Source organism: Mauremys mutica, chromosome 16 (genome assembly GCF_020497125.1).
Source record: "Mauremys mutica isolate MM-2020 ecotype Southern chromosome 16, ASM2049712v1, whole genome shotgun sequence".
NCBI classification, from domain to species: Eukaryota; Metazoa; Chordata; order Testudines; family Geoemydidae; genus Mauremys; species Mauremys mutica.
The window spans coordinates 4,093,755-4,157,884 of NC_059087.1; the positions used below are offsets into that span (position 1 = coordinate 4,093,755).

At 42.5% G+C, this 64,130-nt stretch overlaps 1 protein-coding gene across 5 annotated transcripts; it reads right to left on the reverse strand.

The window, feature by feature from the left end:
- Positions 1–3,161: 3,161 nt before the first annotated feature.
- MYO1H (myosin IH) lies at positions 3,162–56,762 on the reverse strand. 5 transcript variants are annotated; one of them, XM_044990399.1, is made up of 32 exons: positions 56,640–56,762; positions 41,305–41,466; positions 39,077–39,192; positions 37,598–37,796; positions 36,468–36,548; positions 35,711–35,890; positions 34,186–34,284; positions 32,735–32,848; positions 31,128–31,199; positions 29,922–30,041; positions 28,617–28,684; positions 27,166–27,271; positions 25,908–25,988; positions 23,956–24,047; positions 22,290–22,384; positions 19,848–19,894; positions 19,533–19,613; positions 18,734–18,839; positions 15,857–15,974; positions 15,263–15,376; positions 15,069–15,145; positions 13,608–13,676; positions 12,738–12,822; positions 11,843–12,002; positions 10,414–10,497; positions 9,785–9,878; positions 9,068–9,123; positions 8,039–8,174; positions 6,766–6,833; positions 6,332–6,429; positions 5,066–5,165; positions 3,162–4,006 (listed from the first exon to the last, which is right to left on the reverse strand). In XM_044990399.1, the coding sequence occupies exons 1-32, from the start codon at positions 56,688–56,690 to the stop codon at positions 3,983–3,985; spliced, it is 3,153 nt and encodes a 1,050-aa protein (XP_044846334.1). In that variant the 5' UTR covers positions 56,691–56,762; the 3' UTR covers positions 3,162–3,982. The 5 variants fall into 5 exon arrangements, with proteins under 5 accessions (XP_044846334.1, XP_044846335.1, XP_044846336.1 ...); XM_044990400.1 differs by lacking the exon at positions 56,640–56,762 and adding an exon at positions 48,686–48,802; XM_044990401.1 differs by lacking the exon at positions 56,640–56,762 and adding an exon at positions 45,840–45,858.
- Positions 56,763–64,130: the final 7,368 nt, after the last annotated feature.

The following is a 64,130-nucleotide window of genomic DNA, read 5'->3' on the forward strand; positions in this document are numbered from 1 at the left end:
TAGAGAAGCCCTGTTAGGGTCCAGTGTTTAAGCTAGGCTATTCATTTTAATCTCAAGTCTGTACTGACCAAGGCAATGGTTTGTCTGCCACAGCTACATGTGTTTTTTGATTTTTAAAACTCTTGTCACACTGAAGGAAGATGTGTTCCTCCTCCCTCCCCCCATCATTGTTCAGTTGGGGGGATTGTTATCTACAAGCATTGCGGGGGGGGTGGGGGGGGGGTGAAGGAAAAAAGCCTCTGCTCTAGTGAACTGCACACTTCTGTATTTCCAATACTCTGTACTTTGAGATTTTACATGTTTAAGAATTTAGCCCCTGTTTACTAAAGCACAACCCACCACTGTTACAGGGCTGACTGGTCAGTTGTGTAGAGGAGTGAGTGACGTGAAATCTACATTTTCTGTCAAGAGGTCCAATCTCTCCTGCTGTCTTTGCTAGTGCTATTGTACCAAGCCAGCTGTGTTTGCAGCATACAGATATCACTACACATTCCTGAATGAGAAGGAAGCTAACAGCATTTCTATTTCTACTGTGATGAGCCCCGAGAAGAAGGAAAATATACAAGACTGTCTGTTACACTTGGAGCTTAGTGTAAATACAGTGGCTTAAATTGTACCACCCAGGATTAGAAATCTAATAAACAAAGCTTTCTAAAAACACCACCTTTCCCCAGCCCTTTTTAATCAGACTAAAAAGGTGGCATTTTCCCCTCTTTAAGAGCTGTTAAGTTATATTAATACAGCTCAAGCAAAGGAGAAGGGTTTTAAAAAACCTATCTTAGTCAGAAGGAAGGATTGAGTTGCTGTGACACCAGTTCAGTACATTCTTGGTTTAGCTCACTAATTGCCTTAGTTATGCAATACAAGTGTACCATTGTCTTGTCCGTTAGAAAATAATGTGCAGTGTGTGATCTGATCTGACTGTAGTTATGGACGGGACCACAACCCTCTGAGGCTATGACCTCAGAGGGCCTCCCTCATGCCGCAGCATGGAACAAAGCATCCTCTATAGCACAAAGCTTATTAAAATAGGGTAGAAGTTTCAACAAAGCCTTAATTATGCTGCAGAATATTAACCACCAGCCAGGGCCTGAAGACCAGCAGAAAGGTGGCCTTTAGATTGTATTGGAAGCCTTAAACACAACCCCTTAGCTGTTAGCACACAGCTTTCATCTTCTGCATACTTTACAGACACTGACAAGTCCATCTTAGTACCAGCCTCACTGTGCTTTAAAATAGATCTCCTGACAACACAGCTGGCTTGGGATAGTTTCACTAACTTACAGGCTTTCAATACCATCTTGAGAGCACACTTTTCTTTTCAAGGGTGAGCTGTTTGAGCAGCCTCATTGAGGCCAAGGGATCATACAGAAAGCCTTTGCCTCTACAACTTTCCTGAGATGAAGAGAGAGGCAGTTTGTATGTAACTAAGGTCACCCCCAGTTGGTAACAAGCAATATCTCAACCAGCAGCTGCAAGAGAGCAAGGCAAAGTGCATAACTGTTTCAGGCTCATGCCCAGGTCATGGTTTCCAGTATGTAATACACGCAGTAATACTGGCAATACAGAGTGCAGCGGAACCAGTTATTCATGGAAATGTCTTGTCCTTTAAGGTAAAGCAGCAAAGCTCAAAGCTGCACCTTGTTTTTAATCTTAAGGCTGGTTCACTGAGTGTTCTTCGTGCCCTGGGTTACACTGAACATACAGCACTAGTAAGCTCATCTGCTTTGTACAATCACCAACTTTGTATAGCTATGCACAAAAAGCTTAAGCTGGATTCCTATGTATGGTTGTGTATGCAGTATGTACTAGAGTTGGTTTGATTATATGCAAAATAAATTAGAAATGTTTCATATTTACATCCCTATTGATTGTTGTTTCTCTTTAAAATTGACCCTCGTCTTATCTGGCTGGCTCCCATAGCAAGTGCTTTTTTAGGGAAAGCTAAATCACGTTATAGTCTCCCTCTGGATTGATTGTTTTACCTTTCCATACTGATTGTAGTTGAATAGCTGGTTAATCCAGACTCTTCCCCCTTCAGTCAGTACAGCAGCAGGATTTAGAGGCAGCAAGTCAAGGATATGCAGTCTGTGGCTTCAGGCCATCCCAAGCAGATCTTGGTATTCTCTGCTTTGACGGAGCAAGAGGAGGAGTACTTGCCTCATACTTCGCAGCATAGGGAGCGCTGAGCTAGCAAGAACCATCTTTAATACATCTGCAGAGCCTGGGGAAGAGGGAAAGGAGAAATACCCACCGACCCCGCCATAGCTGCCACCACCACACCTCTGAGCTAGAAGAGTGGCCAATCAGGAGCTGCATTCATTCCCTCTAGAACAGTGTTCAACTTGTTTTCATTTGTGGACCCCTAAATATTTTTCAAATTGAGGCATAGACCCCTTTGGAAATCTTAGTCTGCTGCGCCCTGCGCCTCCCACCCCCCCAGGAGTCTGCAGCCGATCGGCTGAAAACCACTGCTCTACCAGATTCACTTTCCAAGCAGCTAGAGAAGGTAGTTTTGTCTCAGTGAGAGGAGACAGTTGAAGACTCTGCCAGTCAAGGGATTGTGCTTTGTTCAGAAACAGATTGGAATTAGAAAAGGTTCAGAAAAGGGCAACAAAATTGATTAGGGGCATGGAACGGCTTCTGTATGAGGAGAGAATAATAAGACTGGGACTTTTCAGCTTAGAAAAGAGATGACTAAGGGGGGGATCTGATAGAGGTCTATAAAATCATCACTGGTGTGGAGAAAGTAAATGAAGTGTTATTTACTCATAACAAGAGCTAGGGCTCACCAAATAAAATTAAGAGGCAGCAGGTTTAACAAACAAAAAGGAGGTCTTTTCCACACATCACACAGTCAACCTGTGGAATTCCTTGCCAGAGGAGGTTGTGAAGACCAAGACTATAACAGGGTTAACCAAAAGAACTAGTTACGTTCATGGAGGATAGATCCATCAATGGCTATTAGCCAGGATGGGCAGGGATGGTGTCCCTAGCCTCTGTTTGCCAGAAGTTGGGAATGGGCAACAGGATGGATCACTGATTCCCTGTTCTGTTCATTTGCTCTGGGGCACCTGGCATTGGCCACTGTGGGAAGACAGGATACTGGGCTAGATGGACCTTTGGCCATTCTTACCTTCTGTTGTTTCAACTCAATTAAATTTAAAGTCAAAGAATGTTCCCCCCCGCATCTTTTATTTTCATTTCATTACTATTCAGTGCCTTGTACTCACAGTGCGCTGTGTATAGCCATTAATATACCAGACATGAAGAATGACTCGAAGACTTCTGTCTACTATCGACACTAACTGGCCAGAAAGAAAGCTGGGTGAATGAGGTTTCCAGCTAAGCAACCTCATCTAGTACTATGTTGAGTCAAGTAAAGAGAATGTGTTGCCAGCCTTGTTCTTGCTGTGTTCAGAGCACACACTCGCTCTGTCCACTTAGTCTCTGGTGCATCAGGGTGAAGTCAAACTGTGCTGCCTCATGTGGGCAAAGCTGGTTCCAGACCATACTGCCACATTTGCCAGTCTGCAGTTTGTGCATTACTCCTGGTTAGTGCCATGAAGTGCCCATTGATCCCTACTCAACCGCTTTTGTTTTTGCTCAAAGTCTTTCCTGGATGGTTAAGATCTTAACTTTACTTAACTTACTGGGTAAGACAAAGCTATTTTGCATGTTAGAGAATTTCATCGTTTGGGTTAACCAGATTTATGAAATTTAGTATTAGTAACTAGAATCTACATCAATTGGAATGTTACAGCAACAGAATGGAATCTAGAGTTAGCTACAGTTGAATATTAAACTTTAGTTTAAAAAAAACCCCAAAGTGCTGAAATGATGCAGGTGAACTCAAATCATAACAGTCTTATGGCAGCAGGAAGCTTTCAGCTGGAAGATGTCAGTGCTGATCTCATCCAGTGGGTTCCTTTCTGGTATGAGCAAAGATAGTGATAAGCAAAGCAGGAATTCCTGTTCACCATTAGGACTTTGTTCTGGTTGACACCTGTGATAAAAGGAAGGCATTATTAGCTACTTTATTCCAGTGCAGACATTCCAGCCTTGGTGAGAAGGGTGTGGAAGAACTCCTTTAGTGCAGCCACTTCAGACTATCAAAGTCATGTGGCACTTCAGTGCCAGGAAGCACATTATGCTGCATACACCTCTGGGGAAAGCAAAGTGATGCACCCAGGTGCTTGAGTTATGGCTGAAAACCCACTGGCACCCAGAGACAGTTACTTCTCATGGAGAAAAGACAGACATACCTACTGCCATCTTTCAGCTTTAAATTAAGTTGAAGTGTTGCTTAACATGCTGGCATCATTGCCTGTGAAACAGCTTCTAAGAGAGACTCCTACCTTTCACTATATAGGGTTAATTTGCTACCTGGTGCCCATGAGACATTTGGGCTGGTGGAGGAAAAGTTCCCTTCACTCTGGCTTGTCAGTCAGTCTTCCTGCTCTTCTCTACCCAAATGCTAGCAAGAGGGTGGAAGAAACTCCCTAGTGAGAGGCAGGATTTATCCACCAGTCTCTAGAGACTTGATAGTGCCTTAAAGACATGGTTATGCCAATGGAACCATGAGGTTCTTGCTTTCTCAGGGAAAGCAGGTAAAGTTTGCTTATTTCTTCCTAACCACCAAAGTCACAAACTCTGCCTGGGACCTGAAAGTCCAGCTGTGTTTGTAGGCTCACACATTGCCACCATAGAGGAAGATTCTGCAGTCGAGTCTGATGAACAAATCTGTTGCTGCAGAAGCCAGAAGAAAATCTAACTCTCCCTCCATTGCCAGGCTGGCTCTGCAGGGCTAACAGGAGGAAGCAAGAGTAAGAATGTGTAACTAAGGTGAATAGGCAGGACTCAGGATACACAGAGTGGAGATCTATTGAGTAAGACGAAGCATAGTCATTTATCCGACCCCAACACTAATGCACAGACAACGAGAGGAAGTGATTGGTCCTGTTTTCCAAATGAACAGAGCAGTCTCTGCTCACTTACACCACTCATGTGAAAAGCATTAGTGTCAGATGTAACTTAGAATTCTAGTTCTAGAATCAGGCCTTACCACTGTTAGGTGTCCATTTTTGGCTTTATAGATCTGAGGCTCCTGCCCAGTTGTGAAAGCTATCATCCCTGCTTTCCCAGAACTGATGTGAAACTGGAGGCTGCAAGTACACAAATGTATATTACTTGTTACGTGCTTTCCTTACAATAGCTTTACTCTAAGATCCTCTTTGGTTCTGTTCCCCAGGCAGATCTCATTAAGTTAAAGTTCAAAACCCCTCAGACAGATAAATTCTCTGAACAATTGCACATGTGCAACCAAGCCAGAACAGCAGTTTGATTACTAGAACACCCTAACTAATGAAGGAAAGAAAAAAATAAGCATGCTAAATTAGGGAGCCTGGCTGGACTGAACAAACCTAAATGCTGTATTACAGTAACCGAATCAGAAGGAAGATAAAGAGCAGGAAAACGTATCTTTTGCAGTCCATTGGTTTCAGTCTAGGATTGATATACATCACCTCCCTGTCTCCTGAAAGCCCACAAGGCCTAAATACATACTGAGCTAGTAGCATTAGTCAGATGTTATCTGGAAGAAACTGCCTCTGCTCAGTGTTTAGTGTCTCCAGAACCTGCTCCTGTCTAGTTGAGAGCGGCATTTTTCTGGAGTGATCTGGCTGGCATATTGTCTAGCCATTCGGTCAGCACAGCTCAGTTTAAAGAAAACCCAACCATTAAGCTGCTGGCAGTTTAAGGCTCCTCCATGATCTTGTCTTTGCAGTATGTTTGATCAAAATGAATAGGGTATCACCCAGATGACTACACGACAGTCAAACAACTCAGACTTGTTCCCATGGCAGGAAACAGTTTGAAAAATATTGCATTTTAAAGTTATGAAATTAAAACGCTCTTTTATAAGTAAAACTGACACAGCTGATTATCCAGCTACACAGACATGCTGGAACCCATATTTACTACGGAGACATATTCACAATAGCACTAATACACTATAGTCCACTTGTAAATAGTGCTGCATCTGTTCAACCTGCTTCACCTACATTAACTAAGTCTGCAAAGAAGTCACTACCACAGCTACTGCTGGGGAAATGTTCTGTGAAACAATTACCTGAAAACTAGCTCCAAGCTCTGGATTACTCTCCTAATGAGCTTAAGGGACAAATCCTGCCCTTTGACAACGTAAGCACATTGCATTGTTAGGTAGGTGTGGACTGCTAGGTCAAAAGATTTTTGGCTGACTAAATGAGAGAGCTCAGTGCCACATAATCCTTTCATAAGATGTAGCCTGAATGGCAACATAGGTGCTTACCTTCCCTGAACAACTTGGACAGCGTTCTGCTTATTGGCCAGCATGCAGAGCTTTGTGACGGTCTCAAAGATGTGCTCACACTGAAGGATCACGTCTCCCTGAAAGCAGAAATGGGGACAAAATAATTCAACATTCTTAGGCACAAGGGCAAAGAGCTTTTCATCTCAGACCAGCAGTGAAGCTAGACAACATTTTGTAAACGTAGGGAAATACTTTCCCAGTGGCCTAGCAGTGGCATCAGAGAAACGTCTGACACTTTTTAATGATAGGTAACAGTTTATGGTATTTTTTCCCCCCTCTCAAACCAGTGATCCTGTATAAGGAAGTTTGTGAAAAGCTGCCCCTAGTGCATTTGGTATTTATAGCAAGTTGGTTGTTTCATGTGAAAACGTTCCACCTTTGCCTGGCTCACTAGGAGCTTTCTGATAGTTTACCTTCTGTTTGTTGTCCTCAGGAACGTGGATGACCAAGAGCCCATCATTCAGATTGCTGGTAGAAACACCTTAAAAAAGAGCCCAAAAAACCACAATCGTCATCCTGGGTGAAGGTTGGTGGTTTTGTTTACAATATCAGGGCCCCCAAGCTGTGGCTTGTGTGGAGAAAAGGACAGTACACTGAATTTGTACCTTTTCAAGTATGAGGAAAACCTTCTCTCCCACTTACCAGATCCCAGAAACCTTTGCTCCAACAGCAGCTGAGAAATAAGCATCAATGCCAATTCCTGGACATTATTCTTGCATTGCTTCCTATTAGTTTTTCCTATTTTAATTCCTAACATACTGAAACAGCTAATTTTGAAAATATTCTGTATTATCTAGCCATAATCAAGGATTTTTTTTATGTGTAACCCCATCACCTCCAACAAATTCCACTATCTTGCCAGAATGGGGTATTAAAAAAAGCACACACTTTGAATGTGCAGCCATGCCTTTCCAAATTATGCCGGTTTCATGGCCATATGCATAAACTTATTTCCTCTGAAGAATCTAGTACGCTAATCCCTTTTGCCTCATGTACTGTTTGCTGTAATTAACAGATATAGTTCCCCAACCTCGAATAAAAATTTGCATGCAGTACATATACAGATACAGACTGCTACACTACTACAGAAATTAGTGGTTTTATAAATAGAAAGGATTTGTGCAATTAGTGGAGTGACCTGACATTTGTTCCTCAGATGAGGTCTGGTTTTGAGGTCATTTAATAAGATTCCTCTCCAAGAGAGCCTTGTTAGTTACAGTAATGGAGAATCAAGGGAGTTCTCTCAAACAAGAGTAGCGATATATAGTTCCCCCCCCCACCCCCCCGAGTAATTCAGCCCAGAACGGAATGAACCCTTTAGACAATAGTAAGACTTAAAGGAAAAAATCCCGGTAGAGTACGGTTGTTTAGAAAAGTGTCTAGTTTCTGAAACTCAGGCACATGGTCACACTGCATTAGCTGATGAATTGTGGTCATCCTTCAGCGAGTCAGCAGGAAACAAGTGAAGGAATAACCCTCCGTGCTTGAGAGCATCTTTTTACAAACCACCAAGAAGTGTAAAGGATTTAATCATTAAGTTAAATAGCAGGTGAGGGGGTTGGAAACCTAGAGGGGAGGAGGAATTAGCAAGGGGGTAAGACCTCTTTCTCTTCACATTCTGCCCCTTTGCCAAGACCTTGATGACCTCTGCAAGAGAAGAAGAACTAGCACTGACTTACATGTTACCTTTCAGAGTCGCATAGTCTATTTTCTGTTTGATCTTGGCCATTTCCACCACATAAGCTGCTGACTGGCTCAGAACAAGTTGCCGTTCTCGTGCTTTAAACCCATTCCTGTCGTATTTTACAACTGGCGTCCCATACTGAAACGACATGTGAATGTTAGCAGCTCCCAGCGAGGTTAGGCTCCAGTTGGAGACAACTCAGGAAGCAGGCAACATTGGCCTGAAATTCTGGGAACTATAGCATAAGACAAGATTTAGGGTGTTATTGCCTTCTCCTGCTTAGAATACTCTGGAAATAGATAGAACTGGTTTCATTAAGCTGTGAAATTGGGGGTGGGAGGTTTTGCTGTGAGTGGGGGCAGATCATGAGATTTGGGAAACAGTTTATTCTGTACCTTTTGTATGGCCCTCCAGCTTTATGGGATAACATAATGGGCACTATATGCATCTGCAGTTTAACTGTCAGTTATGTGCTGGCAGAGGCAAAACAATAATGGGACATTAAGTTGTTGGGCTTCCATCATTCAGCCATCATAGAAAAGGAAAGCAGCACTGAATTCCCTGTCAACCACTCACTCCATCTACAGGATTCTCAAAACAGAATCAATCTGAGCCTGAAGATGCTGTTAATGTGTTAGGTCAATAAGCCCCATAAGAACTCCCCACACGCATGAGCAGATCAATTAACTATTCCCCCACCATGAAGGCTTAAAAAGAACCTCTACACTATAAATACATTTTGTGTTTCTTCAGCTTCCTAGATACGTACATACTCAAAAGCAGCACAAGGATGGTCTTTAAAGTTAAACTCATATAACCCAGAGATGGGTCTGGCCAGTGTGAAAATATTTGGCTACACTGGTTATTTGATTGCATGTACCATCCTTTAGAATTGGCTGTGACACTGTTTTGAAGTCACAAGGTTAACGTTGGCACGTTTACAAGTCTTGGCAGTGACCTGGTTAAGAGGGAGGGGGACGACAGTGAGATGTTGCTGATAAGATGTTCAATCACAGATGTCTCCTCCTTACCTTGACCTTCTCACCACGAATTAGTTGCAGTACTTTGGGGTTTACGTCTTTCTCACCTAAGAAGCAAACCAGAAACACGTACCACACAGTATGTAAGTGTATGCAGTGCCACCGTGTCCATCAGAATTGATCCAGCCTCTGCATTCGCTATTTTAATCTCATTAAGCTTCATCCACATGCGAACTCTGAATGTTCCATGATTTTATGGCCTCACTTACAGGGACTCCTGAAACTGTTGCTGCGAAATATTTGTCCCAAAATGTTAAGATTCATTTACTGAGTAAGGACATTTTATATTGATCTGTCTCTTGCCCCATTGATCTCATAGGGGTACATCCTCAGCTTGGATAGGACTAGCTCCCATTGATACTTCTCCAGTCCAGCTCTCCTTTCTCTAGAGAGAGCTAGGTGAGGCTCCTCAGAAAGCATCCCATTAATAAGCAAAACCTTCATCTCCCAACGCAACCGAAACACACTAAATCTGTGTGTATTTGAAAGGTCTCCTCTAACGGATTGTCTTTAGGTGTCAGTCCATAATAAGCCACAGGACACTGGAATCCAGAGCTCAGTCAGCAGAAAACACTTCCTACAGGACTTAACTGGATAGTCCTCACTCAGGCAAAGCTTCCACAGACCTCAGGATCTGTTGCTCAGTATATTAAATGGGACTACATTGAGTAAGGCACACAGGAGTGAAGTTAGTTGTTGTATACTCACTTAGCCTGGTGTCTGCAAAGGGCTGGCTTATGCTCTGCAGGTAGCCATCCTTCTTCCCTCTGAAAATGGCACTCGCTACTACTTTTTGCTGCAACTATTAAAAAGAAAAACAAACAAAACAATCTTTTTATATTCCCAGGAGAGTTTCCCACTAGCCAGATTAGAGCCTGAGTGAAGGGTGTCACTCTTAGAGCAGGGTTCCTGCGATTTGTGCATTAGCTGTAAAGCTGCATTTCTCCCACTATGTTTAGTTTATTCCTGTGCTGCTACTGCAAGGATTTAGTAAACAACCAGGTTTTTTTATATAAACACTGTTCATCTGAAAAGCGATGGGAAACAGTCCCATTCATATTACACAGGTCTCCGCTCAGGCAATGGGAAGAATAGTACCTGTGTATTTAAAATACCCCACAACAGAAGGTCAGGGCCATCACCCTCACAGAAAAGCATGAATATTTGTTTTCCTGTGGCAAAGGGGAGAAGGAATCATTGGTTGGGCTAGCATAAAATGCAAAGTTAATTACCTTTTATAGCTTTTGCTTTGTACCACTCACTAAAGAAAAGGACACTTATCTGATGGAATGTCTTACCACATCCCTTCATGAACACACACAGACTCCATATATTACCTGGGCCTTCTTCTCAGCTGAAATCCCTTGACAATATTGTCGCACTAGGTTCCTCATGCAGATTTTCTTCAGCATCTCAGCGGTCTGCAGAAAATAATAGAATGTATTTCCAATGTAAACATGCACCAGGTGTCCAGACGTAACTGGTGTGGAGCTGAACTGGCAGCATGGACTGAATTTGTGAAATTTAGTCTCAGCTTGGACACCAATTCCATGTCTGACTTTGGTACAAGTCAACCTGTCCCTCAGGTTCCCTCCCTCTTCCCTGCCCAATAAAATGGTTTACTCTAGGGAGAGATGGTTCGTGTTTGTGCAGTGCTTTGGAAATGCTGTACATTAGGTGAATGCAGAGTAGTATTTCTGAAGCTGAAGTGATCCAAGATGTTTATCGAGGAAATGGGAGTTTCATAGAAGAACAGACGCTGTTTCTATAAAAATGACAGTTCAGAATCTCAGACACATGGTTCAAGAATCTGATATAGTCTGACAACCCTGTACCAAGGATTAGAAGGCCAATAAAAATGTGAACAACTGTTCTAAATTTAGTATTCTCTTGGGGATGATCTGAACTGTTCATCCAATTCTTACCCCAAGCAAGGCCATACCTCTCAGCCTGCCAAGCCCCAGCTGTGAGATATAATGTGTGACAGAGATTCAAGAGGGGACACAAATTATTCATGCTGCAAGTTTAAAATGCTGTGGGGTTAGTTCTACTGCAACATGGGGTTGCCAACAGTCCCTTATTACAAGGGGAGACATCCCTTATTTTTTCCAATCTCTCTACAACAAGCAGGGGTGGCTCTAGCTTTTTTGCCACCCCACGCACAGCAGTCAGGCAGCCTTCGGCGGCTTGCCTGTGGGGAGGTCCGCCGGTCCTGCAGCTTCGGTGTACCCACCGCCGAATTGCTGCCAAATCCATGGGATTGGAGACCTCCCACAGGCAAACCGCCGAACGCAGCCTCACTGCCGCCCTTACAGGGACCGGCAGGGCACCCGCCATGGCTTGCCACCCCAGGCACGTGCTTGGAACGCTGGTGCCTGGAGCCGCTGCTGACAACAAGATCAGAGTTGCTGAGTGCTGCAAAAAAGAAATACTAAGCATTACATTTGCCAGGGGTATTAATAATATCAGGAGGTGGTAGATGCAGGTCCTAAGAAGAGTCCCTTATTTTTGTAATACATCGTTGGCAACCCTAAGTAACTGATCTCAGTGTAATGAGCGTGCATTTCTGAGGTGAACAATTTTCAACAATAAAATTAGGGCAACATTGGAAGCGAAGTGAGCAGCTTCTCTCGGGACACTTGAGTGCAGTTCGCTGCAGGCTGAGCGCGGAGCTGGAGGGAGTCACTTCACTGTGTTAGAAGGGAAGTTTATACAAACAAGCAGTGCCTTGAAACTGTATCACTATATCACAAACCCCGTCCTCACCTCTTCCAAGATAGCAGGAGGCTTGAGCCAGTTCTTGTCCAAGACGTTTTTGGGAACATGGTCTCGGAGCTTCGTGAGATAGGTGTACTGCACAAAGTTTATAAACTCATCGTTTTCTGGGCAAAGAGGATTTTTTCGATTGATGAAGCCTTTTATAAACCTACAGGAAAGATCCTAATCAGAACTCTTGCTTACAAATGGAATTCAGAGAGTAATGGGAGCGGAAGGCAAGTCAGGTTAGAAAATTCATGCCAACAACTGCTTAGTACAATTCATAGAAAGCACTGCAACCAACCAATCTCCTTAGCAGAGAACCTCAGATTTACAATATGCTAAACACTAAAAGACTAGTCCACTCGACACCCAAACTCCATTTTATGGAAGCCATTAATTTTTAATGCACCAATAAATTGTGCTTGCAAGTTTAAGAGAAGATCAGATCTATGACCTTCTGCTCTTAGATTCCAAAGCACTATTTTAAAAAAGTCAGGCAAGAGTCAGGTTTAAAGACATGGAGAGTGAGCAACTTCTAGAGATTTGGTCTGAGGATCACCCATGAAGTCTGGACACTCATTCAAAACACAAGAATCTACCTGGCCTATGAAAGTGGACCACAAAGTTCATGAGAAGGGGCTTGAGATTTCTGGTCAAGCCAGAAATAACCATTTGAAGATGGTCGAGGTAAGAGCAACATTTGCAAAGGGGTAAGGAGTGGCAGATGAGAAACGGGCATGAAGTAGGTATTTGCCATAGGCACCTACGGGCTGGACAAGAGTAGACTTATACTTGCTAGGTACCCCTCTGGGATCACCCCACCTGTGCCCCAGTACCCATTGTCTTCCCCCCCCCCCCCCCCCCACACACACACCTTTCACCTTCCCACGGTGGAACCTACCTTTTGATGGTCTCAACAGCCCACATTCTTCTCTTGGCCTCTTTGCGTGCCAGCGCCCCTCTCCAGCAGGCCTCGAGCTTAATAGCTGCAAGAGTCAGCCACACTGAAAGGTTACACTTAGAAATATTTATAGTCCCTTTGCTGTCAAATCCTGCTAATCCCCTGCTGATTTGGAAGTCAGGAAGAGTTTCCTTAGTAAAGGGTACGAATGCTTCAGGCCTCTCCTAGAGTACCATACATCTCCCTGGATCCAGCACTGTGTGTTACAGTGGCTCTGTTGACAGGGATGTGGGGATATTGGGGACCTAAACTTCAGAGCAACACCAGGCCCAATGTCCTCAATGACAATAAGGCCAGCATGGTGCTTGATGTATGCAGTTAAACAAATGTTTACACCTGCTCTTATTGTTAGTGTCCTTTGAGAGTACAGCTGTCCTTGTAACACACTTGGATAGAAACAGGACAAGCCAGCGAGGTCGTTGGAACAGAACGACTAGCAAACCAAAGAAAATCATCTCTCCTGGAGCATCCAGACATTCCCAGTGCTGTAGCATCCAGTTATGTTCCATCCCTAGAGCAGAGGGTACTACGCTTACACAGCATTGATCACCTCTATGGTACTGGGATGGGACGCACACATGCGCGGTAGGAAACAGGGTCACACAGGCTAGTGGAGTAATGAAGAAACTGGCTGACTATCTCGAATGCTGCTGCCAGCCACGGTTATTTGGCAGCTAAAGACAAGTCACCCATCCCTAGATAGGGTGAGTATAGTGCAGATGCAGTTGCTTGCAGGGAAGTGGTATCCTCGACCTGCAGACTTACAAACTCATGTTGGAAAACTCAGTACTAAGGAATGATCAAACGTACCTGCTTCCTTCTGTTTCTTGTATTCTCTCTTCCCTAAGCAGCCTTTGTATCTGGCCTGTATTCTCGTAACTGAAAATAAAACACATTTCTTGGTACTATGGAGTCGCAGCAGTTTGAGATGGCCTTCCAATTTCACAAGGAAAAGGCATCCAATTCAATCAGCCTTAAAATATCTGATAGGGTCAGCTCTAAGAAGGAATGGGTGGGGAGTTTCTGTGAGGACAATCAAAGCATGCAGGTTCTGCATGGGGCACAATGGCATTGGCAAAAAGAAGAACACAAGAATAGCCATATTGGAAGAAGTGGGGTCCACCTACTCCATTAACCTGTCTCCAACAGCAGCTAGTACCAGATGTCTCTCAGGCAGGTGCAAGAAACCCTGTAACTGCCAATTAAGAGATCACCTACCTAGAAGGGAAGTTGTTTCTTGCCCTCAGGCAGACAGTGCTTGGCACAGAAGGATGTCTCCCCAGCATCTCCATGGGGTGCAACTCCTCCAGGAGAGGGGGTGAAGCATCCACAGGTGCTCTGAGTGAATTCCACAGGGCTGATGTAACAGAACTGTAATGTGAATTTTTGTTCTGACCCTGCACAGTCTGCTTATTTCTATTCCTCTTCAGCAATCTCTTCAACCCCCACAGGGCCCTGCAGACTATGAATCTCACCTCACATCTTGGACTATAGCTTCAGATGCACCAATAACTGGCTATTCCTAACTACGCAGGCTTGGTCTGCTCTTTGTTCGGTCCATCTCCGAATGCTTTGTTATACGCCACTGCATTTCTACGCCATTGCCGTGCATGGTAAGCTTCCTTTACATGACTGGTTCTTGTAGGTGGCACTATTCAGAAGTGTTAGTGTGTGCTCGTGAACAGTTGCATTTCAGTGCCGGCAAAGCAATTCCCATTATGCATTTAAGATCTTCCTGGATGAACATTCAGGAACGTAAATGACATTAGACTGGGTTCTTTTTATACGTGTATTAGAACACTGCACTAATCATGGCAAATCTTTGTTATGTGGCATTCTCCAGAAGTTGGAAGCAGTAAGCCATGTTTAAGCAGCAGAGGTTTCCCAGCACATGCATTTTAGCATCTACATTTACACAGACAGTTAACCCAGCTGTTATGCTGCATCCACAGAAGCTAAAGAGGTGCCCAACTAGCAATTTGTGTGTGCAAACTCAGTATTGCATGTGCAATCATGGTACCTGCACACACAAATACCAAAGACCTCAAGCCTCCCTAGAATCAGTCAGACCTGAAATCCTTACCCCGTTCCTGTAACTTCCATCTCCTGAAAGCCCGATAATTGCTTCCAGTGATGATGTGTTTCTGGCATCTATTATTTTTCTCACAAACAAATGAAGAATGCTCATAAAGGACATACATTTTTCTTTTCATTATTCAGATGAAAAAGGTTATTAGGCTCTGCATGATAAAAAGGCAATTGGAACTGTACCTAGCAGGTGTTTGCTGTATTCAAATGCATCTTCTGTGGCAAACAGAGTCCTCGGGAAACGAATGAATATTTTCGTTCTAAGAGAGAACACAGCCTATTAGTCAAGATCCTCCATTGCAACAGTTTTAGCCAGGTCAGGATACTGCTCCTTTTATCTGGTGTAACACACTGTGGCAAGAGAAAAGATCATTTACCTTCCTAGTTTGTATTCTTCAGGTTTGTACCCAATGTGCTTTATGAGCCTCTCCACACCATCAGCTGCTGGTCCATGCCAATGAGGCCAAGTAGCCGGGCACAGGGACTTGTATCTAGAAAGATCAGTGATGGAGCACATCAACAAGACTAGACTTCGTTTGAAAGAAAGAGCAAAGAGGCCAACAAGTAGATTAAAGTGGATGCAGATGATTACAGCAGATGAAGATTAGATATGTTCAGCACAACAGCAGTGCCTAAGACAGCTTCTTTCTTGCACTGATTCCGCCTTAAATTCTGTAAATCCAAGACATTGAGCTAAAGTTTTTAGGCCTAGTCACTTAAATCCATACTGAGGGTCCCCAGAACAGTAGCCTAATTCTGAGGTGCTGAGCACAGCAGCATCTGAAAGCCCTTACACACAGAAAATGACCAGCAATCTGCTGACACTTGGGCATCCCTGCACACAGGAGACCTGAGCTTTGATGTGACATTGGACTCCAAGGCAGAGGGATCCTTTTGTATCTTAAGAAACCTGACCTCACTGAGCCTTCACATTTTTAGGAGTAGCAACCTTTTGAGGGAACTCTGTTTACCTTTGCAAGAAGAGTTCATACTTTCGCCGGTATGCAAAGCCAGCTCGCCTCACCCGCAAGTGCTCCATCAACCCCAAGTACTTCACCTGGTGTCTTATCAGGACGTCATCGAACTTTCCTGTAGTGAATGGATTACAGAGTGAACAGGAATCACTTGCAAGTTCTCTCAGTGGCATCACTCACTCACTATTCCATATACCAGGATAGGCAGCACTTCAGCGGGGCATACCATGGCAGGCTGGTGAAGTGTGATCACAGCATGGTAAGTCCACTGAGTGTCTTCTGAACAAGTCAGTATGTGTTTTACAGCCCCCATTACTATTTACTCTGAGCGGCTCGCAATCTTCACTGTAGTTCTGCTCACAACCCCCGTGTGAGAGGCTGTGACTCCCCCACTTCGCAGATTGTGAGCTGAAGCAGAGGGGCCAAGGGTAAAATTTTCATCGGTGCTTAAGTCACACTTTCAAAGGTGATTTGGAGTAAAATTTTTAAATGCACCTAAGTGAGCTCTCCAAGCCTGTGGAGAATGAACGAAGTGAACCCTGCCCTTGGCTACCACCCTAACCACTGAACAATCCTCTCCCTGATCCTTGCACGCTGGCACCAGCCTGGCCCTCTGTGCTCCCGCCTCAGCTGCAAGCCTTGGTTCGGGGCCCACTACCATTGCTACCCACCTTTCATTCAGCTGCGTGCACTTGGCAGCCCATGCTCCGTGGTAGGCTAGTGACACGCTTCTCAGGGTACCCAGGACCGGGAATCACCTTGTTACCCCTCACCCCACCTCCAGCAATAAGGAGACTTGCTTGGGCTTACCTGGGTGTCAGCTCCCTGATACTACCACCCAAACCATCTCCTCAGGCCCCCTTTAACCCTGCAGGTTAATAGGTGCACCCCACTCCTTGAGCCCCTTTGAAGCATTCCCCAGTAATATTCAGCTCCTTGTCCACTGAGCACTCACAGATCTACCAGGTTTGCTATCCCCAAGGGGACAGTGCACAGACCAACCCCATAGGATCAAATTCAGGGTCAGCTCCTGGTAGAATACCACAGCACCGAGTTATATTAATAGGGAAAACAGCTGTAAGTTTGTCAACACCAAATTAAGATTTAAGAGACAACGAATAAGGAGAACAGAAACAGCAAGGTGACGTACAAAACAAACTCAGTTGATGCTCTAGAAAGCATGTTAAGACAGGAGGTTTGTCTCCGAGGAAGCCTGTCTATCTCAGACGTCCCTTACAGCGCCTCCAGCCACAGTAGGTAGAGATCCTGTTTTCATGAATGGAAATCGCACTGCCTGATTACTTCCTCAGGTGCAAAAGAACCTACTCCTTATATTCCCCAGAGTTCACTGTCTGCCCCCAGAGACAGGTCAACCCGCTGTAGCTCATTCTCCAGTGTGCGCCTTTCTGGCTGACTCAGGATGTAAATAGGGCTTCCATTATGTTGCCTTACAATGCTTAAATCTACATTTTGACAGATGCCCATCTTACCTCCTGCCTTCTTTGATTGGAACCAACTTTAAAAACGTATTTTTGGTACATACACAACTCCTTAAATATTGTCTGTACACACATTTCACATTGATATTAATAACCAGCATGACCCTGGCTTTCATTTAAGCCCTCACAGGATATTCTTTATCCATAAAGACCATGAAAGCAGTGTGCTAGGTGTAAGGTGTTTGTCAGGAACTGCTGTTAGAGAAGTCGACCCTTTGGCAGCTGGCACCCATGGGCCCGTGTGTCAACTGGTCATTAGACCAGGGCTTGAAACAAGGACACACAGGTGAACATGGAGGTGGTGGATGGGCCCTGGCTGGTACAGGCAAGGTCTTAGTCTGGTAAACTGGTACAGCTGCCCGAAGAATTTGGGAAGCACCAGATGTGCTATTACTTCAAGTGAAGGTGCTTCAGCAAGGAGTGCTGGCTTTTTGAAACATTAAATGGATAGTGAATGGTCTTCCCCTCACACAACTTCAAGAATATTTGCTTTCTCTTGCCATGTAAGAGTTTCACGCTGTAGCTCTTTGCACTTCGATAGTGCTTTTCCAAAGTGCCTAAATGTTAATTAAGCCTCACTATACTAGTGTGAGATAAGCATGTCCATTTTGTAGGTCAGGAAGCAGGCACACAACGTGACTTAGCTCAAAAGCTAAGTCATGGAGAGTGGGACCAAGAATAGAAGCAGAAATCATGACTCCCATTGCCCCCATCACCACACCACCTCCCCTCCAAAAGCTAGAGCCTGACTTCAGGTCTCCCGCTCTAACCAGTGGCGCCCCTCTCCTGCTCGCTTCTGGTTAGAAATTAGGCAGATTGATAAATGTACCATATCAAGGCATTAAGCAGACCAGGAAGCAGCTATGGCCTGAAAACCTTGAGGAGAATGGGTCTATTCTGAGAAGTGCAGTATACGGGTAATGGGGTTTTCTGCTAGTAAGAAGCAGAAAATGTTCTCCTGCATTCCCTGTCACCAGGAAAGAGGATTCTTGCAGTATGCTGGGGGTACTTTAGCCATGTTTGAAGATTAGCCTACCAAGTGCTGGCTGCATAGGGGTGACTGCCGGCAGCCCGCATGGCACGCCTTGATGAATTCTAAGGGCTGGGCTGTCTAGCAGAAGAAAAAGCACAGACTAAGTAGCAGCTCCTATGTGATATAGGAAGTATGCGTAGCTGGGTAGTGAATAAGCAGCGCTAAAGTTCAGCGGCCAGAACCAGGGGGACCCACTTTCATTGACGTTTGGCCTTTCATTGTGAAGTGTTCCACGTCTGCTCCCTTACTGCATCTGGCGGCACCCAGGTGTTGGACTCGGTGGGGTTTTTAAGGAGTTACACCATACACCACCAATGCCACGATAACAAGGACATCCCTTACCAGGCTCTTTGCCCTCGTTGGGTTTAATACACCGGATGTAAGACGGCTCCTTGGACATCAGGATTTCTATTAGGCTAGCCAGGCTGTTTTTGAACTGGGTTGCAACCTGTACAAACAATGAAGCTCTCTGTTAATGATACAGCGAAGACAGTGCAGTTACTGAAGTCAACAGTAGAGCCCTTCTCCAGTCCTTGAGTTGTAGGTTGAATTAAAATACATGTTTCCAAAATCCTTCAGTGAGGTGGGAACACATTTGAATACACCTCTACCCTGATATAACACGAATTTGGCTATAACGCAGTAAAGCAGCGCTTCGGGGAGGGGGCTGCACACTTCAGCGGATCAAAGCAAGTTCGATATAACACGGTTTCTCCTATAACGCAGTAAGATTGTTTGGCTCCCAAGGACAGCGTTATATCGGGGTAGAGGTGTATGAGAATTCTGGAGGGTTTTCCTTAAACCAACCACCCTCGGAATCTGCCAAGCAGAGACATGTGTCAGGCAACCCTCAGGAATTGGACAATCTTTATTTACCATGGAAAGCACCCAGCACAGTTTCGGGTGCTGAATAAACCACAAGCGCCACTGAGGAGATGCATCACACTCCTTACTGAGATCTAAGCAGCAGTATTGCATTTTTTTCCCTCCCCTTCAAGACTGCCTCAGTATTGCTCTATTGAGGAATTCCACTGAAGTCAAGAATTAGCTCAGGAAGAGGCCTAATCCCTCTTCCTGCCAAGGTAGTTTGGAAGTTAGTTTGCTCTTCTTTATGGGTTTGTATGTAAGGGATGAAACTCACAGTCTCAGGCCGTCTCCTGTTGTCTAGCTCAGATGGAAGAAAACATTCTTTAATTATGCCATTTTTAGACTTGCACAGTACCTGAAACAGAGGAGTGCAAGGGTAAAGTAAATGGGCACACTACTCCCACAGGCTGCTGCTGAAGAAGCGAACAAATGAGGCTGCATAGACAAGAGCTTTCCAGAACACCGCATGACCTGTAATGGCCATTGAAATGCTTGAAACTGTGTAAAAGCAACTCCGATACTTAAACTAAAGATCAGTCACAAAAAATCCTTCTGAAAAGCCAATTCCAGTGATTCAATAGCATCTTACCTCTTTTAGGTTTCTATACAGGAGATCGTTATTCTTCTCTAGGAATCCTGAAAAGAAAGTTTTAAGAAACAAACGTTTTGAAGAAAATTAAAGGAGAATTAGGAGGTTCTTGATGAATTTGCCGCTTTTGCCCCTCACACATTACATCTTGAGAGCTGGTCAGAACATTTTCAGCAAAATTTCATTTCAAAGCCAAAGACGGAGGCACGCTCTATCGCCTGCTGGTTGGGGTACCTACCTGCGATGTAGAAGACCCAAAATTCGAGTCCCAGCTCTGCCTGATCCAGAGTGATCTGGGATGAAAAACTCTGCTCTGAATCAACCAGAGCAAGGCCTTAGACCTACATGTCCTACCTCCCAGACCACTGCACTACCCAGCAGGTTATAGAGTGCAAGTCTCTCACCCACCACACCTCCAAGCTCAGGTATGGATCCAAAGTGGACATTTTAGCACACGTTGGTTCAAAGGGTTTTGTTTTAGTGAAGAACGAAAAAATGTTGACACTTCAGAAGTTGCCACAAAATAGAACTGTCATCCTCCAGATGCTCTAAATCCAAATGGTCACTTCCCAAATCAGCCATGAGCAGGGAAGTCTCCATCTTGCAAGGACAGTTCAACTTCTATTAGGCATTACCAAGGCAGACCAGCCAAGCTAAGTGGCTATTTGACCAGATATAATCTTTGCCTGCAACTGTTACGCAGCTGTGTGCCAAATAAAATGTAAATCTGAAATAAAGAATTCATTCTTTGAGCTGACCCTTCTATGTGAAAGTCTCATTGCAACCAGGAGCAGAAAAAGACCACCACCTTTAAGAACTGGTCTTTAGAACAGACATTTGATTCATAGATCACAACACTCACGGCACATAGGAACCAACATATGGAAGTGCCACTGCAACAGTTAGTGATGCTAGATTCTACACAAGGAACAAGCATTGTGCTCAAGTTAAAGAAACCCGAAGTGCACACAGAGGCCAGTGAAAGCTATTTGTATTGTTTAGACGATACAATTGTCTGAAGCAGCTTAGTGACTGAAGCTCTAGAACTATAAATTTCGCTGTACTCAGACCTTGCAGCTGAACCAGAAGATAGGACAGATTCTCAGCTGTTATGATTGGGGTAGCTCCATTGATTTCAAGAGCTGTGTGTCATTTACATCAGCTAAGAATCTGGCCCAGAGTATTCACCCAACAATTTCCTATTAGCAACTAGCAATCAAGGCCCTGATCTTATGAATACCTATGCAGACAGCTTTGTTTGCATGAGTAGTCCTATTGGCTTATGTGTGAGTGAAGTTACTCATGTGTGAAAGTGAAATTACTCACACAGCTTGACCCCAAGTGTTCAATTTAGCCTCTCCCTGGATATGCTTTCATGTCAGCAGAGCCGTCCTTGGGGTGGGGTGAATCAGGGTGACTGTTCTGGGCCCTGCGCTTTGGGGGGCCCTACGCTTTGACATCACTGGGTCAGATGCAATACTTCGCATGCACCCATCACAGCATGCGTGTGTTGCTCGGGAGGGTTCAGGGATCCCGGGAGCTGATCAGGGCTGGGGGATCCCGGTGGTGATCTGTGGGAGGATCCTGGCAGCGGTTCTCAGGTTTGCCCTGCCGTGCTGGAGGCAGCGGCGATTATCCCTGCGCAGGTTCCATGCAGGCATTCCATGGGCCGGGACCTCCCAGCCTCATCTAGCAGGGGTCAGTGCTGCCCTCCTCAGGTCCCCAGACCAGCCTGCTGGCAGCAGGGTCACGGGAAGGCCCTGGGAGCCTGTGACAGGCCCCTTCACGGCTGGTTATTTCTGTGCGGGGCAGGTCCAGCTTGCCAGGCCCTGGCCCATGAGCTCCCCGTGGTGGGTGCAGAGCGGCTCAGAGACTGGCCCCCAGCTAGAGGGTCCATGCACAGGTCAGTTCTGGGGTGGGACTGCCTCATGGAGAGTTTTAATTATGTGAACTTCGTTATAATTATACACAAGAATGACAATGTAACAACTACCTTTTAATTATACAGCTGGGTGCTATCAATATTTAACCTGCAGCTGCCCTTGAAGTTCACTGTAACCAGATTTCACCTGTATAAAAAAAAAATGTTAAGGGGGGGCCCATACAGGCAGATTTGTCCCCGGCCCCGCATGTCAGTTTCAACCATGTCTATATAGATTTTCCCATATTTCTGAAAAGTGAGTTGCATGAATTAAATCTTCAAACAACTGAATTTTTCTATCAAATTTAGACTTGGGGATTTGAGATAGTCCAAATAAGACCGAAAAAGGAAAGGCAGAGTGCCCTTTAAGGGCAAGCATATTTCAGAATCGTTTTCTAATCAGGTGCTGGAGGTGGAGGATTTGCCACCACCCGCCTAAGTGCTGCAAGTTAAAGCACATGTCACAGGGAGAACCGTTAGAATGTCCTTCAAGAATGCAGGCTTGTCTCGTCCACACTCACCTACTACACAGTAAGTGACCTCCCCTGCATAGTGAAGGAGACGGAAATCCACCCAGTCAATTGATTTTCGTGTCTTTTGATCTGCAAGCTTGCGGCTACAGAAAGAAAAGCAAGAAGCCAAATAGTTTCTTCAGCTCCTGGGAATGGTGGAATCAACCATACTAAGAACAGTTTGTTGCAAAAACAGAAACTGACATCAAGTTAGGCTCTTATTAGCATGAATCTGATTGCAGGGTTGGGGCCTATATAGACATTTCTCAAATTGGTCAGAAGCCATCTAACAACGAAGAGCCAATTTCAACAGAAATGGTTCAAGTACTGTCATGGTAGTTCCCATAATCTTATGCGGCCTGCTATATGCTTGTTAGAAAAGGCCATTCATTCAGGATACCCTTTACACCTTGCAGAAGACATTTAAATGTTCAGATATTTTTATTAGCTTTGTCTATGTGGCCGGGATAAGGATGGCAGCTGGCTTCTGCCTTATTTCAGTTTGAAAAGACACCCCAAAATTTTACACTAAACAGGCAAAAAACACAGTTAATGGTGTTTCATGAATAGCAGATACCTAATGCAAAGAGGACACCACTGAAACTTTGAAACAGTGAATGTTTAGTATTTCTGGGAACTACTATAATAAATATTTAATAATGGCAAGATTCCATTTGTGACTGAAGTGCATTCACACTGATGTTGCCCTCCAACATGCATTGCCTTTTTTAAAAATGGAGTAGTTCTAGCAATTCTCTCTGAAGATCTTAATATCCTACTCTCTTTGAGGCTAAGGAACAGATAGGTAGCGGGCATATTAGTTACTGACTCTCCACCAGGAATTGTCCTGAGCGTCACACAGCCAGAAGTAACATTTCAGAACCTTGATTCTGTGAACTGCTGGCTACTCACTAGTTTTTGGTTAGCCTTCTCTTATGGACACCCAGGTAGGGACCCTGTCTTCACCTGCATTTGTACAGCACCTACCACAACAGAGTCCTGGCACTAGGCACTGGAGCAAAAGAAATATTTACTAAAGTGATACTTGTTGGGAAGAATCTAGCAGGGGCACACATCTCATGGAGATGGGCTCTTTGGAGAAGTTTGTATCTGGCTCCAAATCCAAGCTCTGCAAGCTGGGCTCATCTCCAGGGCTCAGTTCTGCCTAGTGCTAAGTACCTTCAGCTCTCACTGACTTTGATGCAAGTTGAAGCTATTTGTCATCTCACAGAATTGGTCCCTGATTTGGATATAAAATACACATAGAAGGATGGATAAACTGGGCTTAAATATTGGCAAGCTACTGATACAGGGAAGACAGGAATTCCCTCCTCTCACATACCACAGATTATATTCGAACAATCAGAGGGGTAGCCGTGTTTGCTGCTTTTACAGATCCAGACTAAGAGTTCTGTGGCACCTTATAGACTAACAAACGTATTGAACATGAGGGTATTCACCCACAAAAGCTCATGCTCCAATACGTTTGTTAGTCTATAAGGTGCCACAGAACTCTTTGCCGCTATTCTAATAATGTCATTTACCATAGTGGTAGGTTGTGGGCAGCTTGCTAGACTGGAACTTTTCTTTGGTATAAAACAGGACCTCAGAACAGAACACTGGAAACCCTAGGGAAAGTTTCCTCTACAGTAGGTTACAGAGCATAAGTGCATACGTCAGGAAGTGGGCATGATCTCCTACTTTCTCTTCCAACTTTTCCAGGAAGCTTAAATCAGTTGCTTCACCAGGCCGTAAACATTCTTCATCCTTAAAGAAGAAACATTGCAGCATCTTAATCTGACCTTACTCCCTCCTGATGGCAGATTTGAACATGATTTACTGACCCAGGATTTGCCAAAATAATTTTCTGTAATCTGTATAAAGTGTATAAATCCCCTCAGAGACCCCCACATTGTTTAGAGAGTGGTCATTTATACATTTGGGATTTGTGGTTACCTATTGATTTTAGGGCTTTCTAATAGCATCCATCACTGTAATTACCCAAGTGCTGATGTATAGAGAAGCTAGCCTAGTTTTCAGAAGGTTTATAAACCCACAATCCCATTACATTTCAATGAAAGCGGCAGATTCTCAGCCCCTAGGAACAGTCTCAGCATATAATATCAAAGTATAGAGAAACATTTGCAACAAAATGCCTTGTTTCAGCAAGGTAAGTCTAGGGAGGTGGTGTGTATTATAAATGTATTTATCTCTATCATGATTTAACTAAATGTACCATATTAATGCACATTTAACTTTGAATGCCACTAAAATCTGGGCAGTGGACACACCTTCCCTCGTTCAAATAAGAGTGCAGCTGTTAAAGAAATGCCAAGTAACTTTTTTCAGAACACAAACTGTCATCTCATGACTGTTTAACTTAGTACAGTCTAGTTACAAGATAACGTCATGGTAATTACTTGTAACTTAACTACAGCCATTACCACGAGAAACTAGAATGAAAGTTTTCAGTTTATAAACTATTCCATTTCATACAAAACATCTATATGCTTCCTTGTAAAATTCATAACTCAGGTTTACAAGACTATTGTTATGCAGAGAATTCTACATTCTCTGCAAGTGTGTGCCTCTCTCCTTGTCTGTCTCAGTCAGTTTCACAAGAAGGTGGCAGGGTGGAAGAAATGGATCTCATTTGGCACTGAGACCCAGGAATACATAGATAAAGGCTAGATATTCTTGGTCAACATTGATTACAGCTTCTAAGAGTCCAAAAGCCTCCAAACCTACTGGATTCTCATCTCTTCTACCTGAGAACCACCCCCCACCCACCCAATGATGATCTGTATAGAAGAGTATCAGAGGGGTAGCCGTGTTAGTCTGGTTCTGTAGAAGCAGCAAAGAATCCTGTGGCACCTTATAGACTAACAGACGTTTTGCAGCATGAACTTTCGTGGGTGCCACAGGATTCTTTGCTGCTGTATAGAAGAGTTCTGCTTGCACATGTACTTAATTAGAATGGGAATACCAGCATTAAGCTTCAAGAATCATGATACTCCTGCCCTTCATTACAGTACATTAATCACTCAGCTTCTGTATCCATGTGATAAACTCTCCACTCCTCTGTCTACAAGTCAGCAAGCCATGGGGGTCAAAGCACAATGCATCACTGTTGAATTACATGCATCTTTACAAATCTTACCTTTCTTGGGTTTTGTATTACCAAGTTTAAAGCCCCCACCCCATTTATCCCAAAGAGGAGGGGAAGGCTGCTCTGAACTCTAGTTCTTGCAGACAGTGCCCTTAGTGATGTTGACAGGCTAGAAAGCTTAATTCGAGCAGCCCCTGCATCCAATGCAGGATGGTGACTGCTGTAATTTGGGGGTTTGGAGGCTAGAGATAAGTAAACAGGGGGAAGAACAAGGAGAAAAATCTCAGAGCACAGCTCAGAAAAAAGTATAAGTTGCTCAAACCTTACTTTGGTGTTCTGTGGTGTTTTCAGACTCTGTAACCTAGTATTCTACCCAACCCTTTTAATAGTAAAGGCCTGATGACAGAACTTGAGCATCCATATATTTACATCCTGGGTACTGTAGAGTTCTTAACGTATTGAGAAAGCAATAGTAGTATGGGAATCACTGCACAATAAGGCAGACATTTTGTTCTTACCAGTATGGAGATTATTCCTTTGTGTTTCTCTTCAACCAAGTCACAGATGATCTTGTTGTTGAAATATGGAATTGGCTCCCACTGGGATTAGAAAGGGAAAAGTGATTTTAAAGAATTCAGAGACCTTTACCTACTCCAACCTGAAATAATTCCAAGTTAGGATTTAAGGTTTTGTTGGAGAGGTTCTTGATCCAGCCACTCCTCAATATCTTCCCCGTTTAAGCAGCCTGGGCAGAATTATCTTAATCTCTCCATTACTACACTGCGACCCTTCAGTCTCTTCTGTTGAAACACACTCAGCTACATCTTTTGTTGTTAGTATGTCTTTATCCAATGCACAGTTAACCTGTGGAACTTGTTGCCAGGGGATGTTGTGAAGGCCAAAAGTATAACTGGGCTCAAAAAAAGTAGTTTATAGAGGATAGGTCCTTCAATGGCTATTAGCCAACATGGTCAGGGATGCAACCCATGCCCCATGTGTCCCTAAACCTCTGACTTCTAGAAGCTGGGACTGGATGACAGGGAACGGATCACTTGATAATTGTTCTGTTCATTCCCTCTGAAGCAACTGGTGCCTGACACTGTTGGAATACAGTACACCAGACTAGATGGACCAATGGTCTGACCCTGCATGGCCATTCTTACGTTACAAGGATCTTCTTTATTTCTACAAAGGCATTTCATTGCAGAGTCTGTTTCTGGCCAAGAGTCCTAGTTCTGCCACATTCTCCTTCAAAGCATACAAATTAACTCAGCCAGAATGATTGAACGCGATAGAAAAGGTACAACTAGGAGTAATGGGATCACAGTAGGGAAGGGGGAAAGCGAGGCCAAGTATAGCAAGAGCTTCCGGTGAGTTCTATTACATAGCAGAGGGGTTCTCAGCTGGAAGTTAACCAGGCATTCAGAGGTCATGACTATCCCTCACATCCCATGTTACCAAATGGGAGGAGGGTCTGTGGGAGAGGGCCCCCAGGAAAGAAGAGGTTGGAGGCTGTGCTCTCTGTAGCTCTCAAAGGGAAGCATTCTTTAAAAAAACGTGACAATATGAAAATATACCATCGATGATAATCCTGCACTAACTGAAGGGAACAGAATGGGTGGGACCACTATGCCTTTTCCATCTCAAATGTCAATGGTATTTCAACTATAATGGCAAGTTTTAAAAAGCACTATTAATGCCTTGGTGAGTAAGAGTAAGTTTGCTGTGCAGTGATGTTCCCAAGAGAACAAGACAGGGAAAAGCAATGAGAGTTACCTCTATGCCTTCCATCTCATATTCCTCCTGTTCTGCCTTCAGAGTCATTTCGATTAAGAGCTGCTGGAGCTTTTCATTGCAGTAATTAATGCAGAACTGTTCAAAACTTTTGAAAAATAAAATAAGCAAGAATAAGGATGTGCATTAAAGGAAAACTTTCTAGCTGCCTTCTTGGTTTGTAGGGAAAGAAGTGTAAAAAGAGAATTCCTATTATAACCCTTCTCCCCATCAGGGGCGGCTCCAGGCCCCAGCACGCCAAGCGCGTGCTTGGGGCGACAAGCCACAGGGGGCGCTCTGCCAGTCGCTGGGAGGGCGGCAGGCGGCTCCGGTGGACCTCCCGCAGGCGTCCCTGCGGAGGGTCCGCTGGTCCCGCGGCTCCGGTGGAGCATCCGCAGGCACGCCTGCGGGAGGTCCACTGGAGCCGCGGGACCAGCGGACCCTCCACAGGCACGTCTGCAGGAGGTCCACCGGAGCTGTGGGACCGGCGACCGGCAGAGCGCCCCCCGCGGTGCGCCGCCCTGCTTGGAGTGGCGAAATGGCTAGAGCCGCCCCTGCTCCCCATGACAGAAGATGAGCCCACGAAATAGCTGAGATAGCTATAGTTTTGTTTTCCCACTAGGACTATATTTTAATAGAAAAAGCCCATATCCCATTTCAAGAGTGGCTACCTACCAGTGTAGATGTTTAACAAGAACTGGAGAATCAGTCTGGATAAAATACACCACTCCTCCCGCCCCACCCACCGCCCCTAAAACTTCTGCTTGAAACTCAAACCAAATGAGAGAGCTTTGATAAAGTTCAGCTAACTCCACCCTCTACCTTCCCCAAACACATCCGCACACTGTCATCTGAGCTGCAATTCCAGAGGGAAGTACCAACATTCTTCCCAGAAGGGCTGTTTGAGAGACTCCCAGCCCATTTTTGCTGACACAGCAAGCTCAGGGCAGCAGACTAACGGTGGAATGTTTCTGAACTAAACTGCCACGTTGTCACCCATCACTAACTTCCTTCCCAACAGCCTTATAATTGAACATATGACGACAGAATAAGCGTTACAGGGCAATGAGTTTTGTTTGGCTAGAAGGTGGTAGTTGTTGCATCCTTCTGTCTCTCTAGAGGCTTTGAAAGTTGCCCCCCCACAAGATGATGGCCCACTCCAATATTACATGCACAAGTTCTTCCATATGATTCTGGACTTTTAACACAATCGGCCAACTAGAGCAAAGAAATGAGTTAAGACCTTCACTGTGCTTCACTTAGCCAGTTACGCCTACATACTGCAACACATGTCACAGATTAGGTACAGCTCAGAGCTGATGAAGGGAGCTGGGACTCGACTTCCTTGCTTTTCTGGGGTAAGCCAAAGCCTGAGCCCTAATGGCCATGCATTGCTTTGGAAGCAGACCCACATTAGTGCACGCACAGTTTGAGCTAGCTTCAGTGGCACTTACCTGTTTGTATCAAACACTTCAAACCCATAGATGTCAAGCAGCCCAATCACCGTTTTCCTCGTGAGGTCCTGCCAAAGATACCATTAAATGCTCCATGAGGAAAAGATGATTTCTGTAACTGGTGCGATTGCTCTGCATCATTCATGTGGTTCCCTTCACCTAGATTTTCATCTCTCATTTGTTCCCACTCTGCCTCTGACCAGGGAGATTCATTACAGGGACAGTGTCATTACCGCATGGGTCCCTCTAGCAGGCAATTCTGCAGCTGAACTGACCAGATATTTTGGTGAGCAAGCCAAGACCGATCTAAATATTCTTCGTGGAGGTTGGGCATAGAGGTAGGAGAGAATGTGGAATAAATCTTCCAATGGCTTCATCCTCTTATAGACACTGGCAGGATGGCCGTCACATATTTGTTCCAGACAACCACTGCCTTCTATATTCGGGTAGGACACGGGATCCCATGCTGGGGACTCCTGGTTGCTCCTAGCTCTGTGAATGTTTGTAGTCTCTCCAACTCAAAGCCTAATGTTAACTCTCAGACCGGGTTTCTCAGCTGATAGTACAACACACACCCTGGTGCACAGCTACTGTAGATGCAGAGAGGAATCCCAAGATTAAATCATTAATGGGGGAAATCTAGCCAATCCCCATTTTCCACCATTAAAAACTACGTATCTGGGATAATAAAAACAGCTCCATGCATGGCTGCCCGGTGGCTTACCAAACCAAAAGCAAAGACCTCCTTCAACCAGTCTGGAAGGACACTTCTCTCTTAAGCACAGATATCAAGGCTACTTTCCATACAAGTTTTGTCACCATTTGGAAAACATTTTTCTTGTCTTCTAGAAAGCTTAGTTTTATGCTAAACTCCCCTTGTTTTTGCACCAGCATTACAGACCAAATAGCATGTTAGTTTGCTGCCACATATCCACCAGGAGAAGCACATACCATAGTTTGGATAGGTCCTACAAAAGCAGTGATTTTTTTCTTATCCGCTATAAAGTGATCATGTATAGATCTGTATTTACTTCCAATCAGGATGGACAATTTTAAAGTAGGTCATGCATTGGCCAAACTGCTTGACAATGTATCTTATTTGTATCGAATACTAAAAACACCCCAACAACCAAGCAGAACATGAATCTCCAGCTCACAGTGGTTTGAATCCCTGAACTCAACTAGCAGACTTAGTAATGTGGTGTTTTCCACCAGATATTTCGTCTCATTCTGAAAGCACTATCCATTCACTGAATGAGACAGTACTCGTCTGTAGAGCATAGTGTTAGCTAGAAGGGAACCAACCTTGTTGGCTAAAGATCCATTAATTTTGTTGACTAGCCAAGTAAAAGTCCGTCCATAAATCGCCTTAGCTGCTGCATCCCGAGCACAGAATGCCAAGTCTATGTTCAGGGGACTTAGGACCTTAAAAAAAAAAGCAGGTAAAAATACTCAAGATAACTCAAAGTCAGTAATCTCTAACTCATTTCATGCTCATGGATTAGAGAGCAGGCTACCATCTGACAGTCTCCATTTCACACTGAAGCGTGAGCAAGCATTCTGCCTTCAGATCAAAACTGAAGCCAACCACAGCTCCAGGTACCCGTCCATAGGTAGCACCTGAGGCTGGTGTGACTACTGCTCTAGCACCCCAGCTATGAGACCGCTTGTTGGGTCCTAGTGCCCAACTTCTAGACCCAGCTGCACACATCCTAACCTGTAGCAGAGTTTAGACTGGTCCAGTCTCACAATGATGAGATGGATTTGAAGTCAAAGAGGTTTTGAAATAAAGTGAGATATTCCACATATCTTTTTGGTCAGAAGGTGCAAGACAATAGCTACAAATTTCCTAGCATTAACCTTCAGGCTACAGGAGAGGAGTCACTGACAGCATAGTGGATGAATAAAAATAAGGATTTAGCCCCATTTTACCCCCTAATTTGGGGGCAAACATTCATCTATATACGAGCTAAATGATGTACACCAGATATAAGGGGGAAATGGGCATACACTATCAGGATTGATTAGGAGGCTGCATTTTAGGACTCTGCCAAATTTCAAGGGAAAACTCTGATAGCTTTCAAACAAACACAAAATGTTACAAGCAGACATTTTATACAAATACTCCCATCTGCATATGAAGCCAAAATTTTTCAAGAAGCACTTTACAGACTACACAAATGAAGATAATTTGGCTCAGACCTGTGGCTGTGTGTAAACCTTCCTTGCTCCTGGCTTTTTTCAATCACTCAGCAGGAAGGCAGCCTCACACCAACACTTCTCAACTTAGTATCTCAGAAATTTACAAAGGAAGGTAACCATTCTTATCACAATTATTTTACAGATAGGAAAAGAGACAGATTCAGTAAACTTGGTGAAGTTTCCTTAGAGAATCTGAGAGTGTGTCAAGAACAAAACAGAGTATCCTGACTCCTTAGCCCAGGGTTTTACCACTAGACTGTGTTGACTTCTAATAGACTACGAGGAATCTGACACTGGCTTAATTTATACCTCTTCTGATCTGGCTTCTATCTTTCTGTGTGTAAGAGCTTCCTGTAGAATGGATAAGTGGACGCCCAATAACTGCCAAAGAAGAGAGCCACAGTTAGAGTACAAAGGGTAATTTCATGCATACAGTCAATTTGGAGCGAAATGTCCAGGCTGCTGCCTTTTACTGTTAATTACTCTTGAAAACCCAAAACGTAACAGGGCAATCAACATTTGCATTTCTCTGCACCCACAGATAAGTAGTGGAATCCATTATATTAAGATTTAAAGGAAAAGGAATGAGACACCTTTGCTATCTCAGTTATCTCTGGTCATATTGGGATTTTAAACTACAGCATTTTTCTTACTTGCACTGGTTTAACGTGATTGCCATGATTAGAGGTCCATCAAGAATTTTCTCCCACAGTGTATTGGCAGACTGCACAGGCACCTTGTAGGGGTTTGCTCCCTTGTGGAGTACTGAGCTGCTGCTTCTCTATTAGGGGGTAGCCCACACAACCCATTTCTGGTTGTTAGGGGGAGGCAGTATTGGCAGATTAAGTCGCTCTGATCTCCTTTGTGATATTTGAAACAATGTTAAGCAGTTGATTTCTACTGACAACAGGAAATTCCAAATGGATGCTGCTGCCACTCCAGTCTGAATATGCAGCTTGATCCTTTTGTGCACTGGATTGAAGGAGCCACATAAGCCAAAACATTATGTGCCACCATAGCGACAACTGTGCACATCTGTCAGCAGCCACCCTGCAAGCAATGCAAAGTCACTTACGCAGGTCTGGGAAGTGACAGCGTGTGTCTTTATGCCAACTGGGGACAAAAACCAACGAGACTGAGGATATTCTAGTAATGCCTTAATACACCACACCCATAATGAAAAGCATGGATCAGTTACACAAGAAGTGTAATGTAATGTAAATACCCTTGATGGCTAAAGTTGAATTAAAATGCTAAGGAGCCTGTTGCATATTATACATTACAGATTTCAACTTTTCCATCTTTATGCTGAAAGCAAGAGTTAAAACATTTAAACTTCAGGATTCTGCATCTGGCAGCTCAGTACAGAGTTCATAGGGATGCAATAAAGAGGACCATGGAGAATAATTGATCAAGTCCACTGAATGCAGGACAAGAAGTAATGGGCTTAATCTGCAGCAAGGGAAATTTAGGTTAGATATTAGGAAAACCTTTCTAATTCTAAGGGTAGTTAAGCTCTGTAATAGGCTCCTGAGGGAGGTTGTGGAGTCCATCACTGGAGGTTTTTAAAAACAGGTTGGACAAACCTCTGGAAGGGATGGGCTAGATTTCTTGGTCCTGCCTCAGTGCAGGGAGCTTGACTAGTTGACTTCTCAAAATCCCTTCCACGCCTACATTTCTAGGATCCCCTGATTAGCGCAGGGACTGTTCAAGTCGGACTTGATGCACAGAGCCCAGGTGAGCCTCTCAGAGCAGAGGCGGTCCTTCTAGAGAATTTGGACACTTCCTAGGACAGTACATGCTACCATCCACAAATAAAAAACATAGCAAGGAAGGAAGCAACCCCTCAAACCTAGTGTCTTGGGCCCCTGCCTCCAAATCTGTATGGAAGCTTCTTGTCTCCCCATAGATGATACCTTTGAGATCCATTTGATCTGGCTGCCGTTGGTGATGATGGCATGACCGTTACTATCTTCTTCATACTGAATATTTCCCAGGTGCAGGACACTGGCAATGACCCCAAAGAGATGCTGAGGCCAAAGTGACAAAGATTGTTAAAAGCCAAGTTCATATGGTTACATGGTCATTACTCTTAAGCAGAATATGCTCTTGTTTGGCTCAGTGGTAGTGCAATCTGTTGATCTGAAAATCAACTACTGCTGAGGGAGATAGTGAGGGATTATCAGCTACTTCTCTAGACCTGGTACAGAAGGACACTCCAACCTGGTCACCTCCTTCCAGTCTGACTCCCTGGGATATGCACATCAGCTGACACTTCAAAATTAAACCAGCTGCTCAACCTAAGTAGTATATGAATGGTGGGAATCACCAAAGTCCATGGGAGAGGCAAAGACGAGGTCACCAGGCATGCATGCATACAACAGGGCCTGTATCTCAGGCCATCTTGGTGCTGGGACCATCACTTTTATAGACCCTTCTTCCCTTACTCCTGAGAAGTTCACAAAACACAGGCAGCAGAAAAAGAGCACTTGACTATATGATGCAGTTAAGCCAAAAGCAATCCTTGCACTTGCCAAATGCAGTTATAGAGCCATTTCAGAGAGGCATAGATGATACTCCAATCAACTCTGGACCCAACTTACTTAAGTGATATTAAAAAAAATTTTAAAAAAACCAACCAACAGTTAGGAACTGCAGATAGGGAGAATGTTTTAATTTGTACCATGCATCTGAAAGAGAATTGGTCATTTGACAAAACCACAACGATATTCCCCAAACTCCTAATTCTGTGTCCTGTATTATGTAGGAGATCAAATTCATTCCCTTCCTGGTCTTTTTTTTTAGTTAAATCTATCAAGCAAATGTTTAATGATATGAAGAGTAATAACAGCCCCTGGTTTTTATAGGTGACATGAAGTTCTGACACCAATCTCTACCTCTATACACATGACATTTTTCACTAGAGTGGTAGCAATATAGACTTCCTTTAGCAACACACTTCTGACACCAGAAAAAAACAGGGTGGGGAGGGCAAACTTTCTGATCCCATTGGCCCAGTAATACTGTTTGTAAAGCATTTCCCCCCTGGTGGGTACAGGCATTGGTTATTGCATCCCATTTTTCTATCCATTATGGACTATCAGAAGCCAGTAAATATTCAGACAATTCCTGCTCTCAGGTTATCTTGTCCACATCTTAGTCAGTGGACAATTGTTCCCCACAACATGTACTTCAGCACTGTATCCAGTCCAGTTTTAGGGGTTGCAAGGGAAGAGACTTCCACCACTTCCTTAGAAAGAGCTGTACAGCCCTTATTTGGAAATTTCCCAGATATCCAGCCTGAACCAGGATGGACTCAGCAGTTACCCCTTTTCATAAATGAACATCCCTTCTCTTGCCTCTATACCTCAATATCTGTTTCAGTGAAGTCAATGACTGAGAAGGCTTTGCGGACTGTTTTCCAGTCACTCTTGTCATTAATGGAAGACACTTTGGCACATCGACCCTATTGAGGAGAAGAAAGAGCATGAAAACTTTGCATCCATCACTACAGTACTATTGATCAGGTGATCTGTGTACCATTAGCCAATCACACCTTGGCTTGGCATTTTTTATTCCCAGTTCCCTCAGCTCTTTACCACGTTGTTTGTAGATATACACACAGAGAGTTATTCCACTCTTGCCCATGGCTCTCCTGGTCAGTCCTTTCTGTAACCATTACTTAAGAGCATGGTCTGTGTTGAGTTTGGGTACTAGGTACTTAGCACATTTATGGTGACGTTTGGGCTCTAGCCATCTATTACGTTTATAGTAACGTAGTCTTTGTTACTCAATGTGTCTATACCGGGAGAAGGGCAAGTTGTCTGCATATTAAACTCCATCAAAAACTGAAGGAAATAGGAGGTCATAAAACAGCAGTTTGCGCACATGATTCTGCATTTTATAAACAAGCGTAGGGAACACTTTTCTTCATATTATATATAACAGCTGCTTAAGTCCTCAAGCTTACTTATTTTACACCAAATTAATAAAGAAAGCCTTAAAGAGAGACCTTTACATCAAGTGTAACTTGCAGATAGTAGTTTAGGCCATGCTTTCCAATGAACCAAAGGGGTATTTTTATACAACACCAGCCAGCTCTTCCGCCTAGGGACATCTGCCATTAAGTCACAATGCTTCCTCTAGGCTAGCGCACTCATTTGCCTGGCAACAGTTTAATGTTTATCACAGTCTATCAGACAGATTAAGAACTTCAGGGCTTTTGCCCAGTCCACGGCAGTGAAGTGGAATAAGCTGTTACCCATGCACAAATATCCTCAGTAAGAGCACTGAGAATACAAAGTGATTATATTGTTAAATTCCTTATGGAATACAATTTCTCATTTCAGTTTGCTTCATTGTGAAATCCCTCTCTAAATGAATGGAGGAGAGGCAAGGATAGGTTGGATTCATAACTAGAGGGTAGAAACAAATTCAGGACCAAGTTTTAGTCTGGTACTCTCATGCAGCTTCTAGTGATTTCACAGCCTAAGGGCAGAATTTGGGCAAGCCTTAGTGTTGTCTCATTCTAATGTGCTTTATCCATTTGTTAGAAATCCATCTGGAAGTTAGAAATAAAGGAAGTTGAGGCACTAATATTGCTGCAGCTCTGGACCCAGGGCAAATCAGGGTCAAAAGGTGAAACAAGGGTAGAAAAACCATACACCGACAGCTGTTCTACAGTATTATAACCACTTAGAAAATCATTAGCTATAGTCATGACTTCTACCATAATGGAGTACATGAACGGTAAAGAAAACCCATCAAGTCATAGGTGATCATAATACAGGACCTTTACAGAACAAGGTAACAGGTACTGCAGATCTGTGCTGCCAAATGCAGCCTCTAGAACCCCACAGGTAGTTCCATGCCGGGGGCCTAGTTATCCCAACCTGTATAAGATACATGTACTTCTGTGGGTTGCGCTCCAGTCCTAGCCAGCGAAGCAGGTCATCTTCCCCGCCCTCCAGCAACTGGTAGAAGATATGGAAATTCCGTTCCCCATTGTTTTGATGAACGACTCGGGATTTCTCAATCAGGTAACTGAGGATATGCCCTCCTACTGGAGCTCCCTGGGGGGGGGGGGGGGGGGGGAAGGTGGGTAGGGGGGGGGGAACAAAGCAAAAAAACAAAAAACAAAAAAAAAACAAAAAACAAACAGCCAAGTGAGCTTAGACTGCTAAGCCTTCAATACCCAACAGTCCAAGTGACAGGAAGTCAGCAGAAGTTTTGTGACTGCTGTATTCTTATTAACACGCACATACTGTGACAAGTAGCAATGACACCAGAAGCCTATCTGCTCTTCTTACACTTCATTAGTTTCTCTATTAAAATATCACTTACAAGTAGACACATACTGTCTGAGGAGTAACTGTCTTTTCAACTAGCTCCTGCTCTGTAATGAAATATTACCTTTTCCACTGAGCAGTTGGCTGTGTTGCCAATAATGCTGGAAACTTCCAAGATACAAGACTTCAGACACCTCAGTCAAAAAACGCAAGAGCTGTAAAAATGAGGTCAGAAGGTAGCCTGCAAGGTAAATATTTTTGCAGGGCAGTATAAGGTTTACTGACTAAGTATTCCATGCTGGTGCCAGACAGGTAAATAGTTATGCTTGTTTTGAGAATGGTCCAACACATTTGTTGTTACCTTAAAATCAAATTGGATATCCATGTATTTTCCAAATCTACTTGAGTTGTCATTACGCAGAGTTTTCGCGTTTCCAAAAGCCTGCAGAGAAACAAGCAAAACCAAGTCACTCCTCTTGCTGCTGAGAGCTCTGCGTCTAGAACTGGGGTCATGAGGAACTGAGGGAGAAACATCAGCATGTACAGCTTTAGATAGCCTATGCACTTTCCCCTTTTCACGCTTGGTAAGTCAATGGGCAGCTAAATCCCATGAAACTCTGAAAAATTAGGTTTGTATTTACCTGAGACTGGACATACTTGCTTCCCTCTTTCCCCACCCCCTGCTGACACAGAGCATTCCATAAGAGTAGAATCCATCTGCCCAGACTCACCATTAGTTACACTCAACATACATTCAGTTCTCTGATTCTCTTCAGTTGGTTCTTCATGTAGGGTTAAGTATCAATGGCTCACATTTACTTACTGCCATTGTTTAGTCATGAAGACTTACACAAGCTTTCCTAAAATTTCTGATAATATGAGCATGTGTCATCTAAAGTTCACTGAATGTGTGCGCCCACCACACAAATCTATATCCAGCTCTCAGCTCATCTCATTTTCAGGAGAGCTCTGAAAACCTGTCCTGAATAGTAGTATCCACAGTTACCTTCCTGCACATTAGGCAACTAGAGGGATAGGTGACAGATGCTCTGAGAGGCTTGTTCATTCATTGATATGGGTCAGCATTTATTAAATTAAATATTTTCTCCTTTTCTTATGGAGCACTACTGACAAAAATCTCTTCTTTGCACAGCATTTATATTGAGGGGGGAGACTAGGTGTTTTTATTATAGATGAAGAAATGTAGTTTTCAGCTTACAAGCAGACAAAATTTAAATCCCTGGACAATAAATTGGCCTACATCAATTCCTTCACATTTTCCAAGTCAGAAAGGAAGTGCTTGCAAAGGGACTGAAATTACTTTAATTGCAATGCAATCAGAGATCAAGTATCCCTGCAAACTGGAGGCCATTCTCCTGATTAGATCTCCTCTTCCTTCCATACATTCAAAACATTTCAGTTCTATATACAGAGAAATCTTGCAGCCAGCCAATCTCCTCTGCATAGTACACCTTTAGAGGTTTGTTTTACCTCCAGAACTGGATTGGAGAGCAGCAAGCGATCACGGACTATTTGCAGCTGTTCTGTGGTCGGGCAGGTCACTGCAAAGTACTGCAAGATCTTCTTCGAGGCTTCTGTTTTCCCAGCACCACTCTCCCCAGAGATGAGGATGAAGTGGTCATTGTACTCAGCACACATTACCCGGTAAGCATTGTCAGCTATGGCATATCTGAATAAGAGTCACCAAAAAAAAAAAATCAGCTTTAAGAATTACTCAGTATGAAACAGCCATACAAAATGATGGCAGAAAGCTCTGACAGGAGTAAAATGTTCCATAGGCTCCTTACACTGGAGACAGCTAAAATTTACAGACCTTGAATTGGACAGGCAAGCAATGTTCCCAGCAGAAAATTTGCAGATTCACAACTTCAAAGTAGAAACATTAAATAAATGGAGAGGTAGGCGCATGATGGAGGAAAAGAGCTTTATCAACAGAACCCTTGTGGCCTGTGCACACTGCTGTGGACACAGGTTAGCACACTGCAGGACTGACCAACCTCAACATTTTCATTTTTTTTTTTTTTTAAAGCAGCCTGCTGGTGAGCCCCAACTCCTGCCCGTGAAGATATTTTTAAAAGGTAACAATTAGTGCAGCCATTTTCCCTTTCCCACTTCTCTCCCCCCCCTCCCCCAATATTTGGGAAGAAAATGCAAAAATCAACGTCCAGCTTTGAAATTTGACCTCAACCCACTTCCTGCTCCCAGAACCAGCTGGAGGCAGAATTATGAGCACTGAGAATAGGTGGAGCCCAGGGAGCCAGGAGGAAGGGCAGAGACGGTGAAAGGGAATGTTTCAGAAACTGATGAGAGGATATACTCAGTACTGGAATTATGCCAGGGCACATCATGGCTGAGCCCTAATGGTCTGACATCCCATCATCAGGTAAGCAAGGAAGGCATGTGCTGAGCTCTGACTTGCTAGAAAAATTCCTTAATTCTAGCCCTGTGACACAGATTCTTCCCTGTGGTTTTTGACAAATTGGCCCTTCAATTTTGCCCTCTGTAAAATGGAGATACTTACATGCCCTCACAGGGAAGTTGTGAAGAGTGATTAACATTCACAAAACATTTGTATTTTCAAAGCTGTGTCAATATTAAAGTTGAAATTACCCTCCTTCCAAGTTCTGACATCCAAATGCCAACCCTGCAGAGACATATACTAGACTAAATACTTAGTCCTGCCATGAGGCAGGGAACTGGACTAGATGACCTCTCAAGGTCCCTTCCAGTCCTATGATATTGTCTAATTGAAGTTATTTGATAAATAACCCCGCAAGTGTAGCAAGTTACCTGCTAAGATTGCTATTATGAAAAGTTCCCCCCCACACCAATTATGTTTGAAAGTGTTTGTAATATAAAAAAAAAAAAACAGAAAGTGCTAGACCTGACCTTATGAAAGTAAAAAAGTGTTTATGTGAACTGAAAGCAGTGGAATTTAGTGCTACTTACATATGTGGTGGCAGTTCAAAAAAGTTGACCCCTTGATAAATCTCCATCTGTTTAACTGAGTAGAAATCCAACTCTTTGTAGGGATTCACAGATACTAGAAGGGTACCAATATATGTCTACAGGGAAGAACAGAGTGTAAACAAACGGAATGACTTCTCCTGAAGGGCAACCTTAAGCGTACCATGTGAAAACTGACAAAATAGAAAATGTGGAACTTTTCTGTAACAAAGATTTTAAAGACTTCAATATTTCTGTTCTCCATTTCTAACTCCCCATACACTTAAACCCTTATTTAAAAGGTTGGCTGGTAATGTAATTACATTGGTTTAGTCCAGGGGTAGGCAACCTATGGCACGGATGCCAAAGGTGGCACATGAGCTGATTTTCAGTGGCACTCAAACTGTCTGGGTCCTGGCCACCGGTCCAGGGGGCTCTGCATTTTAATTTAAATTTTAAATGAAGCTTCTTAAACATTTTAAAAACCTTATTTACTTTACATACAACAATAGTTTAGTTATATATTATAGACTTACAAAAAGAGACCTTCTAAAAACATTAAAATGTATTACTGGCACGCAAAACCTGAAATTAGAGTGAATAAATGAAGACTCAGCACACCACTTCTGAAAGGTTGCTAACCCCTTGTTTAGTCCTTTAATTGTCCTAATAACTGAGACTTGATACCTCTGTCCCTTGATGCTTCTGGGATTTGGTTCATATTTATATCCCAGTTAACATAGGAACATATTTGCCCATAACTAACACTGTTTTGTTAAATCATTGAAAGTCTGCTATTCTCCAGATGTGATGCTGATGCTTCATAGGAAAGCTAAATCCATAAGCCATCTGGTGGTTACTTAAAACTGTGCATGTCTGCAGTGTAGTAGCTGTGTTGGTCCCAGGATATGAAAGAGTCAAGGTGGGTGAGGTAATATCTTTTGTTGGACCAACTTCTGTTGGTGGAAGGTATAAGCTTGCAGGCTACACAGAGCTCTTCTTTCTGCTCTTCTTTCTACTCTGCTTCCTTCCCCAGACCTGAAGAAGAGCTCTGTGTAGCTCAAAAGCTTGTACCTTTCCCCAACCAAAGTTGGTCCAACTCTTTCATAAGACTATATATGGAAAGAAATAATTCCTTCCTGAGCCCCGCAGATAAACAAATCTCAGGTTTCAAGGTGCAAATTTAATTGCCTTAATTTGAGACTATTTCAGGGAGCCAAAGTTACACAACGCTTTAGAACCTACTAAACTGACACTCCACATTCCACCAAGTCCTTTCATTCCCCCCTCACACACACATGCACTTGCCTCAAAATATTGAGTTTCATCTAACAGAAGAGAGATTTGGAAGATTCTCTACCATTTAAGATCTGCACAGCAAAAACATTGCATTGTGGGTGCTCAGCACCTTTGAAAAAACAAGGCCATTAAGAACTGGCAAATTTTCATCCTGCGGTTCAGAGCACTCTTTGTGCTGGCTTGGCTTTTCGTGTTCCTTTGTTATTTATTACAACCACTCGGATACCTTGAACATAAACCAGACCATCCACAGAAGATACACATTTGTTTTTATCATCTAAAGGGCAAACAGGGCAGTCAGCTTGGCAGATACTGCAAACATCTTTCAACTCCTCCCTGTATAGCAGACATAAGCATTAGAAAGCCGTATTCTTGGGGAGATAATTCACTCTGAACCAACAAGTCAACACTGCAGTGACAAGAGAAATTAAGTCCACCTGGAACTCTGATCATCCCAATACAATGGTTCCACAGAGATGCCTCGTTTGCCCTTATTCTTAGATCTGACCTGTAAGCAGGTTGTAGTCTGAGGGCTAGTCTACACTTACCGCGCGGGTCGACGCGGTGAGTTCGACTTTCCGGAGTTCGAACTATCGCGTCTGATCTAGACGCGATAGTTCGAACTCCGGAAGCGCTAGTTCGAACTCCGGTACTCCACCTCGGCAGCTGGAGTTAGCAGAGTCGACCTTGGAGCCGCGGAGTTCGGTTCCGCGGCGTCTGGACGGGTACGTAGTTCGAACTAGGGTAGTTCGAATTCAGCTACGCTATTCACGTAGCTGAATTTGCGTACCCTAGTTCGACCCCCATTCTTAGTGTAGACCTGCCCTGAGGCATGTCACCTTCCCACAATTACATGTTAGTTCACACTATCTTCTAGACACAAGTACCAGCATTGCCATGAAAGATGAAGTCATAAAAGCATGCAGATTTACATAGATGAGGTTCTCTCTGTATCGCTTGCGAAGGTTGTCCAAGAAAGCAGCCTCACTGGTGTGGGAATCCAAAAGAACGAAGTCCTGTACCCCAACTCTGTCCCGGGCAATCAGAGCCCCTTCCATGTTCAGCTGGCTGTGGTTATCACCCACCTCTTCTTTCTACAATGCAAGGAAAGGAGCCCAGTTATACGTGTGTGATCCTTTCCTTTTTCTGAAGGGGGAGCTTTCACACTGGAACAAACATAAAAACCCCACCGCTATTGAAAGCTCTGGACCCTTTTGTTATTTCAGCAATTAATGGCTTAATAAAGACTTACTTCCTTCCCAGCCTAATAGCCTGCTTGGTGCTGTGGTGGTATCAGAATCCTGTGTTTTGACATCCCACTCTGTAGTCGTGGTCCAGTGGCTAAGGCATTAGAGATCTGAGTTCGAGTCTCCTGATGTGACCTTGGGCAAATCTCCCACTACGTGTGCTGCAGATCTCCATCTGCACAATGGAGATAACAGCACTGTCCTGTCTCAGCATTATTGTGAAGAGAAATTCAATAAAGACTGAGGTGGTCAGGTAGGATAGTGTAATGGGAGCCGTAAGTACCCAAGACAGATACAGATGGCAGCAATGCTGCCAATTCAGCATTAAAATGTGCTAACCGATCCTACAGTGAAGCAGAAGGAAGCAGCCTTAATTTCAGCACAAACCCAGCTTTGGTAATTAGCAAGAGAAGAATGATGACAATCATGTAGAAGGTAAAGGATGCATATTGATATCTGATCTGACAGACAGTCCCCAGGTATGAAATTTTCTCCTAGGTTGTTTGTACCTAATAGGCTGCAGTAAGGCAAGCTGCCCTACAGAATGAGAGCTCAGTTGGAACAACCATCAAAATATAATAGTAGGAAGATCCTCAAACTGGAGTTTAAAAAAAAAAAAAAAAACCACACTGCATTTTTCTAAACCAGTGGGAAATTCAAAACTGATGTGGGCTTATCGGCCCAGTGACAATTAGCTTCCCATTACTGTGAACTCAGAGCCTACTCAATATTTGAGTTAGAATGAAGATGTGATTTTCAATAGTGGATTTGTTGTCCGGAAAAATTAAGATCAGATAGAAAGGAAAAAACCCTCAGTTTTCCACATAGGGATCTCTAGAACTTAACACAATTGCCTAGAAGCTAGACAAACCTGGTTCCTAAATCCAGATGAGCCACTAAAGATTAATTTAACAAGCCACTATCACTGTGTCTGAGTCAGCTTAACTGTTTCCAGTTGAGTTGGTTTTGTTTAGATACAAGGAGATCAGGTGAGCTGCTCAAGATACTTTAAAAAATAAAAAAGGAGGATCTTTCTAGAAACAGGTGCTGCATCTGACCTAATTTTTATTTCCTTGGAAAAACTAAACTTGCATTGAGTAAGATGATGACATTTTTTAAACCTCATACAAGCAGATGAGGAACAACCTTTTTAAATCTGGACAGCAGATGTCTCCACACACCAAGGAAAGCAAAGATTATTAGATACAACTGAGTTATCTTGCTGGAGACACTGCACTTTTGGAATGGTATGAAGATAATAATGCTGTCTTGGCTAGCATTCTCCTCTCAAAAACAGATGAAGAACGTGCCAGGGCTATTGTTGTGCCAAAGACCTCTCCATTTCTCTGCACTATTCATTTTTGACTTACCTTTTATTCTAAAAGTATTTTCCAAGGTATTTCCCATGACTGGGATACAAATATTCTGTTCCAATTTACAGATTGCATTAGGTTTCTTACCCTTCAGTTTTTAATGATGTGTCCAGTGAACATATTAAACACTAGCAAGTCGACAAGTAGGATATTCTTTATAATTTCTATAGCACTTAGATTTCAAAAAGTCCTGAACAAACATTACACATTTCCAAGAACTCATTTCTCACTCTGTGCATGATTTATTTTCTTTATATTGGCCCAAAATATTTTCAAAAATAAAAGTTAAGATGAGATCAAAATGTTTTAAGCAGTTCTGGAACTTGGTGAATTAGACTAGAGAAATAAATTTGGCTGAAGATCACTAAACTTATGTAAAGGTTTATCAGATATGGGAATTGTAATGCAAGTCTCATGTTTGGTATTATTGTGTTGGCCTTTATGACAGGGGTTCTTGATATTTTTCTACTCTGTCTCAGAAAAATGATGCACAAAAGATTTGGAACTGGCATTGAAAGGATGTTGGGAGAGGCTATTTATATAGCTGTTGTGATGCTATTTTAGCTTTTACCAGAAACTGTGCAGGAAAAGTCAGAATAAAATGCTATTTCTGCTTTTGTTTCCAGTGTCTACTGATTTTTGGCAAACCTTGACTCTGGACTTATGCTATCCAGACCTTCTCCAAAGCTCGAGTGGAAGAAAGCAAGTCTTACTGTCAGAAGTGCAGTTATCATGCAAGAAGAATTTCACGAAAGGCATATCAAAGCACTGAACTCAAATTCACAATTTGTTATCTGACCGAGATAAGGAGATTTAGTTGAGCTCAGAGAATAGCCATCTTTCACAAGACATGCAGTATGTTAGCCCTGTCTACAAACACATTAAGTGCATTTACTTGTTTCATAAAAATCAACTCTCCCCCCCATTTCAGAGGTAATCTTGCCACACGTTTCAGATATGCAAAGAGGTTTTGACCACTTATACTTATAAAAAGTACAATGAGTTTTTTTAATGAGTAGGGACATCTGGACCAAAATTTTAACTCACGTAATTACATTAGATAGTTCTCTTTATCTTAAAGTCATTTTAATTTTAAGTGGAAGAAAGAAATGCTACATCCTCTGAATTGTGTCATACTATTGCTGGGCCCTTGTTAAGCAACTTGTGTTCCACCCCAGATGTAGAAGTGGTGGCTGTATTTTTAGCCATATGTGAAGTATGATCCTTGTGCATGAAACCTGCCCTTACTTGTATCAGGAGGATCACCTTCAAAATTATTTTCACGTTTTAACAGAATAGATATCTACAGGAAAATACCCAACTCTCTACAGTAGATAGAAGACCAGGGTGTACAGGAAGAGAGAAAAATTACCATGAATTCCAGAGTGCTTTTAACACACTGTGAACATTGAATTTGACTCTTTACAAAACTCAAAGAAGTATTAGTGCCTGAAACCCTCTCTCAGCTTTTGATCTGCATGTCATCATGACTTTCATTCCACACATCTGCTTCAGTAAACTGATTCACAAGTTTTATACTTTTAGTGCTGGCATTTTTTAAGCTGCTAGTGACAGGAACAGTTAGGACACATTTCTACATTCTCTCAAGGGGTTATGAATTTGCAAAAATTAGTTCATTCTGATCTCTTTCAATACTATATTAAGAATGACCATTCTGACTAGAACAAAGCAGCAACTTGATTCAGTCTGTTTGGAACATCTCCTGTGTTTTTGTAGAGCATTCATACCCAGTTTTGTATCACTTGGTTATAGATGTCACAGTAACATCCAAATTCAGTAAAAGCTTGTCTGGCAAGCTATGAACTACAAGCTTCAGTATGCCAGAAATAAAATAAAATAAACAAAAACAAGACAAATATGTATCTATGATCTAGTCACAAGAACTGCCCTCTTGATGTTCCCCTTCCTTTCAAATGCTATTCAACATTATCTGGGAATACAGTTGCCATGGAGTCACCGGGAGTGCTCTGGAACTACTCCGTATGAAGCCAGTCCGGACTCTGAGGTAGCATGCCCCCTCTCTCTGAGCATACTGTCACCAGGGCAAGAAGCTTACACCGTTTCGACGTTCCTGGATCTGACCTGGGAGCATTCAGCATCCCTTTCCACACCACGTGCTTCCCGCAGCAAGTCTGCCCATGCAGGGCTCCTGGGGAAGCCAGAGGACCTTGCACCCCAACTCTGCAGTCAGCAGTGACTCTCAACCAGCGTAAAACAGAAGGTTTATTAGTCGACTGGAACACGGCATAGAACAGAACTTGTTAGCACAGAAATCAGTGACTTTCAGCCAAGTCCATCTTGGGGGAATCCTGGGCTAGATGCCCAGTCAGACTGCCCAGCTTCAAGCAACCCAACCTCAGACATTCTCCCTTGCTCTGCCTCCTGGTCTTTGTCTTGCCTCCCAGACAAAGTGTCACCTGGTTGCCACCTGGTCGCATCCCCCTCCTGGGTCTCAGGTTATGAAGGGCACTGGCCATAGCCTACGTGTAGGCAGCTGGAGCAGCCTCACCTGCCTCCGAAGGTCTCAGCTAAAGTCCCACACCCTTATTCCCACCGCCTAGACATTGATGCAGCACACAGAGAAACTGAGGCACACACAGTATTCATGAAAAACAGTAAAACTCACATACAACATAAGGGAAAATCCCCGTTTTGTCACAACAGAATAATAAGTGACATCTTTACACCAAGACTAGTGTCTTTTTGGAAATACCATCCTACATTGTTTATCTGTATGAGTCAGCCTCTAAAGAGGTGATTAATATTTACATTCTTAAATAAAACATTTTATATTCATGCCACAGAACATACAGGATAAAGATTTACCTGGTAGGTCTTGTTTTCCCCCCCGGGCTACTTTCCTCACCAATCAACAAAGGAATGCTTTCTAATTTTAATCATCTGGACTTTCTTAAAATCTTGCTGCAATTTCAATTCTGACTGGAACATGGTTCCAACAACAGGAATTCACAAATACAGCCGTGAAGGAGAACAACTTTTGTAAGACGTGACCAAATTATGCAAGAGTTTCAGAGTTAACAGAGTCGCTGTTAGTAGCACAGGTCATGAACTGATCAGAAGTTACTTGTTCCAGGATGATGACAATGAGAGGAAATGAATGCATCAAATCAAAAACATTCAGACTGTAGGATCTCATGAAAAATGGATTTTGATGGGGGAAGAGGGTGAGTGAACCTGAAGGTTAGGGTTTGCATCTAGCCACAAAGCTTAAACCCAAACTCTTCAGGTTGTATTTCCAGCTGAGAAAGACTTTGCAAGCCCATCCGTGGAACACTGAATGGAGGAATGGCCTAGTCCCCCTAGTCTTGGGCTAGAAAAAGGTCTCAAGAGACAGGTTTTAGGGGACAATCCTAACTGATCAGAGCAGTTTCTCTGCCAGGGCGAGAAGGTAAATGGAAACCAATGAGCAGGCTACACTGTGGAAGTTACAGATGCTTAGTCCTGGATTTCTCCAATCAGAAGCATTCAGCACCTTCTCAATACACACTTTAATACTGACCTTAACTGGAAGAAAATGGCATCGCATTACTCTTTTCCCTACACACATTCAGCCATGGCTGTGCTGGGATAGGCTACACTGGTATCTCCCAATAAGTAACAAACCACAATATTTTCCACTGAACTATTCCTAGTTCAGCTGTCACTAATTTTGGATTATCTTCAACTCACTTGAGTTGTTCAGGTCTGGGGTGCTAGAGATCTGTCTGGGGCTCCGCATGTATCTCATGTGTCACTGGTATGTGGCACCAGTCTTTCAAGTCTCATACATGCGACTATATGTATTACATTGCGATCATTCTTTTGTGGATCCTCCTCTCTCAGCAAGGTACAGCTTGTTCTCTTCCCAGAGCCCCACACCCCTTTCATGTGTGCCAACTCCCACCCCTAGCTTCCCTTTCACTGACCTCTTCTTGTTACCTGCATAAGACTTTCTATTTAAGCCTTTCCATTTTTGCTACTTAGGATAAGGAATTCTCTTGTCTAACATTTCTCCCAGGGTAAAATGATTCTTAAACGGGGGGGTTAAGATGCAAATCATATTTTAGGTGTTTTGCTGCTTGATAAACATTGCATGTGTTAAGCTAACTAAAGAAGTGTCTTACAAGTCTGCTACTGACACCACTCTGCCAAACCAAACAGAACCGAAAAAACAGATACTGACGGCCTTAACCCATGGCTGACCTAAGGAAGTTCAGAACCCAAACCATATCACAATACAAGCCATTTCCCCTTATTTTTTGCCCCTGAACTGCTGGTGACATTAATTTTTCATGCTACTTTTGTCAGGCAGCTACTGTACTGTAACCAGGTTAAGAGAGTTTATCATTTAATGAGATAATGTTTAAAATGACAAACAGCCTGTCTGCACTTCCAAGAGGAATTCTGATAGTATTCTAGAACATCCGCTCAGTATGGAATGCAAAGAGCCAGTCTTCACTCCAAGCCCAGGAACACAAACACGACTAATCTTGAAATCACAGTAGCTGCCTAGCTCATCAAGTTGCCTTAACTTATTTTGTTTACCAGTTAACATATTGGCAATTGACACTCTGTTCCCCTTTGGATCCTGCACTAATTTCTGGGCTAGCCTGTGCTCCGATTCATGCAGCATTGGCTCACCACTGTGTTTGGCTCAAATGATGGCAAACTCATTTCTTAATGTTAGTTAAGGTGGGATTTTTTTCCAAATCCAATGCTAATTATTCAGATGAAGTCCCACCCTCCCCTAGTAAATGAGGGATACTCACTGATCTGTCATCCTGAAATCTCTCCTCACAGCCTACCTATGAGAATGAAGGATTCTTCTGATTTACTGAAATGTGAGCTCTCTCGGGGTATCTATTCTTACTCATTTAACTGGCTAGTTTAGCCACAAAGCAATTTGTTTTATCCCCCATTGGGATTTATTTTTCAACATTTGAAGATAATGAGAAGCAAAGACAGTTCCAAAAAGAACCAAACTCTGGAGAGGCTTAGATTCTTCATCCACCTCCAAGAAGAATGGTTTGATTTTGGTATAAAAACAGAAAAGTCCACAAGAAGTTTTGCTAAAATATTACCATTTTTTGTTAAAAGTTTGTGTATTTTTAATTTCCCAACCGCTCTAAAGCAAAGTGCTGTGCTTTTTATGGCTGTTTCTTCTCTGTGGCAGTACAGTGTAGAGGGATGGTCACATCTATTTTAGGGGAACAGTGTTATCGCTGTTATTTTGAAAGCACTGGAAAGTGTGCTGGACATCATTCAGAACCGATGTGAAGATAAGTTCTCTGCCCTAAACAGCGGGCTACAAGAAAACCCCACACTCACACCAAATATCACTAACTTTAACAGGATGCCTTACGGCATTGGGGCCTAGGTGACAGAGTGAGAGTAACAACAAGGATGGTGTGGTTGAAGAAGAACAAAGGTTACTATAAGATCAGCTGGTTACTCACTTCAGGTCTGTATTCAGACCAGTATTAAGATTTATTTTTAATATATGCAGGAATTAACATTGTTGATAAATGTACGGCCATCACAAAAGACTGTTCTACAGAGTCACAAATAATTTTAGTGCCCATGAAAGTGAGGGCCTGAGAGCACAGGCTTGAGGCAGGAATAGCAGCACCAAACAACATGCTAGTTCCCATTACACAATGCTCCTAACTCACCTCTGTCTTGCTTTACTTGCTTCAGTTTGAGGCTGAGGTTGCTAACAGGCCACTTCATCTTGATGGTCTCTTAGAATGCGTTAACTACTTATGCTAAACAATTTGTTCCACCTCCTATTTAGCTCCCAGACCTGAAGAAGAGCTTTGTGTAAGCTTGAAAGCTGCTCTTTCACTAACAGAAGTCGGTCCAATAAAAGGTATTACCGCACCCACCTTCTCTCTAATCTTGGGACCAACATGGCTACTACTTGACTGACTGTTCAGTTAATTTGTAACACTAATCATCTAGCTGATTTCACTACAACATCACAGTCTACATGGATAGCACAGTCAGATTTCCTTAGATTACAGATCAATCCTATGAGACTTGATTTTAGGGAGTTTCATCTATGCAGTACAGCTCACACTTCCTGACATTCCTTGGTGAAGTTTTATCTGCTAAACCCCCCCCCACCCCCCACCCCAAATTTACCAAGATAAAGTAGGCTAAAGCCACTGCAGTGGGTCCCATTGACAGGCTGTACAAGTTTCTGGCTTGCCAACCAGACCAGATTTAGTAAAGCATGTCACAATGCCACCTGTGCTGCTGTTGCTAATTATGTCCCTTGGGAACAAGCTATTACAATACCTTCTGAGTAAAAGCCAAATGTCAATGGTAGGTGCTGGAGGTGGGGAAAATATTCTCTGTAGTACCAAAACAAGCCAGGGAAAGAGGAAGAAGAGCACCTTCACAATAGGGCTGCCACCATAACAACAGGAGTGGATAAAATGTACTTTGCTGCAGGCGGGATTCGGTAGGCAAAAAAAAAAAACCAAAACCAAACTCAGGTAATTTGTGGGAAAACACTAAACCTCTTGTCAGTTTGTCAAATAGAATTTCAACAATGTAAAGCAAGTTTTTTTTCCCTTTGTTTTTAAATAAAAGGTTTTAATACTTAAATTTAAGCAAGGGATAGAAAGATTTGAAGCAGGAGTTCAAGTTTTTTTTCTCTCCCCCTTCCCCCTTAACACAAGGTTTAAGCAAGATTTGTTTTATTCTTTTAGTGGTAAAAATTGTGTCTCAATTCCTTTTATATAAAATATATTAATTGACCGGGTTTGTTCTAGCAGCATGGAGGAATCTCTCTCTCGAGGGATTTGTGGTATCTAAGGTTTTTGCGAGTGAGAGTGGGATAAAGCGGCAAGAAACAATGTGGGAGTGGGTATTGCGGGGCAGGATTAAATAAGTAGTCCCGTGCAGGGCTCTACTTCACAAGCAACATAGCCCTACACATACATACCCTGAATTTTTCTACCTTCTCCACTCTCTCAAAGATTTTTGGTGGCTAAAAACTAGCTTTGTGTCTCGGCAAAAGGCTCTCCTACTTTTGCCTGCTTAAAATAGAATTCACTCACTGGCTGAAACACCGTGACGGATAGAAGCAAGGTCTCCTGATCTTATAGAAATAGTGGGATTCCCTAGGTCAATAAGATGTGTTAATATCCAAGTAACAAGCTTTACACTGAGCTAGAATGTCCTATTTCAGGTTTGACGCACAAGTTTGGCAGAGCCCAATTACTGATGGTTTTGCACATCTCCATGACTGGCTGCCATCCTGCGAAACTGGTCATGATATCAAACATTTAAGACCCCTTTACAGCTCTTTTCACCATTCTACCCTGGAGATGTAAAGAAATAGAAAGGCTAGTGGCACCGTGATTTAGTACAGTTAGCCTTCTGGGGCTTCTGGTTTAAATCACAAGTGAAAATAAAGTCAAGCCTCTTGGTTATGCTCAGGACAGATGATCTCACAGCGCAGTGCTGCTTCCCGACACTTTAAGTCTGCTTAGTATTGCACATGAGAAGTAGGCATCTTCATTGCAACAGGTGGTGTTGCCATAGATAGCGCTCCTGCGCCCATTGAGCTCAGTGGGTGTTTTCCCATTGACTTTAATGAGAACAGCCTCAGATCCTCAGTTGCATGATTCGCTCGTGTTAGAGATGCACCAGGAAAGTTTCCCAGATTATATACCTGCCTCCTTCGCTTAAGCCTCAGGAAAGAGGCTGACTAGGGAGGCAGTAACAGAGCTTAAGCAGAGAGTAGAACACTTTATTAATTATTATTATTATTATTATTATTATTAAAGGTGACAGGAAGAAAATAAGTCTTGCGAGCACACTAGCTAGTCTCCCTGGCTGGTGGGGCCTGCAGACTCACTACGGACTGAATAGGCTTTGGCAAGTGTACTCTCCCCTTCACCCCCTAGCTCTGACCTTGAGGCAACTGCTGAGGCACACTGGAGGGTTAGCCTAGAGAAGCTCACAGTGCGACTACCTGTGTAGTCCCTGTTCTGGAGATAGATGGGGCCCTGTCCCTTTCCCTCTCCCCAGGGCTGTAAAGCTATCCCCTTCCATGAGCATATCCATTGTCCTGTGCTTGAAGGGAGCTCTTGGAGCCACAGGTTAAAACTCGAATGCTGAACTGATGGCAAGTGTAGGGGGTGGGGGTTTCTCCTCTGGTAGGGACACACCCCCTCTGGATATTCTGGACACATTCTTGTGGCTCAAAAACATAGCTGCAGGCTACTTTTCTTTTTAAACAGGTGGAGAGGACCACACTGCACCAAATGGCAGAATTATAAAAACGTTCCTCCTTAAAGATTAACCCCTAAGCTCTTAAACGAGGTCTTCACTATATTGCAAGTGACACACAATGAATAAATGTGCTATAATATTACTCACACCCTCACCCTTCCACTGCCAGCACATGCATCCCTGGTTCACAAGATTTATCAGAGGCTAAGAAGTGGACAGAACTTGGAAGCCCCTTGTGAAATATTGGCAGTACTCTACTGGTCAATATAAAAACTGCAACAAAGAGCCCCAAAATCTTAGAGATCCCTCTCTCCACAATAAGCACTGAAGGCCTTGTACCCTCCTTCTCAAGATAGTTTCTATGACAAAATTCTTCCAATGATTTAGAAACCCTTATATACCCGTGGCACTATCAGAAATGTTAAAGACTTCTAAAATTTACCCAGCAAATCAAAAACCTCAACTCTTGTGCCTGTTTGAGACAAGTTAGAATCTTCACTAGAAATTAAGACTACACTGAAAATCCTGGGAAAGGGAAATAATTATTGATACTTTATGTAGCTTTCCTAATGAACTTCTGATTGTATTTGTAAAGTCTACATTGTTCATGTTACAAGCAAAAACTGTGCATTTTCAACTTCAGTGAGACTATGGCCCATACAAGATATCCCCATAACATTTCACATTTAAAACTACATTTCAGTTTTCTTCTACAACTGCTGAGCAGTTCAACAACACTGCAAGAAGCTTACATCTTAGCCCTGGAACAAGCAACTAGAATATCTGAACTACAGTACACAGCTTTCAAGGAACAGAATTCATAAATACAATTATATTGTGGAAAACATGTACACATTGTAACCTAATTTCTTTTCAAAAGAATATAGAATAAGAAGGTTTTCAGGTTAATCAACAGCCCAGAGAAATGCCAACAATTCTTAAGGCCTCTTGTCTGTATCTAGGGAATAGTCTACTATAGACTTGTTAAAGGGTGACTGTCTGTCCTTCTGAATAGAAGAGAGGTCGAGGTGAACTACTTCACTTTCAAAAATCAAAAGAAAGAAAAAAGTGAGAAAATCTCCAGAGTTCAAACATTTCTTTAAAACCCAAACTTTAAATACTAAATGGGCTTCATGGCTGCCATTTTGAAAAACATTCGTTTGCCAAAAGACCCTTTTGATTTCTATTCGAAATGTAAGAGCTCACAGATAATCCATTGAGAATCAAACCCACACAAAAGGCTTTTTGAAACAATCGTGGTGCTTGTGAAGGACAACATTTTTGTGTGCAAAATAAAACATTTTAATGCCCTACAATCCATTACACATATATTCTTACATTTCCTTTCAGTAATTATTCATTAGAAAACATTTAACGTCACTGCAGATTTCACACTGGGCAGTCTGCACACAAAGGAGAAGAGCTGGCCCATTTATAAGGGACTGAGGCCTTCTTTTCTAATCTGAGAAACTCCAAGGAGGTGGGGCCTACCGGACACAACAGGCAAGCTAAATTGTGCGGTTAACGGTCAAAGCCCCCCTGCCTACTTTGACACTCATTTAAAGATGACAGGGAACAATAGAGATTTGTTCTTAGCAACTCTTTCTTGTTATGCGGTCTACATCAGCTAAGCTGGGCGGTTCAATACATGAAACCAGTACAGATATTCTGTTCCACCTGCCATCTCTCACCCTCACTCAGTTCCGTCTCTCTTCGGCCCCCTTTTCCTTTCCCCACTTTAACACAATGAGACAGGTAAAGAATATCTTTAGAGAGTCCCATTCAACATGTCAGCTTTAATAAAACAATTGCCTGTCGGGTTTATATGAGGAGCTCAAATTTTGGGTTAATGCCAGTAATCCCACTCCTCAGACACAGGTTAGTAACTCAGCCCTGTCCTCTATCCCGGTCTAATGAAAAAGCATCTCAGGAATGCTGTCAAATAGCTAAATGACTTCAGATTGCAATTCTGTTAGTATACAAAAATACACTAACATTATTAATAAAAGTTACAAGTAACTGTTTTACACTAAAATTATACGAATTTACCGAGTCCAACAATCATTTTACTGCCCCAGTGCAAGTTATCTGTCTAGACACTGCTGCACCCTGATGCCCACCTGCTAACTCCTCCACAGGGAGGAAACAGGCTAGCAAACTGAAAGGAGGTTATACCTCACTCGGGAACTTATAACATGGCACATAGTTCATAAGATTTAAAACTTGGACATGAAGAATTAAAGAGTCCTACTCTTCATAAATCGTTGCTTTCTAATGCAACTACTATAACTCTCTTCAACAGTGACATACTCAGGTTTACTACCGCTAGACCAAAGACAGCTGCTGAATCTTCATTATTTGCAGAACATCGTGTCTTGCTAGAAACCGTGTAACTGCTGATCAGCTCCATAAAATCACCACTAGATAATAAGCTGGTATTTTCAACCGGAAAGAAGAAATTCAGGGTTGCAACTTCTGGAAGGCAAAAACTATAGATTTATGCTAGGGGTTCTCAAACCCCTCAGGGGGTCACAAGGTTATTACGTGGGGGTCATGAGCCATCAGCCTGCACCCCCAAACCCTGCTTATCCACCAGCATTTATAATTGAGTTAAATATAAAAAATGTGTTTTTAATTTATGGGGGGGGGGGACACACTCAGAGGCTTGCTGTGTGAAAGGGGTCACTAATGCAACAGTTTGAGAACTGCTGATTTATGCAACCCCGCGGCTAGAAACAGAACAGTCCTTGAACTATAATTCATGTTATCATTAAGCACTGGTAAGATAATGGAATGGTGTTTCTCCCATCCCTGGGTAACAAAATTTATAGTATGACTAGTATCCTCTCCCCTTTGGCTAAAATGTGGGGCCAGACATCAATTTAGCTCTGATGACTAGAGATGAATACACAGAGTAGCAGGGCCATTTACTTGAAAAGAACAAACAATTCTTCTACAATCAATTTCCAAAACCAAACTACAGGATATTTAGTTTGATCTTATTTACCATAGCCTCCAATCTTCACACATACCATATCTTCCTCTCAGGTTACAGTACTATATTATTTTTATTACAGTAATCCAACCAAGATTATGCTCCATTGTGCTTGCTCATGTATGTAAACTTAAGAGGCAGTCCCTGTCCTGAAAAGTTTACAAAACTAAACAAACAAGAGAGGGTAGGAGAAAGGAGGTATTATTCCCATTTTATAGAGGAGGACACAGAGATTAAGTAACTAGCCCAAGGTCACATGGAGTCTGGGGTAGACACAGGAAATGAACTCAGATTTCCCAAGTCCCATTCCTCTGCCAGAATGACAAGATCTATGTATTATACAAAAAAAGACAAATGCACTTTTAAATGATGGAACCTCCATTTGGAGAATTCCTCCTTTTTATACAAGTTCAACTCTAAAAAAATGGAACAAGCAAATGCTATTTGACATTCTTTTCACCTGCTAAGAAACTACAGGAGAAAGGCATGTAATTTGAACTGGTAAACAGAAGAGGTAATCTGGTGAGAAATTTTTATTTTTGCAGATTAAACAGTAAGTGAACAAAATAAAAAGCAACACCAAAGTAATATTCTTTAAGTACATCTTGAAGAGACAGCGAGGGAAGAGAAGACATATGAAGCATGACAAGAGTCTAAAGAATTATCACTAGACCAAATTTAAATTTACTGAAACCGGTGACGACAGCTGTTATAGTATCCAAGTTCCGTGCAATGGATGCAAGCACAACACTGTATTGCCTGGAGTGTTACAAATATGATGGAATACTTACTGGAGAATTAACTGACATTTATGGTGGTACTATTATGCTCACGTTTTACTGTATTTACTAGAGTAAAACATTAGTTTAACTAGATAAAGATTTGTGTAGCTGTTGGATCAGGCAAAGTATCTTCTGTGGGAATTCTCCCTGCGGAGCTGCATTCTCTATCACCAGCAAGTGTCATTGTGGATAATACCACACAGCATGTAATAACACTGGTGACTGTAGATGTAGAGAGTGAATCACAGTCTCAAGTTACCCTGGAGTTTGGTCAGCCTCTTGGTAAAAATTAGCAAATGTACTTCAGTTTTATTACAGATGGCGAAACCACATCTAATCAGTCTCTTATAGATATGCACAAGGTGGCTGTTTTGGGCAGTTTCCTTGCCGGTTCATTACACCGTAATTAAGACTTCTGATATTTGGGTAACATGATCTTCCATGCATGTTGTATTGCTAGTCAGTAGGCACTTATACACCTGGCCTCTGATAGTGAGGCACAGGGAATGCTCTGCTAGGGGCAGAGGTGAATCCTAGACAAAATTTTTGTGCTTATCTGACAACAGTTTTAGCAAATCCAACATCTCATTTATCCTGTCTGCCCAAGGCTTCTAGAATGAAATGTCTTTTGTCTTTGAAAAGGTAAGTGAACCAGCCCACCCTGTCCCACCCAGTTTCCCACCTCCAGCAATGGCCATCTTTGATGCTTCAGAGAAAGAAGACCAAAAACTAAACAAAAACAAACAAAATGCACCTTAAATCTTGAATACATTGGGGTGAAAAAAAAACCAACAACCCTTCTTGGGCCCTACAGGTGACCAGCTGAAGCCCTAAAGCCTGAAATTTTAGGAACATAAGACACAAACCAGCCCTGCAGATAGCTTAAGACACAGACATTATACCCAAAGAGTGAACTATATGTATTTACAAAACTGCCTTAACCAGCACATAAAGGATGGATTGAAGCTTCACAGCATAATGTGAAAGAGTACCTATCCCCAGCCCTTTTGATGTTTAGTGTTGGGCAAACCTGTTCTTTCAGCAAAAAGAGAACTGGCCACTGTTCCCACCAGGTACAGTCATCTCCAGTTGAGACACACATGGTGGAGGCCACTCAGCTAGAGAAAGAATGGGAGGTGCCTTATAACAGACTGTCTGTCACCACTGCAGGTAGTGAGTGGTGGATGAAGGAAGAGGGCTCTAAGGGAAAGCATTCTAACTTTCTGAAAGAAGAAAAAAAATGTTTATTGTTCCCCTCATGTGTGTCAGGATGCTAAAGTGGGGGGAGAGGCAGGCTTTTCCTCCCTCTTAAGTTTTTTTTTTTAAACAGATATGGCTTTTTATCCATCTATCAGAGATATGTATTTCTCTAAATGCTTTATTTTTAAAAATCTGTTCTTCTCCACTGGCCAGCAAATCTCTCCCTTCTTGGCTCCTTAAACTAATTTACTACTTTCTTTCACATCTCCCATCCTTTGGAATTCTACAGACCATCAATCCAACCACTGAAGGGCTGGTTGGACTCTTAATTTTGCAGTGCTAAAAGAACTGTTATAGTAAAGCACATGTTTGCATAAAACCCCTAAAAGATTAACAGCTTACCATCTTCTCCTCCATGTTGTTACTGAGCAGAACAACTAACCCCACTCCCATCTAGACAACAAGCTGCCCTTTAATGAGCACTTTATCTGTTGATGTTGTACTACCTCATGGAGGTGGTGGTGACTCAGCTGTTTGAGCTTATGGTTAGAAGGCTACTTAATTGCCAGAGCTCATATGACACAGGGAAATCCGGTTAACAATTAGGAGAAAGCAGGTGCACATAACACATCACTTAAGGACATGGTTAAAAAAACAAGGTGGCTGTAAGTGAATGGATGTTATTTGGTGGCAGCAATGAGCTATTATTAAAGGCACTTTAGGCTTTGTAATTATGTAATAAGTAGGGTACTGTAGTATAGTAGTTGTAACTGCCCCCTCCTCTGGAAAAGAGGACTCTGGTTTAATAGCTTATCTACTAAATGGCTTCTGGAGTAGTGAAGAAAATATACTGCTGTCTCTAAGGGGTAATTTTGTTTGTGTTCTAAGGTAGGGAAAGGGAAGATACAGGAAAGAATATTTGGCTGTAATATCTTCATAGAAATACAGTAACTAGTCAGCTTTATTATTATCAATAAGTTCTTAACAAGTCATTACATATTGTAATACCTCCATCTTTTAAACTTTCCACCTAAACTACATGGGTGACTGCTTCAGGAAATTAGATTTTTGTAATGCAATTGTAGGCTGACAAATCTTAAAACCAAGAGATGAGCTGATCCTTATAAATTTACTGTCGTGCCTTTTAGGCTGCTATAAAACTTTTAGAGTTCTAAGCTTATTTGAGTTAGATGATGTCACTATCAAAATGTCTATTTCCAAGGGACTTGAAAACAAATGCAATTCAAATGAAGTAACTTTATAGTGAGTTACCACATGATAGGGGGTTATACATTACTTAGCTTTGATAATTACTTGGAGATGAAGGATGGTCTGGGAGTTAAGGCACTGGCCTACGGCAAGGAGATGTGGGTTCAAGTCCCTACACCAGCACAGGCTTCCTGTCTGACTTTGGGCTAGTCACTTAACCTCTCTATGCCTCAGTTTCCCATCTGTAGACAAGGCCTACGCTGGAGGAGGTTGACAGCCTAAAACAAGAAACCAACAGAAGTCAGCCCTATCCAACCCTGGTATGGGAAACAGGTGGAGGAGGTGATGACAGAGAGCGCGCAATAGAACCTGTTCTATCCTGTACACATAGGAAGCTTTCTCACAAACATTGCAGCTACAGTATTCTACCTGAAAGCGCTGTTCTGTTCAAGTGTATTGTCTTATACAGTGTTCAGATGTCTCATATTAAGCTGAGACGGTGACAACCTTTATTGGTACAATAAATGCACTGAGACTGTTCGCTGAAACCTCCTTTAAAAGGGTAACTAACAGCTAGGCACTCTGAGTAGGAAGAGAAATAAAGACAAAGCTAGGCCTAAGCCGCTGTTAAGTGTGCACAGCTCACTCCAGGCATAACATTTTCTTTCTTTTGCCCTTCATTAATGTTCTTGTAAAGTCTCCCATTTTCATGGCTGGTGGCCACCTTTCCCCTCCCAGGATTAGAGTCCTGCTAACACCACCCACTTCTCAGCTGGCCCTGCCCTGGGCTGTGACTTGCTATTTGCTGAGCCAGGCCCCCTGAGGGCAATGCGCTTGACCCATGAAATAGACAGAGTAGGGCGAAGCTCGATTTATTTTTTAACACAAGTTTACAAAGTTCTTCCACTCCTTTAGACTCCTTTGCAAATCCCAAAGTCAGTGTTTAAAAAATAGGAAGAAACTGTTCCTGCATCTAGGAGATTACAATCTAGTTCAGATATTAACAAGACATTTCAGAAACAACTGGTAGGTGGCATACCATCGTGAGCTGGAAGCACTGCAACAATCTTCACAATATTACATCTACCCATTCTGTGATTCACAGGGTGACTTTGCCTGGAGAACTACTACTAGGTGTCAGCATGATTACTGTGCTAGTTGGGCAGTATCTTTAAAGCTGACCGTCAAAGGGGAAAAATTAGGTGTTTGATGTGCGATTCTGCTCTGGGTTTTTTTACCTTAAAAATTCAGGTCTTATTTACTCTGTTTTTCCTAGAAGGATGAATGGAGTACTAGTTGTTTGCCATCACCGATATAAGGCACACCTGGTTAACTGACAAGGAAAAGTGATTTTTATTCTGTTTGTTTTTGTTTGACTCTGCTTTAACTCAACTTCCTAACAAACATTTGGAAAGTTGGAAGGAAAGGTCCAATATCAAAGTTACAACACCACCAGCCTTCAATAACCAAATCCCCGCATCCTTTAAAGAGACCGCCAATAAAACAGGGAGAGACAAGAGTTGAAATTCCTGATATTTCTAACATAAAAGCAAAAAACAATTGTTTTTTTCCCAGGGAGGAATGCTTTTCTGGCCTTCTAGATACATCACGAAGAGGAAGAAGGGGAAAAAAAGACCACAAACAATTCTCCATCATTAAAGCCCTGATTTAGCAAGGTACTTAAGCATGTCCTATGGACTACCGATGTGCTTAAAGTTAAGCATCTGTGTAAGAATCTCACAGAACTGGGGTGTAAAATGGTGTGTCAGTTACTGGCTAACCCAGCATAGGCTGTCCAACACAGAAACTGGATGATAATTGCTTTGAAAATGTATTGCTATATTTCAAATATTCAGACCAACATGTTCTATACATTTAAATACCCTTGGTGGGTTAAAGTAAGCTCTGTCTCAGAGTAGCAGCTTTGGAAATAACATGCACACCAGAATAAAAATTTAAAAAATAGTGTAGCTGGTGCACAGTGGTCCAGCAAACCCCAATAGAAGCATCAGAGTCAAACACTCAAATCTTCTCAAAATAAGTTTAACTATCAACACTGCAACTGACTAGAAAATGCAAACCTTAGTCACTCTCTCAGATCAAGTATGATACAAAAGTTGAAGACCACATTATTTCCTTTAACCTCATCCCCTCGTGCAGAGGAATTGAAAGGGGAAAAAAGGAATATAGTTAATTTAAAAATTAAATACAACTGAACTAAAAAAAATCATCTTTTGACTTGAGTATGGTGACCATCTTCCAGGGCTCCCTCCATCTGATTCAGAACACTGCAGCTAAAGTAATCTTTCATGCTCTTCCCTTGGCCACTTCTTATTCTGGAATCAATTTGCTTGCTTACTTCTTGGCTTCCACATCAAGTTCTTTTGTCTTGTCTTCACTGTGCCAACTGCACAGCTCCAGTCCTGCTTACACTTGTACTATCCCTGTGCCACTCTCCCCTGTGCTTACCTTCTTCTCCGGAGCTTCTCCTCTACACTGGAAAGTACCTCCCTCTTCTTATGTGCCAAACTGATTCCCTCTCTATTTAAATCACTTCTTGAAACACCTCTTCTGCAAAGCCTTTCAACCCTGAGCCCACATTGGACATCTAATTCATGTCATGAATGATCTTCATGATGTGTGTTGTGAGTGCAAACTGTATTGCCTCTAATATTATACATTATATATAATATATACATTATAATTTCCTTTGTAGGTGGAAAGGGGATATGGGGAAACAATTTTTTCCACATCTGAACGAGGCCGAGCACACTGATTTTCAATAAATAATAGGCTAGGTAAAGAAACTTCTTTTGCTGCAGAAGAAGTGCTTAATGAATAGGAAGGCAATAGCTCTGCCTCAAGGAGATTACAGCCTAGCCCAGACATTAACAAGACAGTTCTGGAATAAGTAATAGGTGGTGTGACAGGATAAGATGCAGATGCTGTAGGAATTTCACATTGATCAGACATTGAAAAGCTTCATGAAAGAAGTTAGTTTTGAGGTAGGATTTGAAGGAAGTTGTGTGGGGCCAGAGGTAAACTATCAAAGCCATTGATGCTTGTCCAAATAGGCCAATTTTCAGAGCTTTCCAAACTCTTCCAAATCAGTTCAATTCAATTCTAGTTGATATCCAGAAATCAGTTTGCATTAGTGAAATGGTGTGGCTAATACTGCCTTGCACAGATTTTTAATTCCATTGCCTGCTATTAAATTATACCAAGTAAAGAAATTCCTTTGTAAGCTTTTCTGCAGTCTATGGAAAGCGAAAATCATCAGCAAAAACCTGACAACATGCATCTTGATTACAAGAAGCTGCTACAACCCTCTGTATTTTAATCTGCTGTTGGAAAAGGTAGCTGGCTTGACACTGGAGTTGTATCTGCTATCTCCATTGTTAATCCTTTATTTGCATAACAGTGAAATTGTTGGCTCAGCTGTAGCATCTTAAAAAGTTTCTTTATCTAAATCCACTTGAAATTAAATTAAATTTCTGAGTATGCAAATATCAAATATAAAAATACGCTTACTGCTTAGGAGTATGGTCCAAAAGAATCTTAATTACTGACTATGCACCATGACCTTTTTGAAACAAGTCTACAATCAATAGCTACTTACGACTGCATTACATCAATTATGTGCTTTCTAAGAATATTCATTCAAAATCACTATACCATAATCTAATCTAATCTATTCTAATGCAATCTCCACACGTTTGCTGAAGCACTTAATGTCATCTAGAGCTGCATCTTCATGCACTAACTAATATATCCATGACTACATCCACTAATAATTAACATTACCTGAATGTCCATCCTGTATGCTGTTGAAGCCAGTTGTTAACAATTATTCCAGCTAAACCATTCAAAACTTGCTTTGAACTTGCTTTATGGTCCAGCGTAGCACAACACTGTGCAGCTAGGTCTGACAGGCTACTTCCTCACCTGAGTGGAGCATTGTTAATAATTTACAGTGTGAGTCAGTGACTGTGTCCTATGGATACTTGTATACCCATATTGGCTGTAGCTCAAAGATAAGAACTAGAAACCGTATCTTCTTTGAGATTATATTGCAGCCACTGCTGATCTTTGATTAGTCAGTTACATTACATGCTAATCACTAATTACTGAAATAAATAAAAGAGCATAAGTGTCTCCTATTAAAATTCCCACTGGAGCCAGCTGACCCTAAAATAGTCCAGCATAGCAGACACAATGCTAGGATGTTCAACTGACTTTTCAGAACCCTAAATTTTAGAAGATGAAGGAACTGAGTTGAGCTGGGAGCTCTAAGGTTAATAATGTATATTCCCTGGGTTACGGTATCTCTTTTCCCAGGCTTGGTCTAGGCGCTGCTTAAAAATTAAAAATGCAGATACCCTGCAAAGGAAGAACTGATGCTAAGATGGCATGTTAATCTTTAATGTGCTTCCAATTCAAATAGTAAATTTTACCAACTTCTTGGACTCATTACAACCCTTGCAAGCTTGTCACCTGAATACACAAAATGCCTGCTCAATACAGCAGGCTGCACAGTCTGGGATTCAGATATAAAATGCCAAAATACAGCACAATTATCAAACATAAAAAATGTGCTTTTACCAACTCACACCTTCACGTATTCTGTTCTCTTTCTTTCTTCTACAGGATTCTTACCTGTAGTGACCAGACCTAAGGAGAAGCCATCATACCTCTGCAGACATCCTCATGGAACATCCTGATGTTTAGTCAATATCAGCCTGTGCTAAAATAGAAGAAAAACTACTAGCTAATTCCACAAATTGCTTATGTCAAATAAAAGACAACTCTTATTGGATGTTTACAACTTTACACAGCAGTTCATTCACTTGTCTTGTTTTATACAATGATACATATGCAGAGATGAAGCATACGTGTGTGTGTGTATACACACACACACACACAGAAGTACCAGCTATTTGCCCCAGCTGTAATTTCTGCATACCTCCTGTATAACTTTGCAATGCTATACATGATAGGTTGGGACAGAGAGGTATTAAAGTGATGGTAGCCAATATAAGAACCTAGGTAGATAGAAAACATGTATCTTGATATTATCATTACATGTTTCTATAGCTCCCATGACTGCCCTTATCACCACAAAAAGCCCACAATTAATGCAAAACAAAGTTTTATTTTAGATTTTCAGATCTCAAATACAACCCTGAAGGGGAAGGTGGGAGAGAGGACAAAAATAAATATAATACATAGATGTAAAGTGTGTGAACACTAGTTATTAGGCTCCCTGAAGAAATTACTGAGTGACATTCTCTGGCCTACTTTATGCAGGAGTCAGACTAGATGATCATAATGGTGCTTTCTGGCTTTAAAATCTATTAATCTAATTTTACGTGTTTAATTCAAAGTATTAGCCATACAGGGGCACTATAGATGTATCTTTACATATATTTTATTATTTGTCCATGTGCAAGTTATTAGTTCTGTTCACCCACGGATGAAGACGGGGGAAGTTTGTAGTTCCAAGATATAATACAACCTTCCAAAAGAAACTTCACTTGCTATGGAGGAAACTGGAAGGCATGGGAGCCAGGTCTCTGTAAGCAGGAAACGTACATCAAATTAATGCTAACCAGAAAAAGCCATGCACCCTGAGTATCATTCCCTAATCCATCAAAACAAAAGAAGAGTTGGCTAAATTAATTAATTACTGTATGGTGGGGGGTAAGGGGGGATGATACTTTTTAGTGGTCTACTTAAAAATCACCCAAAACACTCAGAGGTTAGAGTCCAGTAAGTATTCATCTCCATCATCCACCTATTTTGTTCAGTAGGGTCATTGTATCATCTGAAAAGAAATAAACCTCAAACAAAGTCAGTATCTTTGCACAGATACAGCACATGGATTCCAAAGCTCTCTGATTATCTGCTTTGTGTTGCTCATTCACACAGGCACCCAAGCACTTAGAGTGAAATCCCAGCTCCACTGAAGTCAATGGGAGTTTTGCCTGTGACTTCAGTGGTGCCCAGATTTCACCCTTAGAGTCCTCTTCATATCAGGAAAAAACTACAGAACTAACTGCAGACAGTTCCCCTGAGGCACTGAGGATTCCATATTTGTGTGCTGTCAAATTCTTGGGGCTGCATTCAGACCCATCTCTGATTTTTCGCCATGCAATTTGGGAGTCAACTAAAATAATCATTTTAAGGAGTTCAGAGTCAGTATCTCAAGCTATTCTATTTTGTAACAGATCCTTGAGATGATCACACATGATGCAGCTCTCTAAAATCTCCCATTCAAGAATCTCAAAGGGCTTTACAAATATTAAAGCCTGCCTACAGCTGGGAGGGTGGTATTATCATCCTGAATTATCAGTAGAAGGAAACTGAGGTAAAGGAACCCTGGGCAAGTCACAGAGGAAATCTGCAGAAGGGGCCAGAACAGAACCCAGATCTCCTGACTCAATGAGACTTTAAACCAAAGCCATCCTTTTGGCTCAGTAAATTGCTCTAGACTAGAATTATTTGAATAGGCTCTGACGACATTCCCCTGAACCACTAGAAGGATTGTTCCTCTTTCATATGGTTAGAATTTTGAAGTCCCTGATATGTCTGATACAAAACTGACCATTTCACAGTAAGGAAGGCTGAAGAATGACCCAGGACTGAGAAGGAGGAGAAGAAATAGAGGTGGAATCAAGGAGTAGT

Coding starts and splice junctions, on each gene's coding strand:
- MYO1H (XM_044990399.1), bottom strand. CDS start 56,690: ATGGGAGTGGGGTTAGTTGTTCTGCTCAGTAACAACATGGAGGAGAAG. Junction 25,989..27,165: donor ATGAGATGGAAGGCATAGAG/GTAACTCTCATT, acceptor TTCTAATCCCAG/TGGGAGCCAATTCCATATTT. Junction 15,146..15,262: donor GAAGAATACAAACTAGGAAG/GTAAATGATCTT, acceptor GTTCTCTCTTAG/AACGAAAATATTCATTCGTT.